The sequence below is a fragment of the Quercus robur genome, chromosome 11, assembly GCF_932294415.1.
Source record: "Quercus robur chromosome 11, dhQueRobu3.1, whole genome shotgun sequence".
Lineage (NCBI taxonomy): Eukaryota > Viridiplantae > Streptophyta > Magnoliopsida > Fagales > Fagaceae > Quercus > Quercus robur.
Window position 1 is genome coordinate 47,470,463 of NC_065544.1, and position 71,768 is coordinate 47,542,230.

A 71,768-nucleotide genomic window follows, 5' to 3' on the forward strand; every position below is an offset into this window, starting at 1 on the left:
ATACCCGTTCCGCGGACTCGTCTCGCAGGGGAGCTAGTTCGTCCGCGGCAGTGAACCGCCAACCAAATTCCCTCGCTTCCCCGGTTGTAAGCTTCGGCGGCAAAAAATTTACGTACCGGACGTCTATGTATGATAGCAGGGGGCTGTCAACTATCAGCGCCTGCTTGAAAGGCTGCCAAGTAGAATAAACCGGCTCCACTCCGAGGATCAAGTGGGAGGCCCGAAGTTGCCCGTCCCAATGCACGTATATCTCGGAACGGAGGACGAAGTTTAAATCCCTGGTGTGGACGGCTCTGAGGTCCTGAACAAACACTTTGTCGTCTGCAAAAGAACAGGTGACGCATTAGCCTTTAACAATAAAATTTTTTTTTACTCCAATAAGAAGAAAAGAAGAGGCGGTGGAAAGCAATTATATGAAGTGGATGATACGAACCCACTTCACGCCGTGTAAGGGGGCAAGGGATCTCCCCGGTAAACCAATTGCCGCGCACCCTGACGAACTCCCCGGCGGAGTTCCTGTTCGAATCGGGTAGGCACGATATCAGCCGTACCCGGGCATCCCTTGTCTTTAGGTAATAATTGGTGGATTTGCTCCCACAGAGGCTGTACATTTGGTTAATATCATGGTGGTCTAACTGTAAGTTAAAGGTGTGGTTCAACTTATTGACACAACTAACTACCCGGTAAAAATTGGGGGGAAGCTGGTCAGGGCACAGCCCATAGTAAGTGAGTGTGCTTATCAAGAGGGGATCTACGGGGAACCTGACCCCACCTTCTAAAATGGACATCAAAGGAAAGAAGGCTGTACCTTGCCCTCGGTGGAGTTCCATATCACTCTCATGGCAGTAAGCCACGTCCACGTCATCGGGAATACTAAATTTACTCCTAAAGGTGGCCAAAGCAGCCGGGGATTCTAGAAGGTAAGAGTAACCCATCTATAAAGCCTAAAACTACAAAAGTGAACTCAAAGAAACAAAGCTGAAGGAACAGGAAGGGGAAGAAAGACTTACTTTGGGTTCTAAGGAGGAAAAGAACACTGAGCAAGCAAGCGCACAGAAATGTGGTCGGCAGAGAGTAAGCACTAAAGATCAGAGGCGAAGGAAAAATGGAATGGTGTTCAGAGAGGGACTATTTATAAAGCCAAAAGAAGTGGGGGGAGAAGAAACGTTTATTCAAGCAATAAATGGGCACCATTTACGAGCGACCCAGCGGCTGCCAAACGTAACCGATTCGCGCGCCGCTTCGGTCCACGAACCGTCAGGCAATAATGACGACTGCGCCTGGCGCCGCGAGACGGCGCGTCTTTTGAGAATATTAGTAAAAAGTAATAGTCATAAGTCCCAGACAAGAAGGTTCCCGAGGTCAAGAGGCCCAAACAGCTCCTTGATTCTTCTCGGCGACCGAGTATAAATCAAGGGGGGGCTATTGTACGGCACCAAAATCCTAGGCCCACACAGGCCCTGGGCCCAGTCCCATACAGGCCCTGGGCCCAATCCCACACAGGCCCTGGGCCGAGTCCCATACCAGCCTTGGGCAAAGGTCCAGCAGAAAGGTCCAGTTGTCCTGCGCCTTTCTTGGAGCTTCCTTCATGTACAAACAAGCGTAGGGTATTGAATTCCGAGAGGTGATCGGACAAACGTTCCCGGTCAAATATACGAACTGTTCCCGGGAAATTGTGATATTCCCAGGGAACTGAGTTGTCGAGCATAGTCGGTCAAGATGGAGCCAAGTTCCAAGATCATAAATGCTGCACCGCCCTTTCACCTAAACATCCACTTCAATCAGATAATATTGGACCTCCAGTAGCACTAACGGTGGCTGTAATCATAATCTCCCCACTAACCTTAGCTATAAATAGAAGAAAGTTGGGAGAAGAAGGGGTTCAGAAAAATTGAGAGAAAACAGTCAAGGAGAGAGTATCAACTGAGTGTTACTTTGAGTCTCTCTGCCGAGAACGACCCATTGTAGGAAATCCTTAAGCCCACTACAAATAAATTGTGAGCCCAAGTGACCTAAGGCCCAGAAGTCTTGTTCTTGGTTCCTACAAGGCCCTTTAGACCAGATCTCGGCTTCAGATCCATGCCTTCCTCTTCAATCTCTTGGCTGGTATCGATTCGAGCAACTATCAGTCTCGGGGAATGTGCTGCAGAGAAGCGATCAAGATCCGAGTCAGAGTCTGAGAGCTTTACTGGCCTTGTTGGCACTTCACCCTCTTCGTTATGGCGGAAGTGATCGATTTCAGCTTCGAGGGATGAGTGTGTGAGTCAATCTCCTCCCTTGGAGCGGCTACCTCTTGGGGAACGTGTTGAACGGGCAGCTGGACTGGTGGCAAGTCTCTCCAAGCTAGGAATCCCGGCCTAGAAACGTCAATTTGAGCCAATTGGGAACTCCCGGCCCTTATCACCTAGCCCACGTCCTGGAAGATACGGGATAGAGGCTCGTAGTCCAAAATAAGTTGAGCGGTCCGTAGCTGCCTGTCCTTACTCACAAAGATCTCCAACCTTAAGAGGTAGTTGAGAGCTTGAACGTTGACCAGGCTGATCCTCGGATTGACGTGTGCTTTTTCTGCAAAACATCCAAAAGGGAGGTTATGGTCAATCCAAGAGAACAAACAACTAAAGCAAAGACTAAAACAAGTAAAAGGAAAGCTTAGAAGACTAAGATCCCAACCAAGGGACCTGATCCTAGAGTACCCCACTTGGTATTTTTGCTCTAACTGGGCAGTGAAGACCGTCATGCCATTCTCCGGAAACGACCAGATAATCGTCCTTCAAGCCTTTGTTGGACTTGGGAAGGCAAAATATCAGCCTCACCTCATCGGACCTAGATTTCAGGTAATACACCCCGGAAAGGCAGTGGCACTCATACAAGTGAACAACATCGTGCCATGAGAGGCTGAGGTTCATCTGGTCATTCAGAGCATCTACACACCCTAAAACTCGAAACATGTTAGCGACGCACTGGTGGGGGGCGCCAGCCTATGGTTAAGTAAGTAATCTCTAGTTATCCTACCCATAGGAATCGTCATCCCTCCCTCTATGAAAGCGATCATAGGAATGACAACCTGCCCCGTTTTTCTGTTAGTTAGAATTTGGTCCGAAGGGCAATACTTTAAACCCACTCCTTGCGGGATATGATACCTGGCCTTAAAACCCTCCATACTGGCCGAAGAATCTACTAGGTTCTTGAACTTACCCATCTAGGTGACCAGAAATGACACATGGAAAGGTTTATAAAAGAAAGAAGGCCAAGGAAGAAGGCCGAGAAAAAAAAAAATATGAGGAAATGAAAACTTACGGGGATACGTATACTAAATCTCTTAAACTTTTAAAAAGATTCACAGGGAATCCTTACGAAAAACGACTATGAAACTCAAGAGCTTAGAGTATTTTGTGAGAAGAGGCGCTGAAGTTCTCTGGAACACTTGAAGGCTTTTTCTAAAGAAAAGAGGAAAGTGATCTCCCTCAGAAGCCTTATATAGTAAGGGAAAATAAATGGGATTACTCTCGCCGAAAATTCTAGGGGAATGTCTACCGTTGGATTAGCGCCTTACCGTTGGATGCGGGTGATATAGAGCCGCCTGGAGTAATTAATGGTGCCTCGTAGGATACGAAGCGTCAGTGACAGTTATGAGGCGCGTGAGATAGCGCTCCCACACGTGTGAATCAAAGAATTGGAGGGACTTATCCTTTAAATATCAAAATCCCGCTTTTTTCTCCTCGGATAAGAGGGAAAAACCGGAATTTTGAGGGGCTATTGTAGGGACAAAGACTCAAATTCATGTAGTGGGTTTTGGGGCTTTACCCGGGACAATTGACAAGTCTGAGGAGAGGAAAATGGTTGTCGAAGGGATTCCCAGTTAAACTCTCATAAGCAAGGAACATATGGAAGAGGATCCGAGGAGGAATGCCTCCTCGGACGTGATGAATGTAGCTCGAACGTGTACTCTAACAATTAGAGAGACCCTCCAATAGATATTAGCAATAGGAATGTGCCTCATAAACCCGCGGGGAAGAAGAAAACGCAAAATATCTAAGAAAAATCTACTGCCACCGCATTAAATGCATTGTAACTACTTTTCTGGCCGCATTTATGTGGAGAGGACCTCTAAACAGTGTTGTCTTGGCCACCACAACTCACAGAAGGTTAAAGTGGGGTGTCTGATGGGACAGGCATTCAAGTAGGGACCCAAATGATCAACAAGTATAGGATCAAGATGGCTCCAAGAAGGCTATATAATGTGAGAAATCCCCATGAGATAAAAGAGAGAAAAATTGAGAGAGAACACTGTAGCAATCTAAACTGTCATAGTATCCAACGGTGATCAATATATTATCATTTAGCCTCCTCGAACCGAAAGTCTATGGACATCAATGTGTTTTATTTGTGTTTAATCGTCGTTTAGCCCAATACTAATCGTTGTCCAATTCGATAGGACCTAGTTCTTCGACCCATTCTCTACAAATTCATTGTTTTGGGCTCGTTGGACCAAGACCCCATACCTCTTGGGCTTGAGCCCTAAATCGTGACCCTACAATAATAAATGCAAATGATTAATATTTACTAAAAAAATAGAAGAACATCTGAGTACGCATGTGCTCAGAGGCTAGTATATATTAAAAGAACTAATAGGATTTTAAATTATATATGATAGTTGGAATCGAGGAAGTGCTCTACAACTAGTTTTTTTTTTTTTTTTTTTTTTTTTTTTAAATTATTAAATATATAATATATTTTAAACATATATTAAAATATGGGTGAGTCAGGTCGAGTTTGGCGGATTTATAATTTTATGACCTAAACCCAACCCAACCCGCTACAAAAAAAATTTGTAACCCAACCTAACCCACCAAGCCCTAAAAACCAACACAACCCGATCGGATCGAGTTTGGCGGGTTTTTTGCACACCCCTAGCCTTAACCCTTAACTTTGCTAATAGTGAAAGATATCTGGTAGGTTAGGAATTACAGAATTAGGATTGAAGGCTTGAAGCTATATATCTGTTTCAGGTTGGTTCATTTGTTCAAGACGAAGACTTTCAGTCACGACCCATTAGGCCATTTCAGAATAAGATAACCAATATTGTAGAAGTCTTAAATAAGAGAAATAGAGTTTAAATCTCGTGCACACAAAAATAAATTAATTGATAGGTTGATCTAATGATAAAATACAATAATGATGATGATGATTAATAACAATCAACATAAAACAAACACCATAGATTAAAATGGTAACATATCTAAAAGAAAGTTGAAGGATCTATAACTTTTTTTTTTTAATAAGTAATTTTTTTTTTCATAAGCTTATTAGCTAATTTTTTTTCTTATAATATATATATATATATATATATATATATATATATATATTTTTTTTTTTTTTTCTCTTCTAAAAACATAAATGTACCTCGACCAATTTTCAGCAAATATGCTTTTCTCAAGAAAAAATTAATCCAAATCAAATATCTGAAGAAGCATCTCAAGTTTTACACAAGTATCTGAAGAAGAAATTATAAGAATAAAAAATATTTTCTGTATTCTTCTTCTTCATGAGAGCCATCGAGGATTTTCTCGTTCAGCCGCTTTGAGAAGCATCTCTTATAACAAATTCTCAAAAGATGCCTAAAAAGCACAAGCTAGCTTACAAAATTGACACAATAATTAACCATACGAGATGTTGATATCTTCTAAATTTCAAAATGTTAAAAAATCCTTTACGAACTCCACTAAACATATCAACAAGTGTAAAGAGTTTGGCAGTTTGCTAACATCTAAATAGGATATTGAAAAAAAAAAAGCAGATATAGCAACATTAGAATTTTTTATTATTTTTTTTTTTTATGAACATTAGAAATATTTATATTAAAAAAAAAAATCATACATTCATTAATTCCATGATCATAAATCCTATAACAGTTTGAAGTTTCTGATGGCAAAATACATCAACATATAAAAGCAATCGCAAGTACTGATACAGCTTTACAAGCTTTTATTAGGCCGCGAAACTCAATCCTACTACTACAAACACAATACCACCTAAAATGGCTGCTAGAGCAGTTACTTCAACATCGATAGTTTTCAAGAAACCCTCAAGTCCTATCCAGCCATTACTAACCTGTGAACAATTAAAATTTCCCCCCCAAAATTACACAAGTAGTAAAAGAATATTTGGCAACACAGCAATATTCTTAGTCAGCTCTGGACTGGCCAGCTCGAGAAGACAAGATAATGCCGACAATAAGCCCGTAGAGGGCAAGTGCTTCAGCAAAGATGAGAATAAGGATCATTCCAACAAAAAGTTTTGGCTGCTGTGCATTAGCTCTGCAAAACAGAATCATCTACTCAAAGCGGGCACAAATTAATGGAAATTAATGAAACTTGCAGATACAGTTGAATTCACTATGAACTTAAATCCAAAAAAAGGCAACCTCAAAAAGTATTCAAAGTTCTAGAAATTAATTCAGAAATTAAGGAAACATAAAAACCTGAATGATCACATACACTTCAATAATGCATTAATTAATGCAACTGTTGTACATGAAATTTACAATTGATGAGCTACGCCTAACATTAACTTTTCCTACCTTGAAAAAAAACATAAGAAATGTGGCCACAGAGGGAGAGAAAATAGACTTATGCCAAATGTCATAAACCTTGATTACCACTTTACCAAGGCTTTTAAAAATAATAATAATAATAAATATAATTTTGATATCAACCCTCAACAGAGAAAATTGATAATTAACTAATATCATTATTATTATCATCATTGTTGTTGCTGTTGTTGTCCAGTTTTATTAATTAGTATCATCATTTTTATTGTTAATGAGATTCAGTCTCCTTTGCCCATGAGACAAGGGATCATACTGAGTCATCATGATGTAATGCCGATACTTGATCTCAAATAGATCCTAATTTGATGATCATTAAAATGAAGTGATAAATGACTAAGATGGCTGCCCTAAGTCACCCTATCCAAGGCCAATTCAAGCATGTGGTGTGTGGCATGATAACTCAGTAGTCAGTACTCTACAAGGTTCTATGCATCTCAGACCACGATTTACATCCAGCCAAACACTCCTCCCCACCAGAGGAGGGGGGAAGGAGGCAGATTGCTTATAAACGCATTTCTTTTACTCACCTTTAAAAAAATAAAAATAAATAAATGGTAAGTTACACATGCACCCTGTGGGTCTGCTCTTAGAATAATTCATTCTATTAGAGTGCTAAAATATAAAATGAAAACACTGCCAAGATTGATGAGTTGATAAAACATCTAATCAATCCTGGGTGGCTGAGTGGCTCTCAACATTCGGAGTCAGATAGGTCCAAATGGATGTTAAGAGCTGGCAACCAACCTTCAAGATGCAGTACATTATCATCTAATCAAATGAAGGATAGTTGTTCTTTATAATATAATACACCTATAATATCTTAGACTACAATCTCCTATGTAGCCAATTCAAGTCCTGAAAATTAACTATCCATACAAATGAACCAATAAGTAACTTAGGAATATAAATCAATAAGCGTTCCGAAACTGAAGCACAGAGCAAGCAACAATTAACTTCAAGAAAATACCCCAAATCCCAGAGCCACCCAAAAATGAAATCCACAATTCAGTAAACAAAAAATGATGATAACAGGAACCAATTGATACAAGTGCATACAAATACATATAAGAGATTAGAAATATACCTAACACCAGCATCACCAACAATACCAATCGCCATACCGGCAGAGAGCCCAGCAAGACCACAAGAAAGACCAGACGAGAGATGAGCATAACCATCAAAAAGGTAATATGACTTGGCCTTTGGGTTAATCCCAGTACTAATGATAACAGCAATAATAAGTCCATAAATACCCAACACTCCAGCCATAACAACTGGAACAATGGACTTCATCACCAGCTCAGGCCTCATCACACCCATTGATGCCACACCAACACCACTCTTCGCTGTCCCATAAGCTGCTCCCATACCTAAATACCCACCACAAACCAAAAAACTTAACCAAAAACACAGCATACAGTAACATAATACCTCACATCTTTTCGTGGTCCTATTAGCCTAAGTTAAACAATCTAGGCTAAATTAGATATTTTACCCTCTAACTTTGACTTATTTTCAATTCAGTTCTTCGCATTTCAATTTTTTTTCTTTTCTTTTCATTTCAGTCCTTTAACTTTAATCTGATTTCAAATTAGTCCTTCTGTCTAATTCCATCCAACGTCTTCCTTAGTTTACGTATTTCTTACTTTCCAAAACAAAGTCATTTTGGTGGACTTAATAAAATGGATTGGATGGAAGGACATTATTGAAAATGAATAGCGGTTAAAAACTGAATTTGAAAACATGTCAAGGTTAAAGGGAGTAATTTGCAATTTAGCTAACAATCTAAAAATGAAAATTGTACTAAGATAAAAAAAAAATTGCTCTAATATCTACACAAACCAACCAAACCACACTAAAAACTCATCAAAGTTTCAAAATTTCAATGTGATCTACAACAATTAAACTCAATTGACTCTTTAAAAATCAAATCTTGCATTGTCCACAGCTTGATTTCAATACTAAGCATTTTATTATAGGTAAGAATAATTTTATTAAAAAAGACTACTTCAATTTCAATAATATGCATCAAACTAAATTGAGGGGTACATGATCTTTCTTCGAACTAAATGTAAGAATTAATCTAATTGAACACTTCAAAAAATCAAATTCCTACATAATTCAAACTGATCACAAAGCTTTTTCAAATTAAAAAAAAAAAAAAAAAAATATTCATTTCAGTTCTTCCGTCTAGTTCCGTCCAAACTCTTAATTTTAGTATTTTTCACTTTCGAAAACAAAGTCATTTTGGTGGACTTAATAGTTAATAGTGCGGATTGGACGGAAGGACCACATCGAATAATTAATTGAAGTTAAAGGACTGAACTGAAAAAACGTCAAAGTTAAAGGGCGTAATTTGTAAATTTGCCAAAAAATCTAAGATTGAAAAATTGCACTTAAGATCTACACCAACCAATCAAACCACAGTTAAAACCTCATCAAAGCTTCAAAATTTCAATACGATCTACACCAATCAAACTCAAATCGAGCATTTTCCACGGCTTGATTTATCAAAACTAAGCATTAAACTCAATCGAACATCATACGATCTTGTTTCGAACTAAAATTTAATTTAACTAATCAAATTGAACGCTACAAAAAAAAAAAAAAAATCAATTCGAAGCAATCACAAAGAGCTACATAAAACGAACGATCCGATAATCGAATTATCTAAATTTCATTATACCAACAAAAAAAAAATTCAATAAATATATGATTCGATCTAAATGAAAAAATGGTAAAAGTCAGTTATGTTTAAAGAGAAAATTTACAAGAGAAAACGAGTGCTGCGGCTGCGCCGAGGAAGCCGAAGAACGGTGCCGTTTCATCGCCGCTGAATGATGAACCCGAAGACATTGTTTTTTGGTTCTTGATCGGTGGTGGATCTGCAACGACGTCGTTCAGATCTCAGAGTTTCGGATCTCTCTCTCTCTCTCTCTCTCTCTCTCTCTCTGTTTTGATTCCGTACAGAAAAAAAAGGTGTGGACGAGTTTGCTTCAACGACTTTAATAAGCTGTTTTGTATTTATATATATATATATATATATATATAGATAAATAAATATAAATAACTATTTTATAAGGACACCTAGATAATCAATACGACACCGTAGTGGATTTTTTTTTTTTTTTGGGAGAGTGAGGGTTTGGTGTGCTTGGGCTGACTTGGGCTTGGGTTTGGGCTTTTTGATGATTCGGCCTCGAAGTCTCGAACCAACTTAGAATATGTGTCAAAATTTTTTGAGATTCTATACGAAGAATAAAATGATGAAGAAGCTGCAATGTAAATTTGTATAAATTGGGTAGTGGAGTTAAAAATCATCGAGCTAATAGTACATACCAAAAAAGGAAAAAAAAAAAAATTGACAACATTTCTTATATTTGTTGATATGGCAAGTTTATATTGGTTCTTATTTGAGTTGACAATTGATATCGCTTTTTTATCTATCATTAACAATCTGTCACATCAATAGATGTTAAATTTTTTGTCAATTTTTTTTGCGTCTATAGATTTTTTCAAAACCATAAGACCGTAGGAGTTGGGATTTTGAGTAAATTGAATGATCTTTTGGATATAGACATTGTCAATTGTATGAGAACAATCCATTTAAGTTTTAACTTTACCAAATTGTGAGGAGGACAAATTTGATATGGACTTAATGTAGTGTTATAGCAAGTTCATAGTAAAATATGCTTATATTGTCACAAATTAGTTTTAATTAGGCCCCCTTGACATCCATGAATGGAAGCACTTTTGGAAATTGAAGATTCGTGCGAGATTTTAAGTTCTTGCTATGGAACAACATTGTATGGAATATCCTTCTTTTATAGTGGGATATGCGATTCTTTGTGCTTTTTTCTGTAATCTATGGCAACAATCCAGTACTTTTTTTCTTTTTTTTCTCTTTGTCTTGATATTATGGTCATCATCTCCATGGCCTTTTAATTTATCTACTACTAGTAACACTCATCAATGCATTGCTGAATGGATTAGAATGCTTAAAATAAGCTTTGATGCTAAAGTGAGATGCCATGCTAGTGTGGTTGTGTGTGTACTTGGTTAGAACTTCTCATTCCAGGTGATCCTTTTGTGGAGTGAAGCTATGTTAGCAAAATTGTTGGTGTCTTCTTTTCAGTGCTGGGATTTTGTGTTTATTCCTAGGAAATTCAAATTTTTTGGTTCAGATTGTAGCTTGCTGGTTTGTTGCTTGTAAGGCTATGCAGCCTATAGAATTTAAATCTAGAAGATGGAGTTTGATGTGTATCTTCCTTTATTATGTTAATCAATTTATCCTTAGAGGGGAAAAAAAATTAAAACATAGTCCAAGAATTAAAGAAGTTAAAAAAACAAAAATCAAAATATCGCATCATTCTTCTCAAAAAAAAAAAAAAAAATATATATATATATATATATATATATATGTATCGCATCATCTTTATAATAAAATGTAATGTGAGATGCCATGCTAGTGTGGTTGTGTGTGTACTTGGTTAGAACTTCTCATTCCAGGTGATCCTTTTGTGGAATGAAGCTATGTTAGCAAAATTGTTGGTGTCTTCTTTTCAGTGCTGGGATTTTGTGTTTATTCCTAGGAAATTCAAATTTTTTGGTTCAGATTGTAGCTTGCTGGTTTGTTGCTTGTAAGGCTATGCAGCCTATAGAATTTAAATCTAGAAGATGGAGTTTGATGTGTATCTTCCTTTATTATGTTAATCAATTTATCCTTAGAGGGGAAAAAAAATTAAAACATAGTCCAAGAATTAAAGAAGTTAAAAAAACAAAAATCAAAATATCGCATCATTCTTCTCAAAAAAAAAAAAAATATATATATATATATATATATGTATCGCATCATCTTTATAATAAAATGTAATGTATGATACTTGTTGTTTTCATGTGGGATAGAACTACTGTCAAAGTAATTCACCCTCATAAGTTTGTTAAATGGTTTTATTAAATTCAAAGTATAAATAACATTTTTCTTACGGAAGAAAATATGAGGAAGGTTTTAGATTCAAACGTGCATCATACTCTACCACCACCAGCAAAGCAGTGATGAGACAAGTATCTGAGGAGGGATCAACGACCATCCAAGTGGAAGGCTTGGATGCAATCCCAGCAGCTATATATAAAAATGAAGATCCTCCTAGAAAGGGGATCAGAAAAATCTAAGAAGGAAGAAACAAAGAAAGGGAGAGAAAAATTAAGAACTATGTAACTGTACGGCACCTAACATCCAAGTCCATTTGGGCCTTGGGCCATGAATTAATGATATGGGTCGAGGGTCCAACCTCCGCACCGTTAAAAATCTCGTCCCAAGCCCACAATAACTACAAGTCTAAGCTGGGTGCTGTCCGGATACTTGAAAAGCGGCTTGCGGGTGCCCCGCTCGCATACTGCTCGGGAAATCATTCCCGGGCGATATACACATGCTCGGTCATATCGCCATTTGAGTGCTTGGCAGAACCCTAGGAAACTCCGCTGCCAAACACATTTGCTACAGTGGGAACCATTTCCAAAGCCACTCGTACATAAACATCCACTTAAATTTATCAACATTGGACCTCTCTTTGCACTAATTAAAAAGATAATGATGATCACCCCATTAACAATGGGCTATAAATAGGAGAAACGAATGAATGGATAGGGGATGCAATTTATGGAGGAGAAAGGAGAGAGAAAGAGAGAGTCTGAGAAGAAGAAAACGTAGAGGAAGAGAGAAAAGTGGTCTCATTGGGTCCCTAAGTCTAGAACAACCCAAAGTAGGATACCTAGCCCATCATACAAATAAGATATGAGCCCAAATAGCGGTTTGGCCTAGCAAATCCGTTTTTAGTGCGCACAGTAACCAAGAAGTGTATATCCTAAAAACTATAGCTTCTTGGCCAAACCGAGGAAGAACTTGAATAAGAATCTCTATTTTCCTTGCTATTATTCTCTACTAAAACTATTGTTTTAGCCAATTTTTTTTCTTTAAATTATCAAACGAAGCTACTAAGGTTTGAAGGGTTGGCCTTGACAATCCACCTCTACAAATTAATTGTATTAGGCCTCCATCCCTGTTATGATCCTAGTGTCCCATATTGCTTAAGTATAAGCTTAAACACATGTTTATAAGCTATTGGACATCCTCACCTTGCAAGCTAGTTTTCAAGGGTAAGTTTTATCCATGGGTTTGTAACATTTGGTATCAGAGCCAGCCACCACTCTGAGTAATCAAATGTAGCTCATTGAGTATGAGATCAAATGAGTTGCAGTTTTGTGGTTGGATCCCCAAGGGAGTGATCTAGAGGCTAGATTAAAATAACTAATAGGTGAGTAGAGCCACCAAAAGAGAAATGGCTACCATTGAGTCAGACGGTCAGTGTCACTAGAGTGAGCCGTCATGGATGTAATGCTGATACTTAATCTCAAATAGATCCTAATTTGATGATCATTAAAATGAAGTGACAAATGACTAAGATGATTGCCCTAAGTAACCCTATCCAAGGCCAGTTCAAGAATGTGGTGTGTGGCATGATAACTCAGTACTCTAAAAGGTCTTATGCATCTCATACCACAATTTACATCCAACCAAACACTACTCCCCACCAGAGGATGGGTGGAGGCAGATTGCTTATAAAGGCCTTTCTTTTAGTCGCCTTTAAAAGAAAAAACATTAAATTAAATTAAATGATAAGTTACATATGCACCCAGTGTGTCTTGAATCCATAACTTCACCCTCTGCCTAGCTCTTAAAATAATTCATTCAATCAGAGTGCTAAAATATATAAAATGAAAACACTGCCAAGATTGATGAGACGATAAAACATCCAATCAATCCTTGAAGCTATGGGTGGCTCTCAACATCAGGAGTCATATGGTAGTACAGGTCCAAATGGATGTTAAGAGCCGACAACCTCCCTTCAAGATGCAGCACATTATCATCAAATCAAATGAAGGATATTTGTTCTTTGTCTTATACTACAATCTCCAGTATTAAGCCACTTTAAGTCCTGAAATCCACAACCAAAAAGTTAACCACATACCTGGTCAAAACTAAATTGACTGAGTTAAGACAACTGGACTTGATGGCAAAAGTGAAATGGTTTTATTAAATTCAAAGTATGAATAACATTTTTCTTATGGAAGAAAATATGAGAATTAAGAATTAATCCAATTGAACACTTCAAAAATCAAAACCCTACATAATTCAAACTGATCACAAAGCTTTTTTTTTTTTTTTTTTTTTTGGGTTTATTTCAGTCCTTCTTTCTAGTTCCGTCCAAACTCTTAATTTTAGTATTTTTGACTTTCGAAAACAAAGTCATTTTGGTGGACTTAATAGTGCCGATTGGTCGGAAGGACTACATCAAAAATGAAAATACGTTGAAGGACTTAACTGAAAACACGTCAAAGTTAAAAGGCGTAATTTGCAAATTAGCCAAAACATCTAAGATTGAAAAAAATTGCACTTTAGATCTACACCAACCAATCAAACCAAAACTTAAATGGGCTCAACTCGAGGAGCAATTTGGCCCAACTATTCGTTAGATTAGGCCAAGCACAATCAAGATAGTCCAGTCAGTGAAACCAAGAAAGGCGGCCCGCCCGAGGAGCAAACAGTTCTCAGGAGACCGGAGACAAATCACCAAGGCCATAAAAGTTGAAGGTTAAGAAAGGAAGTAGAGACGTGCAAGCAAGTAGAGAAGGAAGCTTCTAGATAAAGCACCCATCACCTCCACATTAAATGCACTGTACCAACTAAACCTACTGCATAAATTACAGAATAACCCCTGAACAATGTCCCATGGCATGCATCATACTCTACCACCACTAGCAAAGCAATGATAGGACAAGCATCTAAGAAAGGATCAACAACCATCCAAGTGGAAGGCTTGGATGCAATTCCAATAGCTACATATAGAAAGGAAGATCCTCCAGTAAAGGGGATCAGAAAAATCTAAGAAGGAAGAAACAGAGAAAAGGAGAGAAAAATTGAGAAGTGTATATCCTAAGAACTGTGGCTCCTCGGCTAGCCTGAGGAAGAACTTGAATAAGAATCTTTATTTTTCTTGCTATTATTCTCCACTAAAACTATAGTCTTATCCAAATTTTTTTTCTTTAAATTACCAAATGAAGCTACTAAGGCTTGAAGGGTTGGCCTTGATAATCCACCTCTACAAATTAATTGTATTAGGCCTCCATCCCTGTTATGATCCTAGTGTCCCATATTGCTTAAGTATAAACATAAACATGTGTTTATAAATTATTGGGCACCCTCTCCTTACAAGCCGGCTTTCAAGGGTGAGTTTTACTTAGGGGTGGCAAAATTTGACACGACTCGCGAACCCAACATGACACGACATAAAATTAGTAGGTTATGAGTTGAGGCTTAACTAGTTCGTGTCATATTCGGGTTGACATGGCTAACCCGTTTAATAAACGAGTTGGGTTAGTGTTGAACACATAGAACCCGTTTGACCCGTTTAATTAAATGACATTTTACCAATATACCTTTCAAACTCTAGGTATATAAATTTATTAGTTGTTGTGATTTATTTTCTTTGACATATTGTGATTGATTCTTTGTGATATTGGGATATACTTTAGTTTTTAATCATTATTTGTGATGCGGTTACTTGTTTGTTTTGAAATTTATATTAAAAATATTTATTTGTTTGTTTTTTCATTTTGATAAAATCTGATAAACAGGTCAACACGACTGACCCGTTTAATAAATGGGTTGTGTTAGGGTTAAGAAATGTTGATCCGTTTAATAAACATGTCGGGTTAGTGTTGACCTATATAGTCAAATACTCACGAGTTGACACGAACCGAACCCGACATGCGAACACGAATTGCCACCCATAAACTTTTTACCCATGGGTTTGTAACATTTGGTATCAGAGCCAACCATCACTCCGAGTAATCATGTGTAGCTCATTGAGTATGAGATCAAATGAGTTGCGGCTTTGTGGTTGGATCCCGAAAGGGGGGTGACCTAAAGACTATATTAAAACAACTGATAGGTGAGTAGAGCCACCAAATGAGAAAGGGCTATCATTGGGTCAGTGTCGCTAGAGTGAGCCGTTGTGGACGTCGGCTGCAGAGCGTGGTGGTATGTTATAATCCTAGTGTCCCACATTGCTTAAGTATAAGTTTAAACATGTATTTATAAACTCTTGAACATCCTCCCCCTGCAAGTTAGTTTTTAAGGATGAGTACTACCTATGGGTTTATAACAATCCCAACTCATTCTTATCTAGCTTAGGCTGGATTATTCGTTTTTGCCCCCTACACTAATCTATATATATATAAAACCGAAACTTTTAAAGCTCCCACAATTTTCGATATCATTGTTATTTAAAAAAAAATTAAAAAACTATTTTTATTTCCAATCCACTTTATCATTATTTTTAAATCATCACCATTATTAAAAGAAAAAAAAATCAACTAAAAAAACCTATTTCTATTTCCACGACATAACCAAACCCAATACCCAAATTTTTGTTCTCCTTCCCCAAAACCCAACTCTGAACGCCATTCCTCTTTGTTCTCTATTTCTCTCCCTCATCTCTCTTCTCTACCCTTTCAACATCCTTTGATTTGTTTTTCAATCAAACCCGATAAAACCCTAAACATCGGAGTACTAATTGGCCCAATTATCTTCTTTTCTTTGGGAAATTATTGTGTACTCCCGAAGTACCATAAATGCGTACTCCCTCCTCTCACATAAATGGTGGGTCCCACTAATTAAATTCATGGTGGGACCCACCATTCATGTGAGAGGAGGGAATACACATTTATGGTACTTTGGGAGTACCTAATAATTTTCCCTTTTCTTTTCTATTTTTTTGTTGAATCACCTCTTCTTACACACCGCTAAAATTATTGAACAAAGAGGAATTCAATAATTTTGGTGTTTTTCATAAGGACCCATCGCATGCGTGTGTAACATGCCAATAAAAATGGGTTTTTTTTTTTTTTTTTTTGGTTGAAAATGTGACGGTTTTGTTTTCAGGATGAAGTAGAGGGTGGGCTAGAGCTTGAAGGTGAAATTGAAGTGGAGGGGCCTGGGGAGGCTGAAGTAGAGAGTGAAGGTAATTGGGCTAATAGAACTGACCACCACTGAGTCTCACCGTTACAGTTTGCACACCCAGGCTAGGCCACAATATGTGTAAAGACATTCTCTCTAATTCGATACCCAAAAGTGAGTGTTGCCCCAAAATCTCCCGGTTCAATTTCTCAAGAACTCCTTGGTAAGATCACCTTGAATCCTCAATCTTCCTTTTTTTTTTTTTTGCTGTTGTCCTAATCTATTTGCTTATAATTAATTTGTGGTTTTTGTTTCCATAGTTTTTGAACATTCTTGAATTAGGATGAAATCAAGATGACTTTGAGGCTGAAGGATTGATTTGGGGTTTTTATTAGTTTTGGGATTTTGGGGTTCCTAATTAGGGTTTACTGCAATTATAGATTTCAATTGCTAATATGTTTCCTCTTTGTTCTTTTTTGTTTTTCCCAGGGGAACACCATAGAAGATCAAATTCTACCTAGGCTTTGTCTCTTGGCGTTTTGAGGAATGGTTAGTGATGTTTTTAATTTAATTTAGGATTTCCTCCCTAACCTGTTCTCTTTATTTATTTGTTAGTAGGAGTGAAATTGTGGTTTTTGGGTCCAGTTTAGCACTTTGGTTTACTAATTTGTGTTTTTTTAATTCAAAACTTCTGAATAAGGTTTTAAATATATTTTGGGTTCTATTTGTTGTTATCCATATAATTGTAGACAAGCTATGAGTCTTCCATGTTTGAAAGACTTAATCTTCATCAAAATATATGAACGCTAACAAAAATATTTTTAATTTTGCATTTCGTAGGATTTAGTTTTCTGTATTTTGGTTGGTTCTGATTTAATTTATTGGGTATCAAACCTGTGAAGAATTCTGGAGAGCAAGCTTGATCAGCTTTGTGGAGGCTCTTTGTGTTCTAAACCTACTTGTATGTTAGTTCTCAGTGCACCAATGAGCTCTAGCAAATCACACATCATCTCCTTGTAAGAGCAAAGTGGATGGTGAGGTCTTGGGTTCAAGATCCAGCCAATGTATGTGTAACTTATAAAAAAATGTAGGTTAGCTCAGTCTTTAGGCTTATCATAGCAATTTATGTTGTAATTTTGTACAATATCAGCTCTGTCCCATTTCAATTCTTTTTATACATTGTATAGTTTCTTCTTATAGTGTTATAATTTTTTCCATGATATGATTGTGATTTAAAATGGTATGGAGAGCTGCAAAGATATGTTTGATCTAAATTCCAAAAAGAGCAGCTAGGAGTAGCTATGCTAATTGTTACTCCCTATATGATGCATTTAGATTTTATTTATGCTGCCACTTCCCTTATTGTTATATCACTGAATTATCCTCTAGACTTATTACATTTGTAAATGCTCTTGACCGATTTCTGTCTTTGAAAGAGACCCGAATAATGGTAAGTGGCCTACTTTGCAAATCAAATTCTTTTTGAAGCTATTGGCTAAATTCCACGTTGATGATAGAGTATTGAAGGGTTGATTTGGAACCATTGTAATGTTTGAACAATAGATCTGCTAGGCAATACTACCAAAAGAGCATAATCAGCCCAACTTAGAGTTATCTAATCTAGAAGAAACTTGAAAGTCTCAAATTTTGGAAGCCTTGAACTATTTAGAATTGGTTTTCAAAAGGATCTTGTTGTTAGTCATTTGTTGTTATTTTAATGACTTAATTTAAAAAAGATTGCATTAAATGACTTCATTTTAGGAGGATTGGTTATTTTGGTGTTTTAGAAGGTGTAGAAGTGGTGGAAAAAGTTCTGTTTACATAATGTATATTTTTTATTTTGAAATCTTTGTGAACATGTACTTTTTTTTCCTCCTATCCATATGACTGTGGCATGTTCTTTTTGATTTTAGGGTAATTCTATAGATTTCTTAGAGTAATGCAGGATGGAGGTTGTCTAATCTTGGCTTTTGAGTAAAATTTAATGGCCAAAATTGCACCATATTTGTCACAAATAAAAAGATATATGTTGCAAGTAACAATGGCAAAATTGCTGATTGATGTGCAATCATTAAAATGTTGAATTTTGGTTAAAAGGTTGATATCAACCTAATTTTTAGCATCTTTCACAATTTTAAGTGAATACATGTAAATTTGGTCAAATGTTAATTTTTATGCCTTATAGGGTTTTGAGGAGTACATAAATTTGATTTTGGAAGATGTTGGAAAAGTCAACATCAAGAGGGAGAGCAAAAAACTTTAGGTGGGTTCATTTTCTCATTTTACTTTACTTTTAATCTTCCAAAGGTGCATACTCTAAATGTGGTACATCTATTTTATTATTTGTCGATTACATATCAAAAAATGTACAGGGTAGATTCTTCTTAAGAGATGCAACACAACAGCCACCCCTCTCTCTCTCTCTCTCTCTCTTTCTCTCTCTCTCTCTCTCTCTCAATAGTGGAAATAATGATTTCAGAAATTGTGTAAATTGGCATTATGTTGCCTTTTCAATCCCATTGAGGTCTAGCATCTTTGTTTACTGGCAATATTAGAATTTAGATACATCTTGGATATCAAGAACGATTAATGTAATTTATGAAAGATACTTGATTGAATGAGTATGGAATTAACTATATTTGTGTAATTAATTGTATTGGAGTGTACTTATATCAGTTATATATTTTCTAAATATGACCTCAAGCTCTTGGTTATCATGATTTCTCATTGTATGTGATAGATTTTATTACTTTGTAAGTGATAGATTTTATTGGTTTGGTATATAATTTATACCATGATATTGATTTTTTTTTTTTTTCATATCAGGGAAGTTATTAATAGCTTAGGGTTAGCGACTAGTAATAATATAAAATGAAAGATTTTGATTCTAACTTTTTTTTTCAATGTTGTCCGTCGTCACACACTCACATTTTTCTTCACTACAATCTTAGTATAAGATTCTGATTATTTCTCCCTCTCTCTCTCTCTCTCTCTCTCTCTAAAAAAAAAATTCTGATTTTATTTTTCTACACTCACTTTTGACAGCTTTTTTTTTAATGCTTTTTATACATTTTTTATTTAATTTCTTATTCCATCAATAACAAACTTATATAAGAATTAATAATAATTTGTAAATTTAGGTGTAGAATAGGTGGTAAAAACTATTATGTCGGTAGTAACAGTATAAAATCCCTTCATTTCTATTTATTTTTTAAAATCAAAAGTGACCTTCGTCTTTCCTCTATTATATTTATTATTATTATTTCTATATCTTTTTTTTTTTTGCAAGATGAACACGTTTCCTTTGATTTTGGTCGACAAGCAGTATCTTTCTGGATGTTGCTGAGGGCTGTAGGCTGTACCTCACATGTCTTTGTTTGATTGTTTCCACTCTCAGAAAAAAAAATAATAATAATAAAATAAAATAAAATAAAATAAAACGTGAATTATTGCTGCTGTGCAATTAATAAATGCAGGAACTACAATAATTGAGTTGGGCCTGACTGAGTTAAGACAATGTCTGTCCGTATGGCTAACCCCAGGCTCAAGAAAGTTGCAGGCAGTTTGGCGTTGACGAAGCGTTGTGAAAATATGTTTAAGTTAAGAAATATTGTAAAAATATGTGTTATGGTGTTTAATCAATGAAAAATGTTGTTTAGATAATAATATTAAACACCTTACTAATTTTTGAAGAAAAATGATAAATGAATCACAAATTTTTTTTTTTTTTTTTTTGTGGTAAAAATAAGTTTAGGTGAGGGTAAGTTTCAAAGAAGACTCATATTAGATCTATAAATTGTTCACTAAAAGAGGACGGTTGGCAACAAAACTCGAACTTAGACCTTTTGAACAAAGTGTTTGAGCCTTATTAACTGGACCAACTTCCGTTGGCGAATCACAAAGTTTATTTGCTATTATAAAAAAACTTATAAACTAATATGATAATATAATTGAATATCAAGATCCTCAATGACATAATTTGTTCTCATTTATTAAGGAACCAAGTTTGAATCTTCTATCTCTCAATTTTGTATAGCTAATGTAGTAAAATTGATAGGTATTTTTTTTTTTTTCATTTTCTTGTGCTTCATTATTGTATAGAGCTATCACCTATGTGCTAGTTTGCAGTACATATTGTATTGTTGTATTACACACTATACTGTATTTGTGTACTGTTAGAATTTGATCTTCAGGCTTATATAAAGAACTTTTATATACAATCTATAGTTTATACACAAAATACAATAGAAACTTAATATTTTTTGTTCATATTAAAAAGTTGGCACAGTTTATAAGTATAGTAAGATTTGCAATATACCTGACATTACTCTAATTGGAAAATTTTAATAAGGTTAGAACTTACAAGTGAAAACCACGTATGGTCAAATCATTGTCTACTGACATTGTCCTCTTGTTTTTTTTTGGTCCTTTAAAAAACAAGACATTGTCCTTTTTTACCCAAAAAAAAGAAAGAAAAAAAGACATTGTCCTTCACCACTTGGAATGTAGAATCTCTTGCATTCGTTTGCGTGCAATCAATGCGTGGTTAATATTATACAGGGGTGGTTCTCATCAAATAGGAGACATTGATGGCATGTAAGTATGTAACTAATATAAAAGATATAAATTGTTAAACTTATTGCATACAAACTGTATTATATTTGTAATTAGTTTGCAAGTAACCAATGTGTCGTAGTATATAAGATTCACAAGTGTGGTTCCCATCAAATATGAGATATTGAGTGCATGTAACTGATGTAAAAGATAGAGTTAAACTTGTTATATACAAATTGTTGTACTTTATATTTGTGAAAGATAGGGTTAAATTTCTTGTAATGACTCAATGAAAAGTGTTAGCCACATCTGTGTTATACCTCAAAATGACTAATCACAATTAAAGTTTTTTTGTAGTTGTTAATAAATCCTAACTAGATCTACCCAATAAATAACTGATGTGAGACTCAATACACACCTGCACAATACACTTAGAAAATATCCAAATCAAATCTAAGATGTCATAGTACCATTTTACACACACCCTCAAAAGCAACTGAAATTATGACTTGATTCAAGTCAAGATTACAATTGCTTTCAAAAGTGTGTATAAAACTATGTAAAATAGTTTCTGTGTAACAAACACTACCTAGGTGGATATTTCTCCTAGAACCTAGCAGGGGTAAGTACATTATTCAAGTCACAATTTTAGTTACTTCTGAGGTTGTGTGTAAAATTATGTAAATTAGTTTCTGTTTACCAAACACTACCCATATGGATATTTCCCCTGTTGGTGGTAGGTACGTTATTCTTGTGCCATTAGTGAGACAGTGGCTACCATTGAGACTCTCTCAATATTTAAACGGTAGAGCCATGCACCTCTTCTAGTGCATAAGGCTTCATTGGAGCATGGCATAGAGGTATATCAGATTACAATGGGTCAGTTTGGAGGGCCAGAAGAAATGGCAATTACACTCAACAATGGCTTCCAGATGCTGATAATCGGCCTAGGCGTTTGGCGCATGGAAAAAAATGAAATGAGAGACCTCATTATCAATGCCATCAAGATTGGTTATCGCCATTTCGACTGTGCTGGTAACTTTCACTCATCACTTGTAGCTTATTGTATATGTGGAACATTTCTTCTGTGTTTTCAGCTACTCATTGTGATTACATTGTATTCTTCTTCTAAGGTCTAACTTACTTATTTGATTTGTGAAATAACAGGCAAACTGTGGGCAATTTAAGACGTTAGAAGTTATAAGCAAACTGATTATTTTCAATTTTGCTTCTAAGTACGTTCTAGTTAATCTAGCTGAAGTTTGAAGCTAGTTCCTACAATGGACACTTGTTACTATATATGGTGAGGGTTTTATGGTATAGGCCAAAATACTAGTTGAAGGTCTTTTCTTTTCATTTTGAGAGAATAGTGTTATGTTGTTGAAGCAATATGAATCATATGATTGTTTAAGTCGTTGAATCGTATATCAGGTAATAGCGACAAAAATATGTTAATATAGATAATTTTAGATCCAAAAGCGCATTGCCTTATTTGGTTGATACGAGAGAAAAGAAAAGTAAAGACATCAAATCTATGAAGCCCACCTTTTGTACTTCGTCCGATTTGGGCAGAAATAGAAAGAAACAATGCAATGAAAATGTGTACTATCACATATTTGGTCTGAACAATGTCATTTTCACGGATTGGGTATTGCAGCTTATGCAATTCACCCACTTTCTCTCACAAATTTTTTTTATAGTTTTTATTTTTTAACTTTCCCTTAATATATTTCAACTTTCAAAACTTTCAATTTCAGCCATGGATTACAATTGTTGCAATACCCTAAGTATTGTATTGCACCTGATCTAAATCTCATATTCACAAAGTAACTGACAATTGATTTGATAAGTTTGCACTAATTTTTATTTTGGTCTATTATTGATATAACTTTTTTATATATGATTACTAATAAATCACATCGACAAATGTGAAATTTTTTTTATGTTTATAGAATCTTTCTTTGAGTTTTCGTGACTAAAAAATTATATTTGACCATGAGTTTTTATCCCCTTTAAATTCATGTGGGCATAGAAAGTAAAATATATAAATTTTTCTTTCCACTTCCCTTTCCTATGCAAACCAAACAGATGAAAGATTAATATATTTTTCTTTCTTTTTTTTCCTCCTCCCTTTATTTCCAAACATATTTTCATTTCCCTTACTACCAATTTCTTTCCTACCTCTTTTCTTTTCTTTTTTCTTGCCCCTCACAACCAACCACAATGTTAGAGTGACGATCAATTTTGACTATAAAAATGCACTTGGTTAGGTTGCTAAGAATGTTCTAATAGAGTTTTTATTCTTTGTCCCACTTTTTATGTTTCACTAAAAACAATTTGTCACATATTCTTTTATCTTTCTTTATAAATAACCAAAAAATAAATGGAAAAAATAAATAAATATATGCATGCATAGTGCAATTGATGAAGTATAAAGTGAAATACAAATTTTGTGTTATTAAATTCATTGATTCCATTTTAAGGTGTTCATAAGATAAACAATGGTTAATTAACAATGGATTGAGACCTTGCAATATTACCATGCAATAGAACTTTTGATGACAGAGATTAAAAGTTAAAAAAATTTACTTTTAATCTTAATATTTGGATCAAAACTTTTAACTTTTTTACCATGTAATCTTCTCAACTTTTTCCTCTAACGACGGCATGGTGCAATAGCCCTAGCTATGGTGCCTGATCTGGATCCAGTTGACAAGGTTAGTTGCTTTACAGTTCACTACAAGAATGAAGCAGAACTTGGGGAGGCACTTGCAGAAGCATTTCGGACTGGGCTTGTCAAGAGGGAAGATATTTTCATTACCACCAAGGCCAGTTTAACTTCATTTATAATTAAAAAAATTTGATTTTATTTTTTGGTTTAGTATCAAACTATAATTTCTTAATTATCACATAAATTCAAGCAAAATGAACAAAGTTTTCTTGGCTTTTTTTATATCCTAATTGCAGCTCTGGAATTCAGACCATGGACATGTTGTGGAGGCCTGTAAAGACAGTCTGACGAAGCTTCAGTTAGATTATCTGGATCTGTACCTTGTTCACTTCCCTATAGCCACCAGCCATACCGGTACTTCCTGCTTGCCTGTTTCATCGTATTTGGTATCCTTATCTTCAATGTAGTGTAGTTAAAGGCCAGTAGGCCACAGTTCATGACTGCTTAACCTTAAACTATAAATTTTGCAACTAGTGAGGGGTTCGTTGTGATTGGTACATAATAAATTAAAATACCGGCAGAGGTGTACACATGTAAAAGCGATGTTAGTTTAATCAGAACTTGCCACTTTAACAAGTTACGAAAATATTGAAAAAAAAAGAAAAAGAGAGAGAGAGAGAGAGGCGCCATTAGCATTGCTTGGCTAGAAATCAAATAAAATATGATGTAAAAATGAGACTTCAAAAACAGAAACTAGTTGACTTATAGTAACTTAAATAATAATTTGTTGGGTTTATTAGCCAAACCAGAATGAGACGAAAAAAGGTGTGTAAAATGAGATTACTTGATGGGATCGAAGGCTTCTAGACTTCTAGTTCACTGGTTAAAATGTCCATATATTGCCTCTCTTTTGTCACTTGTCACTTTGTCAGTCTAGTTATAAATGATATTCTGCACATTGGAAATGCCATCTTTGAGTTCATTTTAGCTTTTTTGGGCCCTTGACAAGCAATTAGAATCATGGTCCCCTCATGTATGGTGATTTACACTTTTCTCAATCTGTCGTATTCCAAATGCATGCAGGAGTTGGCACAACTGCCAGTGCACTGGATGAGAATAAGGAGCTGGACATAGACACAACCATATCCTTGGAAACTACTTGGCATGATATGGAAGATCTTGTTTCCATGGGTCTGGTTCGTAGCATCGGGATCAGGTGCAACGAGCCTATAGCTAGCTAGTTTCTAACATTTCCAATTACTTTCCTCTGGATGCATGGGAATAAAGCATCACTTTAATAACTCTGCATAATTTCTTGTGACTTTCTTAGATATGTGTGATGACTCAGTTTGATTGATTATGTGATGTGTGTGGTTGTGTGATGAGTATATTGGGCATATACTGAGTTGAACTTGGTTTTATTAATAATTACAAGGAATTTCAATTATGACTAGTCCTTTTACGTATAGCGTAGATATGACTAGCGCTTTTCTTTACGTTATTACATATGGTATCAGAGCTGGCTTGGTAACCCCATGCTTCACAAATTGGACCCTAATGAGGAAGTTAGGGATTTAAGTGGATCCTTTCCTTTTGAAATGGATTCGTTTATGATTAAAATTCGTGATACTTTGCACACTGTTCGATTTAGAAAATAAAATCTTAATTATGAAATTGAATTTTTCCATCCCAAGTCAAACTGAGAGGATGATGACTATATTTTATTTTCCGGACTTTTTAGTATATATTCCTTTGTTATCAAAGAATTTGATTGAAATGTACTATTCTTATTTGCAGTAACTATGACATCTTTCTAACCAGAGATTGCTTAGCTTATTCCAAAGTAAAGCCAGCAGTGAACCAATTTGAAAGTCACCCTTACTTCCAGCGTGATTCTCTGGTTAAATTCTGTAGAAAGCATGGGATTTGTGCTACAGCCCACACTCCTCTAGGCGGTTCTGTGGCCAACACTGAATTGTTTGGTTCAGATTCATGTTTGGATGAGCCAATTCTCATACATTGCCTGAGAGTGTTCATTTGGATGAACTTAGTTTCACTGGCTTATTTAGTTTATTTTGACAAAATAAACTAAATAAGCCAGTGAAACTAAGTTCAGATAGGAGATTTCATCAAAAATAATTTTGTGTGTTGCATAAAAGTACAGATGATACTTTAAAACAATACATTCTCTTTTATGATGAAAATAAGCTCAACCAAATAGGAGAGTTCATCAAAGATGAGTAGTCTAATATTTTCTTCTTTCAGGGTCTGGCTAAGAAGTACAAAAAGAGTGTGGTTCAGATTGTTCTTCGGTGGAACATTCAAAGGAACACAGTTGTCATTCCAAAGACATCAAAACTTGAGAGACTCAGAGAGAATTTCCAAGTTTTTGATTTTAAGCTGACCAAAGAGGACATGGACTTGATCAAAACTATAGACAGGAAATATCGGACCTATCAACCCGGCAAGTATTGGGGCATAGATGTGTATGCATAAAATATGTCCAAGATTCTAGTAATTGTTCATTTAGTCTGGCAATAAGAGGAGTTTAAGAACTTTTAGATCGTGCATGAGTGCCAAAACTCCATCATGTAAAACTCTTTGATGTTATGATCTTTAATTTGACTTTGGCCTTGTAATGTGAATTCTTTAAGTACCCTCTGCTATGTAATGGAAGCAATGAGAAAATGGGAAGGATTTTCCTTGATATATCTTGATGAATTCATCTTCAAGTAGATCATTTTCACTTCCCTTACTCTTCTCAAGATTCAAATGGAGCCTAAAGGAAAATTCAAATGTTGAAATGCTACTGCTTATTAAAAAAGAAAAAAAGAAAAAGAAGAAGAAGGTATAACTCTTATCTAAGTTACTAACTTGAACCCACCTTTATTTATATATATACACTCACACTAGCCTCATTACATGTGCTTCGTGCGTGCGATGAGTTTTTTTTTGGGATTAATGTCATAATTTTCCATTTATCTCAATTTGAGAGAGAAAAAAAGTGAAAACGTTGGGATTAGTGGTCCTATTTTATAGCCAAAAAAAAAAAAAAAAACTTGTGTTTTTATTTTTTATTTTGAAAATCTAATTTATAAGTGGATAAAGCAATTTGAAAATCAATAGAAAAGTGACCTTAGTTTTTTAAGCAATGTTTTAATGGGAGTTATCACACACACTTCGCGCGTGCAATGAGGCTTTTTTTGGGTTTAGGGTCATAATTTTCCATTTATCTCAATCTAAGAAAAAAAAAGTGAAAACTTTGGGTTTAGTGATCCTATTTTGAAAATCTAATTTATAAGTGAATAAATCAATTTGAAAATCAATAAAAGAGTGATATTATTTTTTAGGCAATGTTTTAGTAGGAGTTAAAGTTGTATTTTTACCTGATTGTCTTTTAGTTTTGTCTCTACTTAAACATAGGAGTGTAGGGACATTTTCGAACCAAAAAAATGAGGATCCCAAATAGGAGAAGTCTCTTAAATAGTAGTATAGATATATAATTTTGAAATAGTACACTAATATTGAAATATTCTATTCCATTGACCACTCCAAAATGACTTCTAAGATAGTATTTAAAACTATTTTCCAAATATCCTAGCCAACCACTGAGGGTTTTCTCAAATGCTTCTTAATTACTCAGTGCTTTAAGATGGGAGACTACACATAGGGATGACAAAAATTCTCCATCCCACCTCGCTTTGCCCTATGCAAGTTTAGCATGTGTTGAAGAGGTGGTGGGATGAGGACAAATTATGCTTGTCTTGCCCATCCTAAATGTGTGTGTAATAGTTATAATTTTGTTGTACGCATTTTATTATTACCTCTTAAAACACTTGATTTCTCTCTCTCTCTCTCTCTCTCTCTCTCTCTCTCTCTCTCTCTCTCTCTCTCTCTCTCTCTCTCTCTCTCTCTCTCTCTCTATTAATATTGAAGCAAACTTATTAAAAATGATAAAATACCTCCAACCCACTTATTTTCGACATGCATTTCCCATCTCGCACAATTTTCCTAACACGAAAAAGGAACAAGGTGGGAATAAGTCAACCTTATTTGACCTTATCCTGTCTTGTTGTCATCTCTCAGTACACAGGTCTAGGAAATTATTAGGTTGTTGAACATCCTAATATTATTTATTAGGCTGCTTTTGTTTCAGTGTAAAATATTTTCCGAGTGTAAAATATTTTTCAGGTGAAAATATTTTTGGGAAAAGAAAATATTTTCAAGTGTTTGGCTGCATTATGAAATTTGTTTTAGAAAATGTTTTCAGGTGTTTAGTTGCATTCTAAAAACCAAAATTTCTACTAGTTTCTCACATTTTCTCAGCTTCCAAACAAATTTTATAATAGAAAATTTTAGTATATACAGTTAACAAAACAAAAATCCATTAGCTCCATTCTTTCACAAGCTGAACTCGGTTAAACTAAGAGAGAGGGAGGAAGAAAGAGTAAGAGATTGAGGGAAAGAGAGATAGATCGAGAAAGAGATGGAGATCAGGTCAATGAGATCGATCTTCAGCGGCGGCGACGAGATCGGTGTTGGGTGGGTCGAAAACGAGATCGGTGTTGGGTGGTGACGATGAGAACGAGATGCAAGGCTCCGATCTAGATGGCGGCAATGTTGAGCAAGAGGAAGAAGAAGAGTTGAGGAAGAAGAGAGAAAAAAGAGGAAGCTTTGTCGGCGCAATCTAGGTAGTGGGGGTAGCGGTGGGGGTGGCACGATCTGGGCTAGCCGGAGCTTGTTGTCGGACTGTGGGTGGAGCTAAGGTCGGTGCGTGGGCTGGAGCTAGGAGCTGAGATGAGCTTTGAGATTCCTTCAGACCGTGTGTGAGAGGAGTGTGTGAGGAGTGAGTAATTCTAGAAAGCATTTGAAGGTAAAACGGAAACTGAAATGATTTTACGGGTTGGCTAGGATATTTTACAATCAAACTGAATTCTATTTTCAATTTGACTGAATTTTTAAGTGGTGCCAAACACACACTTGGGTGTAAAATGTTTTCAGATTTTAATTTACCACTGAAACAAACGAAGCCTTAGTCACAAAGGATAATCCAATGAACCTCATTGAATCAAATGACATTCAACTCTATAAATATAATACCTCACTCTTGGGTCTCTCATATATATATATATATATATATATTTTTTTTTTTTTTTTTTTTTCTCTCACATTACGTGGATTGTGGACTATGGACCTTAAGGTACTGTGAAACATACACACTGTGAGAGTGATAAAAATTAAAAAAAAATTTATATATAGCTTGTTAAATTCTCCTCAAAAGGAAAAAGGAAATGTTTACCTCGCCGGCTTGATCGCTTGACCATCTTTGGCACTTGGACCAAATCAAGGTTCGAGTAAATCGCACTAGGATAAACTACATCTTATTCCTCCAAAAAAAAAAAAAAAAGTCTAGCCACATCTTTAACACTAAAAATAGAAATGCCAGCATCAGTACATTCTTTATCAACAAAGAACAGCCAAAAACTGACCTCGTTATATACACTCACAACAATCCTCTCTCTTTGAGCTGCAAACATTAAAAAAAGGCTGAGAGGCAGAGAGTTAAAGAGGGTTTAGTTGTGTCTCAAAACTGAAAAAATGGCTGTAACACTCAGCAGTGGGTTCAAGATGCCCTTAGTGGGCTTCGGTGTTTGGCGTGTGGAAGGCAAGGACATCAAGGACCTTGTTATCAATGCCATCAAAATTGGGTATCGCCATTTTGATTGTGCTGGTAATTTCTCTCATAAATATTTAATCTTTTTTGCTTTTTATGAGGTGGGTCGAAGGTTATATTACTTGTAGATTAGTTGGGTATTCAATTTCTGTTGTATACTATTACCGTAAAATTACTAATATTACTTGTGAGAGTGAAACAAATCAAACAGTCTTTGTTCTGGTTCTTTTACTTGTAGAATTGTTGGGTATTCAATTTTGTGGTGCTTGGAAATACTTTGTGCAACCTAGTATGATTTCTAACTGAACCTTGAAACTTTCTCATAGTGCAACACTACGTAGATTTTGGGTGTTTACTTTTTGAGTTTATAGATCATTGGAAATTCAAAACACCATATCTTGCAACATTTCTATTTTTTCCAATGATCTCTGTCAGGACTCAAGAGCCTTATGTCAGTTGTGTGACAGTGGCAATTCTCCCATGGAGGAGAGAACTTGGGTTCAAATCCCACCCCTCCCCACTTATTGTAAGCAAAAATTTTCCTATGAGCTTTGGTTTGAATAGCACCTTCTCCTCTCACAAGAGTGGTTGGAGGGTGAGGTAGGGTTGAGAGTTCCTATAGGTGTAACGTGTGTAATGTGTATGTGCTGTATATTGATCAACCTTTGTATCAAAATTGAGAAAATCATTGACATTCAACACTGTTGGAAGAACATAAACTTGAGTAAATTTGGCATGGGAGAGTAAATGTGGGAAATTGTTTCATGCTTCATTCCCACCAAAGATGCTCACAATTTTTTTCCTGTGGTGATCGTACTATGTATTCCTTTTTGAGGTGTTTATTAGGCATTTGATATTTGACAAATAATGTTGCTTGCAGCTGATTACAAGAATGAAACCGAAGTTGGAGAGGCACTTGCAGGAGCATTTCAGTCCGGACTTGTGAAGAGAGAGGATCTTTTTATTACTACAAAGGTTAGTTTATCTGCGAATTTATGACCTTTATTTGCGTAGTGGTAACACTCAAGTGTTCCAGAAAATGACAGATTCTTTCGTTAATTGCACATAAATTGCAGCTTTGGAATTCAGACCATGGTCATGTTTTTGAGGCCTGTAAAGACAGTTTGAAGAAGCTTCAGCTAGATTATCTGGATCTGTACCTTGTTCACTTCCCTGTAGCTACCAAGCATACCGGTAAATCCCGCCTGCCTGTTTAATCATTTTACTATTGCTATCTGTATTTTCTATTGTTTACTGTGAAGTTGGGGTGTACAATTTGTGGGCTGCATAACTTGAAATATCTAATTTGCATATGATGAAAGTGTAGAATGGCTTTAAAAACAAAATAGTTGGCTTTTATAACATGTTATTGCACTGCTTAGGTGGGGATAATGCTGAAAATGGTATTAGTGAGGAATCTCAATATAAGTGCTAGGGAGAGTAGGTCAAGTTCATTGAAGGAACAAATCACTAGGCAATTTTGAGTCTCTTACAAGTTACAAGTGCTTGCCAGCTCCATCTCACCTTAGAGGCGGGAGGCCTACATTTGATGGAAGGCAGTTAATTGAAAAAATCAGTCAATGGAATTGCAAATTTGTACTTGTGGACTGAGATGAGTCCCATCCCATTTCATCACACTCCTTTCTCCTGCATAGATGGTTCACAAATTCTCTACTGTGGTTTATGATATTGGTGTTTAGTTCATACTGGTGTGTTGAGATTATTTAAAGCAATTTGCAACTTCTGCATGTGCTTGTGAATCATTGTTCAAAAAAATTTCTTATCCTACTTACATGCAGGCGTGGGTACCACTGACAGTGCTTTGGATGAGGATGGTGTGCTGGAAATAGATACAACCATATCTCTTGAAACCACCTGGCGTGCTATGGAAGATCTGGTTTCCAAGGGTTTAGTTCGCAGCATTGGGATCAGGTGCACTGACATTTTAAAATTTTAAAGCACATTCAAGTGAATAGCATATGTTGCTGTATGTCAGTATGTGACTCTTTTCCATTTTTCATAAAATAATTTCCTTTTTAATCATGCCTTCTGTAATCCGAAATCCTATGCCTCCTTCATTTTAAAGCTTACAAAAGTGGAATGGAACGTGTCAGATTAATCAACATTTATGTTTTTCTATGCAACAACAATATATTACTTGTAAAAGTAATTTTGTTGGTTGGTTAATTGGTCACATTTTATTCTTGAAATGGGTTGGATTGGTATTTGTCTGGATACAGCAAGCAAGATAATTCTAGAAAGAATCCCGTTCCATTTAAATCTTCCAATTTCCTCCAATTTTTATCTAGATGTAAGACATGTGGCATTTAAAAAATCCAATGGTCATCAGACAAAATCAAATAAATGTCACGTCTCATAAATTGGAGGGAATTGGAATATTTAAATGGGAGGGATCTTATCCCAAATAATTCTATTAATTTTAATGCACTTTTTAAATCTAAATAAGTACTTTTGTAAGAATTCAGAAATTCATTGGCTCCATCTTTAGTTTTTTCTTTTTTATTGTGTGTACGATTTAGGTAGAGTATTGCCACCCATTATTATTAATAAATGAAAGAAACCTAAGTCAAGATGTTGACTAGAGATAGACATCATAAATATGGTGACTTTATAATACAAAACATAAGTCATGACAATCATACAGATTTTTTTTTATAGGGTGATTTTTATCTAGAAAGCATAAACACTTCATTTGTAGTGCCCTACCCATGTCAGACACAGGACACGCCTAGGAATCTTTTGCATCCATGTCCCAGCCATGCCCTTTTAAAAAAAAAAAAATGCAGCACATGGGAAGGACACTTATCTTTTATTTCTTTTTTGTTTTAATCTTGAACACTTATCTAGTTATCTTTTATTTACTATTTTAGATCTTATTATTTGGTTTGTATTTTAATTGCTAAACATCATATATTAGTCATGAATTCACTTTATTATCCTTTATTACTCTTAAATTGATATATGTTTAACATTCACTAATTGTGTAAGCTTCATTTTTTAAGAAGTTATACATATGCGTTATACATATGCATATAGTTGTACAACTTGTGCAGATCTAGCTGCCTTTGTGCCTAGTATACATGTATTAAAATATGGGTAAGGTTTATCCTGCCTGATTTTATGTTCAAAAGGTTTAGTGCATAATCTCATCCAGAATTCCTATTGTCTTTTGGCTGTTGAAAGATGGGCATTAAATTAATTGTGGGCTGTTGGAGAAAGGGTTGAAATTTGACACAATTGGTAAAACCTAGTTTGGCAGGGTCCAATAACTTGAGCCACATGAATGCAGTAGAGGGAACAACTATTATGATCCGTATTAGAAATCATCAATAACATGGTTTTTACATTTTTTCATTGAATACAACAATTTGACTAGGGGTGGCAAAATTGGACACGACCTGCAAACCTAACACAACACAACACAAAATTAGCAAGTTATGGATTGAGACTTAATGGGTTCGTGTCATATTCAGGTTGACACGACTGACTCTTTTAATAAACGGGTTGGATTAATGTTCAGCCCATGGAACCCGTTTGACCTGTTTAATTAAATAACATTTTACCAATATACTCTTCAAACCTAAGTATATAAACTTGTTAGTTGTTGTGGTTTACATCCATTGACATATTGTGATTGATTATTTGTGATTTTGAGATATGCTTTAGTTTTGAATAATTATTTGTAATGCAGTTACTCATTAGTTTTGAATTTTATATTAAAAATATTTATTTGTTTGTTTTTTCATACTTTTTTTTATTTTGATAAAATAACAAGTCGACACGACTGACTTGTTTAATAAATGGGTCGTGTCAAGGTTGAGGAATCCTGACCTGTTTAATAAACATGTCGGGTTAGTGTTGACTCATAGTCAGATACTCATGAGTTAACGCGACACGAACTCGACACACGAACACGAATTGCCACTCATAAATTTGACAAAAGCACCTCTAAAAATTCTGATGTATTGCATATCCATCCACACATCTTAAAGTAAACCGTGCCATAGTCATCATTTTGAATTTTTATGGTTAGAGAGACGTCTTGGAATCTGATATACACTGTAAGTGAAAGAAAAGCTTCAACATTTTTGTCCTCACTTGAGTATCTATCAGTTTTCAGATCTTTCAAAGTATGGAATTTGTTCTGATAAAATTTTCTCTGCAGCAACTACGATATCTTTCTAACTAGAGATTGCTTAGCTTACTCCAAAGTGAAGCCTGCTGTGAATCAAATCGAAACACATCCCTATTTTCAACGTGATTCCCTTGTCAAATTTTGTCTGAAGCATGGTGTTAGTATTACAGCTCACACTCCTCTAGGAGGTGCTGCAGCCAACACTGAATGGTTCGGTTCAGTGTCATGTTTGGATGATCCAGTTCTCAAAGTAAGTTAATTCTTCCGTTCTTAATAAATAAATTGTCACCTATTATCATTACCACTGAATAAAAAAAAAATTCTGCTTGAGTTCTGGTTTAGCAAAAGTTTCATTATCTTGTTTCTCTCGTGCCAGGGACTGGCTGCAAAATACAAAAGAACTGTGGCTCAGATTGTTCTTCGATGGGGCATCCAACGTAACACGGTCGTCATTCCAAAGACATCAAACCTTAAGAGATTGGAAGAGAATTTCCAAGTTTTTGACTTTGAGCTAACCAAGGAGGACATGGACCAGATTAAAAGTTTGGACAGGAAACATCGAACCAATACTCCTGGAAAGTTTTGGGGCATAGATTTGTATGCATAACTGCATCGGCAATTCTAATCCTGCAAGAATAAGAGTTTTGGAGCTATTGGAAATCCTTTGGATTTGAACTGGCATTCGAAACATTTAAACTATTATTTTAGTTACTTTTCCATAGCTCTTTAGATCTTTTCAGTTTGAAAGCAATGCTTGCAAGTTTATTATATCATGAGCACTAAACTCTGTAATGTGATGGTTCATACCTGCATCTTGGCTCTGTGGTGGAATTACTTTTGTGCTTAAAACAGCTTAAGAATCTAATCATTTTAACATTTTCCTTGCATCATTTTTTGAGAACCAACTAGAGCCTTTTGGGAATTGGAGGATGCTCAAAGTTCCTCCATTAGTACCAGATCAATTGCCTAAGCTAATTAAGTGATACAACATTTCTTATGGCAATTTTGCTTGCTTTTAGAATGATATAATAATATTTTTCAAATTCTAATGGATAAATTAGGCAAGCATTAGAGCTCATGGTCATGGTTGCTCTGAATGACATGATGTTAGTTCCTTGGTAGTCTCCAGATCTTGGTAAAAGTAGTAACAACCCTTGAACTGCATTGGATCAAAGCAATTCGGCTCAGGTGTTGGAAGCAATTACCTGGCATCGTAGACTTCTATATTTAATGCAAAAACCTTCCTGAAGTTGTTATATAAACATTTGCCTCCTCCAACATAGCTTGTTTGGTGAAGATGAGCTTAACTGAAACATATTTATACATCTAACTGCATTACACATGCCTGCAACATGGGAATGGGAACACAGGCATGCGCATGCAGAGAGAGAGAGAGTAGGATTACACACTGATATATTTAAAATAAGAGTTTTAACAAATTGAACGATATATAAAATTGGTTATATATACAGTCAGTAAAACATTTTCATTAGTAGATCTCCAATAATGCTGAGGTATCTCATTCTTATTTAGCCTCATCAAACATCCCCAGCTTTTAACGAGATTCTCCTCTACATATATGCACATTACATTGTCTAAATATCTATTACTTATAAAATACTTTCCAAGCTGACTTCATCTTAATTTGATATCTGAGAATCCACCAAGGTCTTTCACTCACCAACTCATGGTAATCAATCAATATTCAATATATATATATATATATATATATATAAATGTATAAAAAAAGCATAGAGCTCCTACGAGAGTGCATAAGGTTCTGTCATGTGGCACTCTAATTTTTCATTTAGCCATTTTTACCTTTTTTTTTATTAAGTTATTTTTACTGTTACTCACTTTTTTCTATTATATAAAATATGGATTGCTCTTGACAATTAGACCAAATGTTACAAAATGAACTATTTTTAAAAATAGACCAAACCTCATAAAAAGCTCATGCCCAGTTGTTATCTTACATATTATGACCCAAGTTTGACCCTTTCTACGTATAAATCAAAACCAAAACTTTTACCCACTTACAAACTCTCTTCCACCTCCCCCACATATAGATGATAGATGATACTTCTAAAAAATTTCATTCTCATGAAATAATGTCTTCCTTTATTTCTCAATTTCAATTCAATACACTTTTGTCTATTAATAATGTTCTATGCAATTTATCCAGGCAAATTTTCTTTGCCATCTACCAGTGCAACAAAAATATATATAAATCTTGAGATTTCTGAGGTTGCAAAAATAATTGACAAGTGCATATTTCTACAATTTATAAAAATAAATAAATAAATAAAAAATAAATAATAGCATATACTATCTCAGAAAATGCCATTTACATAGGATTTTCTTAAAACAAATTCAATGATAGGAATTGACAAAAACATGATCCTATACAAGAAATACCAAAAATACACGCAAAACAATTTTCATAGGAGAATTTATCTTTAAAGAATATGAAGGCAATAACAAAGATAAAATGCATTGAATGAGATCTTACGAAATAGGTTTGCTAATCATTTCAAATTATACTCATCATTTACATGAAAAAATAATAATACATCATATTATTTACATTAAAAAAGTAATACATATTAACTTCAAAATTTATTGTGGGATGTGAACTGCTAGGGCATTGTAACAATAAGCAACATTGATACAATGATGGGTTGGTATTACATTTTGTGTATGCTTTGTGGAAAGAATGTCAAATCACAATCAGGATCATGTTGGTGTGCAAAATGTGAAACAAAAACAAATCTCCCTATCCCAAGGTTAGAGGCACTCACATTAACTACATACTCAACAAATATTTATAATATATTCATCTCACTATAACTACTATATATACAATTGCAAACTATTTTAGATACATAATTCAAATTGAAGTTTTTGATGCAACTGACAAAATAACTTTTGTAATATTTGATCAAGATACTGAGAAAATCCTAAATAAATGCTGAAAAACAAACTGAGGTACAACTTATTTAAATTAATGTAAAAGTATTGATCATAATATATATTAAATTCCTCACATGTAGATTGATATTGGAGAAGGAATCCCACATGATTTGAAGAAAATTTTAGGAAAAAATGCATTTTCCTACTTCATTTGAATGAATTCAATCTAACTGATGGTTTTGAAAATTACTCAGTTGCTAAGATTTTTTATGCACTTTCAAATGATAAAAAGGTATGGAAGTAAAAAAAAAAAAATATATATATATATATATATATATATACACACAATCCAATATGCTATATTAACTCTTTGGCTACACTATTCCTAAATTAACAAAAAATATATATATAAAAACATTTACAAAAAACTTTCATATCACTGAAATTTAATATAAATGCAAATACTTACAAAAAAATCTTAACGACAACAAATCCGCAAGTCCAAACTTTGTAAGATCCAGCCAAGAGTCTTTCGATCCTGTGCCAATTCATTAGTGATTAGCACAAATAATGTAACAAAAGAAAAAAGTTATGAAAGTTCAAAAATTGAACAAATAGGGACAAACCAAACTTCAAACATTGAAGATGAATAAACAGATGATGATAATATGCACCTTAACAAGCTTTACAAGTGTCGCCATACCACTTTAACAAAGCATTGAAGAAACAAAAAAAAAAAAAAAAAAGATTTCGTAATAAAGCTCTTTATTACATCACATAATAAATATCAATAATATGGAATGAATTAATATGCTTTTATCAATTTTTATTATACAATATTACTCCAAAGTTGTTGTTGTTGTTGTTTTTGTTTTTTTTTTTGCTCATTACTTGAATTCATTACTAACAAAGTTTTATAACAAACATACTATAATATATGTATAACATTCTTTAAAAAAATTACATAAAACATAATAACATTATCCGTATATCGCACGGGCAACTTACTAGTATATATACAAAAGCAGAGATCTCATGCGAGAATGCATGAGGTCCTGTCATGTAGCGCTCTAATTTTGCATTTAGTCTTTTTTCTTACCTCCTTTCATTAAGTTTTTTTTTTTTTTTTTACTATTAATTAAAGGTTTACATTAATTTATTTTTACTGTTATCTCATTAATCTCTAATTAATTGTTTGAGCTTATGTCACACATTTCTCTCTTTTTCATGTCTTTTAACATACCCACCATTTTAGTATTAAAAAAAAAAAAAGACTAATAGTAATAACTAACCAGATAAAGCCCTAGGGAGAGATAGAAATGCACACAAATGTTGTGGATTGTTAAATGAAATACATTGTTTCACTATTACAATAATACCAAAATAAAAGACTTGAGATTGATGAAGTATTTGTAAAAGAGAAAAAAAGGAATTTGAGAGGCCTCCATCATATTGGCCTCCCAAGTCTTACCACCATTAAGCTATCGAAACCCCTATGTGTAATTTTTTTTCTTTAAAAAAAAAAAAATTAAGGGCTTAAATACGATTTGGGTTTGAATAATTTTGTTGGATAGTTTTTGTTTTGGGCATATAAGTAGAGAGAGTATTTAGTGTGCAATGTAAAGTTATATTCTACCATGGTTTTAAATCATCTAAAAGATACGTGCATACGCATTTGCTCACACGGTGTCTTAATGTCACACTATCGATGAGTGAAAGACAGTGAAAAAATTGGGCATACTTTCATTTTATGGTATGCAATCTGTGTACACAATACAAATTAATTGATTTTCAAGGACCTGTTATTCTTTTACATTTATTTTTAATTTCATGATTTTTTTATTATAAATTAATCTTACTTTGAGAAGGTTACAAATGTGCAGTAAAGCTACTAAATTAATTTTTAATATCTCAAAATGGATATATTTCTTTACTCTACTTTAGTTTACTTTTTTTTTTTTAATAATATATATACAACATTTTCCAAAACCATCTTACATAATAAAAAAATCATAAAATTATCTATTCATCACGCAGACAATTTACTATTATTATCAAAGGCATTGATTGAGATCTATTTGGGTTTGTTTATAAAATCAAGGTAGCATGTGGAATCTGATGGAATACTGAAGTGCACATGGCATGAATTCCTCTTAAGTTGTTTTTTAATTGCTCATTACTTGAACAAAATAATTATAATAGATATGTGTGTGAAATTTATAATTACTTTTTTTATTTTTATTTTTTATGATGAACTCATTACTAACAAAGTTCTATTATAATTATACTAAAATATATATACAACATTCTCCAAAACAATATTACATAAAACATTGCAACATCAGTTATACAAACTTATACAAACTCAAGAGTATTATCTATGCACCTCTGTGTCAAAAGCTCAATAAAGAAATGGAATAATTGCAAACCGGTTGCTTGGGTAATTGTCAAATTTACGAAGATACCACCTATGTGTTTCTGCAGTTATACAAACTTATACAAACTCAAGAGTATTATCTATGCACCTCTGTGTCAAAAGCTCAATAAAGAAATGGAATAATTGCAAACCGGTTGCTTGGGTAATTGTCAAATTTACGAAGATACCACCTATGTGTTTCTGCTGCTGCAAACGCCAAATTTACCACCTGCCAATGAGAAGAAAAAATAACAGACGTATTCAGATAAGGGTCAAAGTGCACAAAGGCAAAGGAAAAAAAATCATGAAAAATGTAATATAGGAAAGGAATTTTTTGATAAGTAATATAGGAAAGAAATTATACCACAAATCCAAAAAGTAACCAGATTGTGAGATCTGCTCCTCCACTAGCAACCAGAAGACCAGCGTATATGACCTGCAAATTATAATCAGAAAAGCGATTAGGACCATGAAAATGCTAACTATTGGCGTAATCTTGAGTACCTCACAATATCATAAAACACTTAGGAAATGACAACATGCATGCACACACAGTGAAAGAGAGAGAGAGAGAGAGAGAGAGTTACAATTTCAGCCAGATAATGCGGGGATGAAACACTTTCAAACCAATCACCACAAGGGATTACATACTCGTCAACTTGTTCTGTCTGGTCACGTAGCGAGCCCTGCCAAGGAATTCGTAAGGTCAGCCAATAGTAAGATATTGAAAAGTGAAGATTTCAGGGACAATCTCCAACTGGCAAACAAACATTTTCATTCCTTCTCCCCATATACAAGAAAAAATAAGTGAAAATGTGTATCAGCAACGCCTATGGAAAAAGATCATTCCAGTCTGTTGGATATCTTGTTTAGGACAACGTAATTATGATCTCTTATAGCGTTTGGTGCATGTTTACTTTCATTTCACAAAAAACCATAGCATTTGGTACATGTTTATTTTCATTTCACAAAAATCCTTTTAGGAATTCATGAATGGCATTGATCCTGTCATTTACCATCATTCTGGCGAGGACATCTAAATCTCCCTTAGGTATTCATGTCAAGTAAACAACAATAATTTATTGTGTGCCAAATAATTAGCAGAGAGTAGGTACATACGTATGCAACATATATCTGTGTGTGTGTGTGTGAGAGAGAGAGAGAGAGCGTGTGTGCAAATGTACATATTTCAAAATTTTGCTTCTGTAATATCAATTTTGTTATCAAACAAAAGAACTTGTTTCCAACATAAATAGCAGAACGTAAAAAACAGCAGCTTCCATTTACAACCAACTACTTTGCCACTTGCAACCATAATCATGATCACAGTCATGAGATAATATTGTTGTCAAATTCTTGTCCGAACAAACAGAAGCTTGGTTGTGAAAGGTGATTTATGCAACAATATTTAAGACTACACCTAAAAATGAGTCACAGACCTAAGAAATCGACAACTAAATCAACAAACTGATTAAGTAGTGAAACATACAAGAATTGCATGACAACGGCGCTGATGAATCCAGCCCCAAAAAAATATAGTAGCACCAATCCATTGCCGCCATCCAAGCTTCATGAGAGGATTCATAAATTCCCACCAATCAAATTCAATAGCCGGCATCTGATTCTTGCCTTTAACGATGAATTCAGCCACTCTATTTGTCACAAATTCATACAACTCTGGTGCAAAATTGCAGCAAAGTGACAGTGGTGCTGCTGTGTAGAAACTAATCCAGATTACAGAATACAACAAAAATTAACAGAATATCAGCATTTACACATACAATAGTAATAACAAAGAGAACTGAAAAGCTGATACTAGTTTGTCAAGAATCAATTAATGGCATCTCATTGTGAAAACCAAAGATTAAATGCAGCATTAGGTCTTCTACCTATTATTTTAATAAGGAATATGATGTGGAATAAATGCAAGCAGGGTCTCTTCCTAGGAGAGAGTAGTAACTAACATGAAGATAGTATTTTATTTTTTTATTTTTTTTTTATATCAAAACATAGATATTAGTATAGGCTAATCCATAAAAATATTTTTCTTCTTATCCAAGAATAATAATTTTTTAAGCACAGTAGTAAAAAGAACAATGTTTACATTAAATAGTTTCTGAACTAACCAGTTGTGAGGAACCATATAATTTGATTTATGTTGAATTTGAACCCAGAATCTCAGATTCAACAAATACAGGTTACCAAGTATAGCCAGAACATTTGATCCATACTAAACTGAAACATCCATATTAATTACATGGAAGACAACATATCAATTCAATTCAATATCTTATGTTACCCACAATCATGTTATATTGAGCTATCAATGGACACATCAACAGCATCTTATATGTAAACTCCTTTTTTTTTTAAAAAAAATTTATGGATACAATGGGATTTGAAATCTATGGCATCCACTCAATAATGATTGCTCTTTACTATTGAGTCAAAACACCAATAGGTTTCTTTTTGGTATAGGCAGGATTCAAACCCAAGTCTCTTATCCAATGACATGGGACTCTATAAATTGAGCTAATTGACACTCACATAAGTAAAATTCTCTATGAATATCATATATTAAGGGGCCATCCACAATCATCACTTTTCTCTCTCTTTTCTATAGGAAGTAAAATTATGAAAAAAAACCACTGCAAGGAAATTAGAAGTTAAAGGATTTTCAATAGACTTACTATAGGCCAGTAAGATAACCAAAAATATGCATCCGAGCTGTGGGGCTATAGTTGAACACATATATTGTCTCAATGAGGCGTCTCGAAACTTGAACTTCCATCAACAAAAGCAGAAAAACAGATCGCCAGACCATATATCTTTGCTTCATTGGCGTTGAACGCAAATTGAGCCAAGAAAAAATGGGTGAACCTCCAGTCAAGTAACTGGGAATAGAAGAGTAAATAAATGGCTCGGAAACCAATGGCGCTGTTCTGTATGCATACGTCCAAGTTGTGACAAGCAGGAAGGTTGTCCACACCACAGCCAGCACATAAAAATGACAGAAGAAACATTGAGGAACAGTGAACTTCTGCAATCCAACAACAAGGAGTAATTTAAATTGGTTTCCACCCCCCTTGTCCTTCAAGAGTAAATAAAAGTAGGCTTTTCTTTCTCTCTGAGGTGAAATGTAAAGATTCAAACTCATTTCATCTTCTCCATTGCAATCAATCATAACTTTTACAATATGGCAAAGTTTGATTATAAGAGAACTATCAAGGAATTCAACTTACAAGAAGAATGATGCACTGATAAAACAACTTTTCTTAATACTACAGTTTTAAAATTAAAAGTAGGCATTTTCTTTCTCTTTGAGTTAGAATGTCAAGATTCAAGCTCATTTCATCAACTCTACTACAATTATAACTTTTACAATATGAAAAGGTTCGATTATTTGATAAAAACACATTGGAATTCAGAAAAGAAAACATTCTAAAAGGATACAAACCTCCAAATTTTTTTTAGAAGCTAGGCCATATGTAACACAAGATCCAGATTTCCATCTAAGCGAAGTAGCATTACTCCAATTCCGAATATACGAAAGCTTCTCTAAGTTGCCGATAAATTTAGGAAAACAAAAAACCAGAAAAACAACATGTACCAAGGAGAGAAAATATCATACTCTAAGATATTCAAGTCAAGAAAATTCAACCCCATTATCCAAAACATAAAACAGAGACTAAGACGCAATTACAAAATTTCTAATTTCTTTTCCTCCTCTTTCCCCTCCAATTTCTCTGCAAACAAACAGACCCAAATGCAGGAAAAAAAAAATACCAACACAATCTATCAATTCATCAAACAGTTACCTTTGACGAAGACTGCAAGAGCTTCCCTCGCTTAGCAAATCCCAAAAGCAAATCACGAAACCAACTGAGCCTAGAGGACGGTACCAAAGCAATCAAAATAGGCAAAGTCCCAGCAATCCAAGCCGTCCTCAGCAACACAACAAGCCCAACTTCCATTTTCGACGAAGACCCAGATGAAAACAAACCTCAAAGACTTCAAAACCGTTAATTTCTTCAATAACAGAGCCTTTCTTCAACTGGGTATTCCATAAATTCCGCCATTGTTGCACAGAAATAGTGCATGGAAATGAAAATCCCATAAAATGACAAAACAACGGGAATTTATATAAGTGTAAGCGATACCAGGCGTGGAGTGTTGGGAATGTTAAAAGCAAAGCTATTGAGTTTTCTACACGTTTGGATATGGAGGCGATCGAGAACAGAGTTCGTACGAGGATTAATACGGTGCGTTTTGGAGTACGATGAGGAGGATGAAGAAGAAAAATAACGGTGAGGTAGTTGGTATAAGTTGACGGTGAGATTTTATAAAAAGAATAGAAACGCTGACGTTTCGGTAATGGATAAGGATTGGGATCCGGTGCAATTGCTAAATGTAATTGCACAGTAAAATTCACCCAATCCCCTCACAACTTTTTTTTTTTTTACTTTTTTTTATCTTTACTTTCAACCATCCCTATCAATTGCATCAATTGCAACAATTGCAACATCTAAGATATTACATCTGACTCCAATCCATGGGATAATATGGTGGGTAAAGTGGGTTGACTTGCATTCTAGTGTTTCTGACTACCACCAGGCAGGCCTGGCTCTGTGTTTAAAACTTAAAAAGCCCAATAATAGCATACTAATATCACGCGTGATGAGGCTCATTTTAGATTTAGTGTCATAATTTTCTATTTATTTCAGTTTGTGATGTTTTTCAATTCTCTTCAATTAAAACACACGCATAGTAATTTTTATTTTGGACATAAAAAATATATTTATTAAAATGAAAAAAAAAAGGTTGTACAAACAGATTTGAAGAGAAAACAATTTAAATACCAACATAAATAAATAAATAAATCATTAAAAGACCAAAATAAATGGAGTACATTAAAAACCACCTTTTTTCTAATAATTCAAAAATAAAGAAGAGATTTATAAATAAATAAACCAAAAACCAAAAAAAAAATTGTAAGATTAGAATTTAGAAGAAAGTAAACCGAAAATAAAAAGAGAGAGAAACATTTAAATCTTGATAAAGGGGGGGAAAAGGAGAAGAAAAAAAAAAGTGAAAACGTTGAATTTGGTGGTCCTATTTTATAGCAAAGAAAAAAAAAAACGTGTCTTTATTTTTATATATATAATTTTTATTTTGATATTCTAATTTATAAGTGGATAAAGCAACTTGAAAATCAACAAAAGAGTAATCTTACTTTTTAGGCAATATTTTAGTAGGAGTTAAAGTTGTATTTTTACCCGATTGTCCTATAGTTTTGTCTCTACTTAAATATAGGAATGTCTCTACTTAAATATAGGAGTGTAGGGACATTTTGAACCAAAAAAAATTAAGAAACTCAAGCAGCGGAAGTCCCTTAAATAGTACTATACATATAGATAATACCATAGGAGTGATGAATTTCTTCTTTCTTTCTTTTTAATTTTTTTAGAAGCCAAAAAACAACTATGTAACTTTAAAAATTGTAATCTAGATTTAATGAGTGTCTCTTAAAATTTTTTTTTTTTTTAAAGGTAAACAAACAAAAAATCCCTTCATACATAATTTCCCAAAAAAAAAAAAAAAATTGTAATAACACTTTTGATGGTGAACCAGAAAATTGGACCATATCCAGTTCGTCCATTGTGTCATCCAAGACTAGAAAGGTTGTCCATCTGATATATTAAATGTTTAGAATTGCAATAGAGATTTAACCTGCCTACGAAGAAGGTCGTCCAAGTGCAAGAAGGTCGTCTAGCATGAAATCACTTGGACAACCGCCCAACACTTAAAAATTTTCAAAGTAAATCTCTATCCAAAAGCTTATAATTCGGACTATGTTCTACTATTCTGAAGTGGGAGCAAAATCCTTATTCATCGCTTTAACTTCCTACTAAGTTCTTAACTTCCAATAGCAGTTGTAGAAGTTAAGTCTAAACTTTCTAACTTTCACCCACGTTGGGGGAGTTACTAAACAAGTAACCACTCCAAAACTCACTATAAAAGGACTTAGGCATATCAAATTGAGGTAAGTTTTTACCATTATTGAGTTGGAATTCCTGAGTTTAAGAGAGAAAACTAACTTAAGCATTGGAAGGTTCTTGGCTGGTTCACCCTAGTCACCTTTGATCTTGTGCTTTTTTCTTTTTAGGCCTTCCAAGCAACCTTAAGCCCATTGAAGCTCGGAGCATTCAGCCTACTAATTTTCTGCATATCATCAGTTGGCGCCGTCTATGGAAAAGTTAAATTTGTGCCTTGCAATTTATTTTTCTTTGACAAAAGGCTGCATGGTTCGGACAAGGTCAATGGCCACTAGTCCAGGCCACCAGGAGATGGAAACGCTTCCAGCCACCCTAATCATGCTCAACAGTCCACATCTATTGTGCAACCACCTTCTATCTAATAAATACAATCCATGACAGCCACCATGGCAAAGTTAACTTGTCAAAATTAGGAGTTAACTTGGGAGATCAATCAAAGAAGGCAATGTCATAGATGGTGTGTGGAAAGGCAAGCTCAGAGTCAAGAAGTTAGAAAAGGAGAAAACATTGAGCGTGAGGATCACTCAAGGGGCACTGTTTCACATAGGGTGCCACACTTGGAAAAGGAGATGGATCAAATGAGGAGAGTTATGGACGAGATGAGGGAAAATATAAGAAGGACGAACCATGTAGATGATTTAATTCATCAAACTAATTCCCCTTTCATAACGTTCATCAACAGTCACCCTTGCCTTCTAAGTTCAAGATGCCTACGTTGGACTTATATGATGGAACACGTGACCCATGTGATCACATTGCTACCTTCAAGACCACAATGCACCTTCAAGGGGTTCCAGATGAGATAATGTGTAGGACCTTCCCAACCACCTTTAAGGGACCAACATGAGTCTATTTTAGTAAGATACCTCCAAATACCATTAGTTCCTTCAAGGAGTTGAGTAAGTTGTTTGTCAATAACTTTATTAGAGTTTAAAGGCATAAGCGCTCCTCGTCCAACCTGCTGATTATAGAGCAAGGAGATAATGAAAGTTTGTGGTCCTTCATCACCCACTTCAACAGGGAAGCCTTGACGGTGGACGAGATGGATGATAAGTTGCTATTAGCAACCTTCCACGATGGAGTTAATTCAGATTTATTCATCCACAGGCTCTATGATCAAGAATCACAGACCATGGCTGAACTCATTCACTCACCATAAAGTTTCATGAATGCAGAAGATGTGATCATTGCCAAGAAGAGGAAAAGAGCAGAGTGAATGGAAGCGAAGCTCCCACGTCATTCTGAACAAGGCCCTTATCCAAAGAAGGCCCGGAAGATAGAGACAACAAGAAGGCAGGTTCATCTTCAGGACAAAGTCTGCAGTATACGACCTTGAACGTTTCGCTTGATCAAATGCTTATGCTTATCAAGGACAACCCATCCTTTAAGTGGCCAGAGAAGATAAAGGGAGATCCTAATAAGCGCAATAAGAACAAGTATTGCTGCTTCCATAAAGATCACAGGCATGACATGGACAAGTGCTATGACTTGAAGCAGCAGATTGAGAATCTCTGTAGGCAGGGAAAGTTTAGGAATTTTCTTGGACGAGATCATAAGGGCAAGAAGTTAAAGGGGAAGGTAGAAGAGCCATCACGACCTCCACTCGGAGAAATAAGAGTTATTATAGGAGGAACTTCAGTAGGACGATCCTCCAAATCAAGGAAGACCTACTTGAAGGTGGTGTAGAACGTTCAACTCTCTAGATGACCACCAAGGACTGAGGGGGCAGACGAGCAAGCTATCACCTTCATAGATGAGGATGCTAGAAGGGTCCATCATCCACATGATGATGCAATCGTCACAATTTTACTCATTACAGACTACACAACTAGAAGGGTGCTAATAAATAATGGGAGTTTAGCAGATATCCTATATTATCCCGCCTTCCAGCAGATGAGGTTTGGAATAAATCAACTTCGTCCAATGAATGCACCCTTAGTTGGATTCGAAGGAATGAAAGTACAACTAGTGGGCACTATTACTCTACCCATCGTGGGAGGGGCATATCCACAGTAGATAACTAAAGAGGTGAATTTCCTCGTCGTAGATTGCTCGTCTTCTTACAATGCCATCATTGGATGACCAACTCTAAATAGTTAGAAGACAATGACGTCCACCTACCACTTATCTGTCAAGTTTCTAACAGATTATGGAATAAGACAAATACAAGGAGATCGGTTAGGAACTAGAGAATGTTACTTAGCCATGTTGGCTATGGACGAGCATGTGTAGATGATGAATATAGAAGAAAGAAGGGTTGGCACAGAATCCATTGAAGTACTGGAGGACGTTCCTCTAGACGAAAGTAACCCTGAGAGGTTTACTAGAATTGGAACAATCATTGAAGAGAAGACGAAGCAAGACCTCTTCTAGTTCTTAAGGAAGAGCATCGATGTTTTCGTGTGGAGTCACGAAGACATGTCAGGGATTGACCCAAATGTCATTGCCCATCGTCTAAATGTGTATCCTTCGTCCAAGCCCGTTTGTCAGAAGAAGAGGATCTTCGCTCCTGAACGAGATATGCTATCAAGGAAGAGGTCAAGAAGTTAACCACGACAAAGTTTATTCGAAAAGTTTATTACCCAAATTGGTTGGCTAATGTGGTGATGGTCAAGAAGGCTAATGGCAAATGAAGGATGCGTGTGGACTTCACCGATTTAAATAAGGCTTGCCTCAAGGATAGCTATCCATTGCTACGTATTAACCAGCTAGTAGACTCAACTGTGGGTCATAAGTCGCTAGCCTTCATGGATGCCTTCTCAGGTTATAACCAGATAAGGATGGACGAGGTAGATCAAGAGAAGGCATCCTTCATTACTAGTCAAGGCCTGTTTTGCTACAAAGTGGCGCCCTTCAATTTGAAGAATGCGAGGGCAACCTATCAGAGGCTGGTCAATCATATTTTTCATCCACAGATAGGACGAAATGTAGAAGTATACGTGAATGACATGTTAGTGAAAGGCCTGGACAAGAAGAAGCATCTGGACAACATTTAGAAGACCTTTGACACACTTAGATGATATAACATGAAGCTAAATCCAAGCAAGTGTGCCTTTAGAGTTTCATCAGGGAAATTCCTAGGGTTTATGGTTTCATATAGGGGAATCGAAGTAAATCCTGATAAGATCCAAGCAATATTAAACATGGAGCCACCAAGGAATATCAAGGAAGTTTAGTCTTTCATTGAACGAGTTGCCACCCTTAACAGGTTTGTCTCAAAAACTACTGACAAATATTTGCCATTTTTCAAGGTTCTCAAGAAGGTGTTAGAATGGACGGACGAGTGTTAGAAGGCCTTCCAAAACCTTAAGACCTACCTCACAACGGTTCCTTTGTTAAGCCCATCTATACCAGGTGAGCAATTGTATTTATACTTAGTAGTGTCCCCACATGTAGTAAGTTCAACATTAATTAAAGAAGAAGAGAAGATGCAGAAGACTGTTTATTATACAAGTCAAGCGCTAAGGGGAGTAGAGGGACGGTATCCTATGATGGAGAAGCTGGCCTTTGCATTGGTAATAGCTTCCAAGAAGCTAAGGCATTACTTCCAAGCTCATGTCATCAATGTCTTGACAGATAATTCACTCAAGAAGGCAATGAACAAGTTGGAAGCCGCAGGACGACTGATCTAATGGGGCCATAAAACTTAGTGAGTTTGATATTAGGTTTCAACCAAGAAGTGCGATAAAGGCTCAAGCATTGGCAGATTTCATTGCAGAATCCACTCCAAACCATGGTGAGCTAGATGAGGTGGATGAAGCTAAGAAGTGGGTCGTCTGTGTAGATGGTTCGTCCACACAATATGCAAGAGGTGTTGGGGACATATATTTATATAATTGACATATCTTTTGACAAAACACACTTTACTTGTATTTGGGTAAATCTAAGTAGTTTCAAGATGATCATTACAAGTGGTTAAATTGAAGACATGAAGAATACTCAAGAACTGTTCAAGAAAAGTGCAATCTGCAGGTCTTGATACCTGCTCGATAGAAGCTCGATCTGTCGAGATTCATTAAAGCTCGACAGATGCCTTGATCAATCGAGCTTACGGGTTTTCAGATTATAGCTAGAAATGTTTTATTCTAAAAGACTATTTGTTTATGGGTTTATATAATCCTTATAGGATTAGGAAAGCCTAAGGTTTGTGTAAATCTATTTGGAATAGGAGAGCTCATTAAACTCCTATTTAAAGGAGGTGGGAAAAGAAAAACCTAACCCTAGAGAGCTTCATAAGGTTTTCTTTTTGAAACCCTAAGCCTCCTCCTACAGAAGAAAGAGTTCTTGCTGCTTTTCTTGGGCGCCTTTGGGTTCTGTAACCAGGTAAAGTCTCTTACACCAACATTGAAGATCTTATTGGTATTTCTATGTGAAGCTGCTGCAAATCAACTACAATAATCAAAGGGTTGCTGTGGAGTTAGTTACGTACTGGGATTCGTGCAAAGGAGTAAGCCGCGTACTGGGATCCGCGCATCGGATTAGTTAGTCACATACTTGGGAGTTGTGCATCGAAAGGGGAACTGTCACTACAGAACAAGTCTAATTGGGTATTGGGATAAAGGTTCAACTGTAGGTTGGTAAAGTACTTGGGATTTTTTTACTTGTAACCACTTGTTATGATAATAGTGGAGTTTCGGGAGTGGTGACCTGAAAATCACCCGATGGGGTTTTTGCCGTTAGGTTTTCCCCATTCGTAAACAAATCACCGTGTTATTTATTTTTTACTGTATTATTAGTTTATTGGTGATTTGTTTGTGCTACCACACGTTTGCATGATAAATTGATTAATTAATAACTTGGCCAATTAATTAATTAATTTCTATCATAAGGGGTCATTCAGTTTGTGGCTTATCAAGAGGTATAAGGGTTATACTAAAATCTCCGAAAAGGGATAAGTTAAGATATGCAGCTCATCTATAGTACTAGATGACTAACAACAAAGTTGAATATAAAGTCCTCCTTAAAGGGTTAGAATTGGCCATGTCCTTGGAGGCAGAGTCAATATTTGTTCAATAAGACTCTTAGTTGATCATGGGTCAAGTGAATGGAACATGTGAAGCTAAGGAAGAACGGATGAAGAAGTATCTCAATAAGGTGAAGTGGCTTGTTCAGAAATTTAAGGAAGATAGTTTTCTTCAAGTTCCAAGGGAGGAAAACATGGAAGAAAATGCCTTAGCAAAGGCAGTGTCAATAGATAGGTCAGTGGACAAGTATGACAAAGTCCAAAACATGCCAAGCATAGATCTTCCAGATGTGTAGCAAATTGAAGGAGAAGAAAACTAGATAACCCCAATAGTGGCTTACCTCAGGGATGGAAGGCTTCCAGAAGATAGGGACAAAGCCAAAAAGCTAAGGATCAAAACAGCTAAGTATGTCCTCATAAATGAGGTACTATATAAAAGAGGCTTCTCTTAGCCTTACCTAAGGTGCTTAGCTCCAGACGAGTCAAACTACGTATTGAGGGAAGTTCATGAAGGAGTATGCAGAAACCACTCAGGAACAAGAGCTCTCGTCCATAAGATCGTTTGTGCAGGTTATTAGTGGCCGACCATTCAGGCAAATGCTAAGGCTTATGTTAAGGTATGTGATCAGTGTCAATGCTTCAGCAATATCCCTAGACAACCATCAGAGTACCTTACCCCAATGGTGGCCCCGTGGCCCTTTGCATAATGGGGATTGGATATCTTAGGTCCCTTTCCAATAGGAACCAGACAGATGAAGTTTTTAGTAGTGGGGATTGATTACTTCACTAAATGAGTGGAAGCTAAACCCTTAGCAAAGATTACACAGCAGAATGTCAAGAACTTTGTCTGGAAGAACATCGTCAGCCGATTTAGGGTTCCTAGTGTACTAGTGTCAAATAATGGAAGGCGATTTGATAACACACTCTTCAGAGATTTTTGTAAGCAACTTGGAATAAAAAATTATTATTCCTCACCCTCCCACCCACAAGCAAATGGACAAGCTGAAGTTGCAAATTGATCCATGTTGAAGATTATAAAGACTCGGCTTAAGGGGGTAAAGGGAGTATGGCCAAACTAGCTACTAGGTGTTCTATGAGTCTATAGGACAACTGTGAGGGCCCCATAAGGGAAACTCTTTTTAAACTAGCTTATGGAAGTGAAGTGATCATACTTGCGAAGTACACATGACTAATCACAGGGTGATGAAATATGAGGACCAGGAAAATGAAAAACAACTTCGTCTTAACCTTGATTTGATAGATGAGGTAAGGATGGATGTAGAACAAAGAACGACGAGGTATAAAAACCTTATGGTCAGACAATATGATACGATGGTGAAACCCAAGCGCTTCAACATTGGGGACCTTATCCTAAAAAGGGTTTCCTTAGTAACTAGAACCCTGACCTAGGGAAAACTGGGGCCTAATTGGGAAGGACCCTACAGGATTATTAATTGCAAAAAGCAGGGATCATACTACTTGAAAGCCCTAGATGGATGAAAGTTAGAGCACCCCTGGAATGTTGAACATTTAAGAAGATATTATCAGTGAAGTGTTTGCCTGGACGAGCATCATCCTAGACCAGCTTAAGTTATGTGTCACTTTCCATTACTTATGTTTACTTGTGTTTGTTACTAGTACTTCATGTTTTTTAGTATTTTAATTCCCTAAAGTGTACTAGCTTCCAGCTTGTGCACCGTCTATTGACGAAGTCATGAGCATAGTTCGTTTGTACATAAATTATTTTCAATTCCCTCAAGGCACTAGCTTCTAAGTATGTGCCATACTTGTGGATGATGTTTATGCTATTTAAATACAATTTGGATTTCCAATGTATATAAAGTTGTGTGAATTTTCAATCTTGATAGTGTTGAAGTTCTCATTAAAGCCAATCCACAAGAAGGCTAAAGGCCTAAGACGAGTAAAATATCTGGACATAGGGATGTAACGACTATAAGTTTTCCTTAAATAAGGTGAAAGCAAAATAAAATAAACCTAAGGTAACTTCGTCTAACTAATGGACGAGGCAAAGCGTGCATGCAAGAATATTTGAAATCCATGGATAAATGCAATCAGCTAAACAATCCAATCTATGGACGAGTATACATTGGAAGCATCTTGCCTAAAGACGAATAATGAGCTATCCAGCCTATGGACGAAGATTAATGCAAGCTATAAGTCAAACCTATGGACAAAGAAAACTAGCAATAGAAATTCCATTCATAGACGAGTTATACTGGTTGATGGTGTCACAGAAATCATCCAACTCCATAACTCGTCCATATGTCTCATCCAACGAAAGACAAGTTACGACAAATCAAATAGGCGAAGTGAATGTTCCAAGCGTTCTGGCTAACCTCGTCCGTTTATGGACAGACGATACCTCATGGGAATCGTACTCATCATCATTCAAGCAAGGGCAAGCCGTCCAAGATGGTCTCGTCCATCTTTTACTAAAGATGAACGAGTTCACCATGGAACGGCCCGTCCAACCTAGGTAACTTCCATAGCGATTATGGAAGTTACCCCCAATTCTCCGGACTCCTCGACATTAGGAACGGTTACTAAACAGATAACCGTTCCACACATACTATATAAGGATTTTTCGATGAAGAGTAAGGGATTCAGACAATTTTATTTTAAGAAAATACTCCTTCCTTACAGAGAGTTCAAAAGTAACTAACTTCATCATCGGAGGATTTTTGGCCGGTCCCCTCTGATTCAGTGTTCTTTGTATTACAGGATATAGCCCAAAGATCATCGTTTGAGTCTCGTCAACCTACTGATATCCAAGGAATTATCAGTTGGCGCCGTCTGTGGGAAGAGATTGTTTCACAGTTTACTTCTCTGTGACAAAGGGTTAATGGTTCGGACTAGATCGAGGGCTACTAGCCCAGGCCATCAGGGAAGCAGCAACCCACATCGCGATCGCCAGTCTGCATCGGTCATGCAGGCATCATCTGTCCAACATGCGCAATCTATGGCGGACGCTATGGCGGAGTTGACTTGCCAAAACCAAGAGTTAAGAATGAAGATTAATATGAGGAGGCAGACACATGAAGAACGTGAAGGAGGACAAACACAGAGTCATGGCAGTAGAGAGAATACCGAAATTGGAAGTCAGTTTAGAGGCACCACTTCACGAACGGTACCACACTTGAAGGAAGAAATGGACCAAATGAAGAGAGTTATGAAGGAAATGAAAGAGAATATGAGAAGGGCAAATCCGATAGAAGATTTGGTTCACAGAACTGATTCACCCTTTACGGCTTCCATCAACGGTCACCCCCTACCATCAAAGTTCAAGTTGCCTTCTCTGGATTCATATGATGGAACACGTGACCCATTTGATCACATAGCCACTTTCAAGACCACCATGCATCTTCAAGGGGTGCCTGTCGAGATAATGTGTAGAGCCTTCCCTACCACCCTTAAGGGTCCGACGCGAATTTGGTTCAGCAAAATACCCCCAAATTCGGTGAGTTCTTTTGAAGAGTTGAGCAAGTTGTTTGTTAACAATTTCATTGGGGGACAAAGGCACAAGCGTTCCTCGTCCAGTTTGTTGACAATAGAGCAGGGGAAGAACGAGAGCCTTTGGTCATTCATCACCCGTTTCAACAGAGAAGCCCTTAGTGTGGATGAAGCAGATGATGAGCTCCTATTGGCGGCCTTCCATAATGGGATGAATTCGGATCTGTTTATACATAAACTCTATGAAAAAGAGCCCTAGTCCATGGCCAAACTCGTCCATTCAGCTTAAAATTTTATGAATGTAGAAGACGCGATCATTGCTAAGAAGAGGAAGAGGTCTGAAAGAATGGACGCAAATCCCAGTCGCCATCACGAGCAAGGTACTCGTCCAAAGAAGGGACAGACGGAGGAAATGAGAGACTGAGAAAGTAAGAAGCCAGGCCCTTCAGTACGGAACCAGCAATATACCCCTTTAAACGCCCCACTTGAGCAAGTCCTTATGCAAATCAAGGATGATCCTTCCCTGAAATGGCCAGAGAAAATGAAGGGGGATCCTAACAAGCGCAATAGGAACAAGTATTGTCGCTTCCAAGGGATCATGGTCATGATACAGACGAGTGTTTCGATTTAAAGCAACAAATTGAAAATCTTATAAGGCAAGGGAAGTTGAGGAGTTTCCTTAGACGAGACCACAGGGACGAGAAACAGAAAGGGAAGATGGAAGAATCATCACGACCACCACTCGGAGAAATAAGAGTCATTATTGGGGGAAGTTCAACTGGCCAGTCGTCTAAGTCCAAGAAAGCATACTTGAAGGTAGTACAGAGCGTCCAACTTTCTGGACGATCATCGAAAGCAAGGTCCACAGACGAGTAGGCAATCACTTTCACGGACGAAGACGCTGACAGAATTCATCACTCCCATGATGATGATCTCGTTATCTCCTTATTAATTGCAGACTACACAACTAGAAGAGTGCTTGTGGACAACGGAAGCTTAGCAGACATTTTATATTATCCAGCCTTTCAGCAGATGAGATTAGGACGAGACCAGCTCCGTCCGGTGAACTCCCCCCTAGTAGGCTTTGGTGGGATGAAGGTGCAACCAGTGGGTACTATTTCCTTATCCATGGTAGTAGGGGCATACCCACGACAAATCACCAAGGATGTGAACTTCCTAGTGGTAGATTGTCCATCCTCCTACAACGCTATAATTGGAAGACCAACTTTGAATAGTTGGAAAGCCGTTACCTCTACTTACCACTTATCAGTCAAGTTTCCAACAGAACACGGGGTAGGGCAGGTACAAGGGGACCAACTGGCAGCAAGAGAATGTTACCTGGCCATGTTGGCCATGGATGAACAAGTTCAAGCCATGAATATTGAAGAAAAGAAGGTTGTAGCAGAGCCTACTGAAGCATTGGAAGACATTTCCTTGGATGAAGATAACCCTGAGAGGTGTACTAGGGTTGGAGCAGATTTAGAAGAGAAGATTAAAAGGGACCTCGTCCAGTTTTTGAAGAAAAACATTGATGTATTTGCGTGGAGTCACGAGGATATGCCAGGTATAGACCCTAATGTCATTACCCACCGTTTGAATGTATGTCCTTCCTCCAAGCCTGAGCGGCAAAAGAAGAGGGTGTTTGCCCCTGAGAGAGATGGTGCAATCAAGGACGAGGTCCAAAAGCTGATGGTAGCGAAGTTCATTCGGGAAGTGTACTACCCGGATTGGTTGGCCAATGTAGTAATGGTAAAAAAGGCAAATGGCAAGTGAAGAATGTGCGTAGATTTCACTGATCTGAACAAGGCTTGCCCCAAGGATAGTTATCCGCTGCCACGCATTGACCAGTTAGTAGACTCAACTGCAAGCCACAAATTGCTTAGTTTCATGGATGCCTTTTCGGGATACAATCAAATAAGGATGGACGAGGCTGACCAAGAGAAGACATCTTTTGTCACCAGTCAAGGCTTATTCTGCTATAAGGTAATGCCATTTGGTTTAAAGAACGCAGGGGCGACATATCAGAGGTTGGTCAACCACATGTTTCGTCCACAGATTGGGCGGAATGTGGAAGTCTATGTAGATGACATGCTGGTGAAAAGTCAGGACGAGAGAAGGCATCTAGACGACCTACAGGAGACATTTGACACACTGAGACAGTATCACATGAAGCTGAATCCTAGCAAATGTGCTTTTGGAGTATCGTCAGGGAAATTCCTTGGCTTTATGGTCTCCCACAGGGGAATTGAAGCAAATCCAGATAAAATTCAAGCAATATTGGACATGAAGCCACCGCAAAATACCAAGGAAATCCAATCCCTTACTGGATGAGTTGCCGCGCTTAACAGGTTTGTCTCTAAAGCTACTAATAAATGTTTGTCATTTTTTAAGGTTCTCAAAAAAGCATTCGAATGGACTGACAAGTGTCAGAGAGCTTTCGAAGATTTGAAGGCATACCTTACCATGGCACCACTGTTGAGTTCATCAGTAAAGGGAGAGGAATTATATTTATACCTAGCGGTAACCCCGCATGCCGTGAGCTCAGCATTGATAAGAAAGGAAGATAAAGTGCAAAGACCTGTGTATTATACAAGTAAGGCATTGAAAGGAGCGGAAGGACGGTATCCACAAATGGAGAAATTAGCCTTCGCACTGATCACCGCTTCTAGGAAGCTGAGGCATTATTTCCAAGCACATGTCATTAATGTCATGACAGATCATCCGCTCAAGAAGGCAATGAATAGACTGGAAGCTGCAGGACGATTAATCCAGTGGGCTGTAGAGCTCAGTGAGTTTGACATTAGGTATCAACCAAGACATGCCATAAAAGCTCAAGCCCTAGTAGATTTCATTACGGAGTTTACCCCAAGTCATAATGATACAGAAAACAGTAAGAGATGGGTCGTCCACGTGGATGGTTCATCTACACGGCATGCAGGAGGAATTGGTGTGGTCCTACAATCCCCAGAAGGAGATAAACTGAAACATAAAGTCAGTTTACAGTACCAAGCAACTAACAATGAAGTTGAATATGAAGCCCTCCTCAAAGGGCTAGAATTGGCTAAGTCTGTGGAAGTCAAGTCCATATGTGTCCTGGGGGATTCTCAATTGATTATAGAGCAAGTAAATGGGATGTATGAAGCGAAGGAAGAACAAATGAAGAAATACCTTAGTAGGGTGATGCGCCTTGTGAAAAGATTTGAAAAAGCTGACTTCGTTCAAATCCCAAGGGAGGAGAACGTGGAAGCTGATACTATAGCAAAAGAAGCCTCAGCAAATGAATCAATAGACAAGTCAGATGAAGTTTAATATATGCCAAGTATAGATATCCCAGAAGTACAACAGGTGGATAACAGAGAAAATTGGATGAACCCTATTATATCATACTTGAAAGACGGACGACTACCAGAAGAAAAGGACGAAGCCAGGAAGTTGAGGGTAAGATCAGCTAGATACGTTCTTATGAATGAAGTGCTATACAAGAGAGGCTTCTCTCAACCTTACCTTAGATGCTTAGCTCCAGATGAAGCAAACTACGTACTAAGAGAAGTTCATGAAGGGTCATGTGGCAATCACTCAGGAGCCAGATCACTTGTCCACAAGGTCGTCCGTGCAGGGTATTACTGGTCGAACATGCAAGCTAATGCTAAAGTATACGTTAAGGTCTGCGATCAGTGCCAGCGGTTTAGTAACGTCCCCAGGCAACCATCGGAATACCTCACCCCAATGGTGGCACCGTGGCCCTTCGCACAATGGGGACTGGACATTTTGAGTCCCTTCCCTCTGGGCATAAGGTAGATGAAGTTTTTAGTGGTGGGCATCGATTACTTCACCAAATGGGTGGAAGCTGAACCGTTGGCAAATATCACACAACAGAATGTGAAAAATTTCATGTGGAAGAACATTGTCTGCAGATTTGGAGTGACGAAGGTATTAGTGTCTGACAACAGACGACAATTTGACAATGCACTCTTTAGGAACTTTTGCTTACACTTTGGAATTCAGAACCATTATTCCTTGCCTGCACATCCTCAAGCCAACGGCCAAGCTAAAGTTGCAAACCGATCCTTGTTGAAAATCATCAAGACTCGGCTTGAGGGGGCAAAGGGAGTATGGTCAGATGAATTACCAGGAGTTTTATGGGCGTATAGGACCACAGTGAGAACCCCTACAGGGGAGACTCCTTTCAAGCTAGCCTATGGAAGCGACGCAGTCATACCCGCAGAAGTACATATGGCTAATCACAGGGTGATGATGTACCAAGACAAGGATAATGAGGACCAACTCCGTCTGAACCTCGATCTAATAGACAAGATAAGGGCAAACGCAGAACATAGGGCAGCGAAGTACAAGAACCTCATGGCTAGGCAGTATGATGAGATGGTGAAGCCTAGGCGTTTCAACATAGGAGATCTCGTCTTGAGAAAGGTCTCTTTGTCAACCAAAAACCCAGCACATGGGAAGTTGGGCCCAAACTGGGAAGGACCCTATAGAGTTATCAACTTTAAAAAGCAAGGATCCTACTACCTGGAGGCCCTGGATGGGAGAAAGTTGGAACATTCTTGGAATGTGGAGCACCTGAGGAGGTACTATCAGTAAAAGTGAACCTATGGATGAGCCTGGATCTTGTCTGTCTACTTACGTTCTGCTTATGTTTGATGTTGTTTGTGTTTGATACTACTATGTCTGATGCTATTTGTGTTTGAAGTTTGAAACTACTACCTTGTTGCTTATTATGGTTGTGTCATGGTTATGGACGAAGTTATGAAGTATGTACTTATTAAATAAAAAGGCATCAGTGTGCATGTGCCTTATCTGTAAACAATATCTATGTTATGTACAAAATGTTGTGTGAATTTTACATCTCTATGATATTTTCGTCCAAGCCAATTCTCAAGAGGATTGAAAGATCCAAGACGAATAAAATCTCTAGACGCAGAGATGTAACGTCTAAATTTTCTTCAATAAAGCAAGGAAAAGACCATAAATATACTCGTCCAACTCATGGACGAAGAAAAGTCAACATTTTCGTCCAACTTAAGGGCGAGAATCAAAAGCCAACTAAAACAATCCAAACTCTGGACGAGGAAAAAAGTTGGGCAAAAAAAAAAAAAAGGGTAGGATGGTATGTAAAATCAGCTTGTAAATCTTAAGATGAATTAAGCTAGATAAAAATACTACTTGCAAAGATGAGTTAGACTAACAATATGAAGAATATGTATTTTCGCCATGGACGAATTAAAGCTGGGGTTTGAATTAAAACAACATAACAGCATTCGTCCATGCAAAGAAAATGAGACCACTCGTCCATGCAAAGAAAGTAAAACTTCATTCATTCAAAGGGTGGACGTCCTACGTCCAAAAACCCTTAATTAGTTCAAAAAACTGAAATGGTTGTCTATAAGCCCCGTCCTAAAACCATGGACGAGGCTAGTGTATTCTTGTTACATAAAGAAGGTCCTAAAACAGAGGACCAAACAAAACCAAACAAAAAAGAAAACAAATAGACTGCTCTAAGTGTAAAAGTCTCGTCCTTAAGCTGGGGGAGCATTGACATTGGGCTCATCCTAGGGTGGCTGAGTGCTGGCGTCGTCTTCCACATTGACGTCATCAGAGCCGATCTGAAGAAGAGAGCTTGTGGCAGCAGCAAGGTTAAGTTTGATTGAGCTAAAGTCAACTTCAGGGAAGTTCTCAATAGCGTCCATTCTGAAATCCTCAAAACCAGCTGCATAATTGCGATCCAGAGTGTCCGTATACACTTTGGACGACTTGAATTCAGCCACAGCGTCCTCTCTTGCCTTGGAGAGACGAGCATTCAGCTCGTCGTTCATCTTTTGCAAATGATCAATGCGGGTGTCCTTCTCCAATGCATCAGTCCTTAGCTCCTCGATCAGTTTGTTATGCTCATTGACCTCCTCCTTAGCTTTTGCAGCAGCCCCAGCCCATTTTTTACAATCAGCATTCACCTGTTGAATCCTCGTCTCCAACAAGACTCTCGTCTTGTCCAGTTCTGTTGCCTGTCTGGACACTGCTATAAACTTTGACATGGCCTATGAATAGATAAAACAACATAGGATGGTTAAATGAGGAAAAGTTGCTAACTGAACAAGGACGAGAGATATTAACATACCTTAAAGAGGTCATGGACGCCTGAATGCTCAAACTCCTTCAAGCCCATGTTATAACACATGTTTATGTCCTCGTCCTGGACAGCCAACTGAAAACGTTCCCAAGCCAGATCTTCATTTTCAATGATGTTCGTAGAAGGCTGGGACGAGCCAGGCGCAGTTGACTTGGACAAAGGAGTTCTGGGCGGAGGAGTCTGGGACGGAGTGGACTCAACCGGAGTGGACGAGTCCACATCAACTACCTGGATGGAAGGCTGAGACTGTGGAGGTTTGGACTTAACCACCTTGGACGAGCCCTGCTTCACTCTTTTGTCTCGACGACTGGGGAGCCCTTCCAAGTCAATGTTCTTTGGCAAGAACTTTCTTTTGTCCCCAGCCGTTGGACGTACCTGAACCTCAGGACGATCCTGGGTTTGAGCCTCAGGACGTTTCCCCTCACCTACAACTTCTTTCCCTTTGTTCTCTTTCATTGTTGACATTCCTAAAACGAGATAAATTGATCAGGAATGTATACATAAAAAAAATAAAAAAATAAAAATAAAAAATAAAAAAAGGGGCTTAGCTAAAAACTTACTTTTGCGCACAGTAACCTCGTGGGCAATAGCTTCGTCTGAAGGCTCAGGACCTAAACCCCACTTGGCTAGACGTCTAAGAGTGACAAGAGAACGAAAGCTCCTGTCTGTATGAAGACGAGTCCTGTGGGCGCGGTCACGGTGAAATTTGTTCAAAGACGGACGTTTGGCAGCTACAACACAATGAACAAACAAAGGTTAGAAATTGTAAATATACCAAATAGAAGAAATAATAAAAATAAACAAGGGGAAAGGACGTACCTTCTGAACGAAGGTTCCCTAGGTCCCCAGTGTAAGGAGGAAAGGGATCCCTGTCAATGTCCATAGGGTTCCCTGCCCAGAAGCCTGAAACAAAGATGAATTTCGTCTTTCACTTCCTATCAAACGAAGCTAGGGACTTGATTAACCTACAATCATTCCCCCTAGCAATGAACTGATAAAAACCCTCAGATTGACTTATTGCAGAAGGTTTATAACAATAAAGAAACTCGTTCACTGTAAGAGGACGGTCCCCACCAAAAACTTCCCTCCACAAAATTTGCATGGAGATAACTAATCTCCACGCATTAGAATTGAATTGACAAACACCTAAACCTAACTTGACTAATAACTCTCTAGCGAAGGCATTTAAAGGAAACCTAAGGCCACCTAGGAAGTAAGATTCATAGACGCCTATTCCAAAACGTGGGTCACAACACCACTCTCCACGGACAGGCAGCCTAGGGTTAAACTCGTCCGGGATTTGATACCAAGATTTAAGACTATTTAACCTTTGTTCATCCATCTTAGAATGGACGCCTACAGCGCAACTAAAGACGGTCTCTACCTCGTCCGTAGGATTGGACGGAGAGCCAGCTTGAGAGCCAAAAGCTCTCCTAAGTTGTTCTTGGACGACCTCAATAGGGAACCCAGGGGCCCCAGAAGAGTAATTCTCGTCCGTGCTTCCTCCACTATCATCACTAGCACTGCTAGAACTAGACCTATCACTACTGTCCTCATAATACTCGTCTATAGCCTTATTAAGGCTATCAGTGGACGAGGAAGCAACAGACATTTTTGACAAGAAACTTAGAACCTAAAGACGGAGAGAAGAAGAATACCTGGCTCTAGACGGAAGAAGACTCTAGACACAAAGGAACTTCTAGACGAGGCTCTAGACGATGGATGTCAAGGAAGAAAATCTCTGAAATGAGAAGGGTTAAGGGAGGCATTCCACTATTTATAGGATGCTGACCTGGGCATTTGAAACGACTCTACCAATACGAAAATGACACGTGGCATCTACCTCGGAAAACTAAATCAGCAGAATCAGTCGCCAATAAAAAAATGACACGTGGTGTATTGATTTATTAACCAATTATATATACGTCCAAGGACGTGTTGGCAGTTCACCCAACTCATTGGACGACCCACATGAACGAGGGGGCAACTGATGTTGTCACAGAAATCATCCAACTCCATAACTCGTCCATATGTCTCGTCCAACGAAAGACAAGCTACGACAAATCAAATAGGCGAAGTGAATGTTCCAAGTGTTCTGGCTAACCTCGTCCGTCTATGGACGGACGATACCTCATGGGAATCGTACTCATCATCATTCAAGCAAGGGCAAGCCGTCCGAGATGGTTTCGTCCATCTTTTACTAAAGATGGACGAGTTCACCATGGAACGGCCCGTCCAACCTAGGTAACTTCCATAGCGGTTATGGAAGTTACCCCCAATTCTCCAAACTCCTCGACATTAGGAACGATTACTAAACAGATAACCGTTCCACACATACTATATAAGGATTTTTCGATGAAGGGTAAGGGATTCAGACAATTTTATTTTAAGAAAATACTCCTTCCTTACAGAGAGTTCAAAAGTAACTAACTTCATTATCGGAGGACTTTTGGCCGGTCCCCTCTGATTCAGTGTTCTTTGTATTACAGGATATAGTCCAAAGATCATCATTCGAGTCTCGTCAACCTACTAACATCCAAGGAATTATCACTAGTAAAATCTACTGAGTGGTAGAATGTTGAGCATGGAAAGTTGTCCTAATATGGACGAACTAAATGCCTTCACAGGTAGACGAACCGCACTTAAAAAAACCATTAGATATAACATGGATGATGTAAACAAAAGAAAATTCGTTCATACACAAAATATAGTATGTTCAACAATGGACAAAGAATGAAGATGGAAATAAACATTCATTCATAAAAGTCTAAAAAAGAGTAGACAATCATCGTCCAAAAATCCTTATATAAAGTTAAACCTAAAAAGGCAATTGTATCAAGGCTCGTCTCAAAAACATGGACAAGTTAAATGTACTTAGACAAATTCAAAAGGTCTAAAACAACGGACCTCATACTTAAAAAAAATATATATATATTATAGGATAAAAATTTCGAGATCTTTTACTGGGGTGGATTATCTCTGGAATTAGGCTTATCTTGGGCAAGCTGTGTGGTGGCATCATCTTCAATCTTGACATCCTCAAAGCTCGTCTGAAGGAGAGAGCTTACAGCACCAATGTTGAGCTTGATAAAGTTGAAGTCAACTTAAGGGAAGCGTTCAACAGCGTTCAAACGGAAGTCCTTAAAACCAGTAGCATAATTCTTGTCCAAAAGGTCAGTGAACTCGCTAGATGCTCTGAATTCCTTAACAGCATCTCCCTGGGCTTTTTCAAGAAGGGTACAAAGCTCGTCGTTCCCCTTTTGAAGATGGACAAGACGAGTATCCTTCTTGATGACATCGGCCTTAAGCTCTCTTTAACCTCGTCCATGGCCTTGGCTACCACCTCAGCTCTACCCCTACAATCAGCCTGTACCTCGCGAATCCTTGCTTCTAGTCTAATCCTTTCCTAGTCCATCTCTGTAGCCTGCCTGGATGCTGCTATGAACTTTGACATGGCCTGCATACGCAATTGATTGAAGATATTGATTAGACGAGAGATGTGAAATATGACAAGGCAAAATGAAAACAAAATAATGAAAACATATCTTGAAGAGATCATGAACATCAGAGTGTTCAAATTCTTTCAAGGAGATGTCACAACACACAGCCACGTCCTCGTTAGTCACATCCTTCTTAAACCTTTCCCAAGCAAGATCCTCATTCTCAAGAAGGTTCATGGGAACTCTTTTGGAAGGCTGAGACGAGATAGGTACAGTAGGCTTAGACGGAGTGACTCCAGCAGGGACAGACGAGTCCAAGTCATGAATTTGGATGGACGGTTGTTGAGAAGCAGGAGGGATAGCAGGACCTAGCTTGACGACCTCAGACTTGGACAACCCATGTTTCGCCTTCTTATAACCTCGACGACTAGGAAGATTTCCCAAGTCAATCGTCTTGGAAAAAATCTCTCTCTTGTCTCCAGTAGCAGGTTGAGGCTGGGATTGGGTCTCTGGCAGGGTCTCCTCATCCGCTGAGCCCTTTCCCTTATTTTCTTTCATGGTTGCTATCCCTGTGAAGAAAAATTTTAGCGTCTGGTTAAAAAAAATAATAAAAAGGAATTTTCTAAGTAAAAACTTACGTCTGCAGGTGGTAAGCTCATAGGCTAAGGCTTTAGGGGATGGTTCAAGTCCAAGTCCCCAAGTTGCAAGACGTTGAAGAGTAACCAGGGAATGAAAACTTCTATTAACAAATAGACGAGACCTTTAGACGTGCCCTCTAGACGTGCTCGAGATAAAATCTACTCAAAGAAGGTCGTTTAACAACCATAATAAAAATAAAAATAAAAAGGAAAAAAGAGGTTAGACGAGTACAAAAGGATAGAAAATATTGAGTAGAAAAGAAGCATACCTTCTGGACAAAAGTTCCCTATTTCTCCAATATAGGGGCAAATGGATCCCTGTCTACCTCAATAGGGTTTCCAACCCAAAAACTAGAGAAAAGAAGAACTCCTCTTCCAGTTTCTATTAGATGTAAGAAGAGACTTTATTAATCTACAATTTGTACCCCTGGTCAAGAACTGGTAAAAGCCTTAGGATTGATTAATTTCTGAGAGTTTGTAACAATAAAGGAACTCGTCCACAATGAGAGGACGATCCCCTTTAAACACCTCCCTCCATAAAATTTGCATAGACACGACTAGCCTCCATGCATTGGGATTAAGTTGACATACTCCTAAATCTAACCTAGTGAGTAATTCTCTAGCAAAAGCATTGAGGGGCAACCTAAGTCCCCCCAAGAGATAGCTTCATAAATACCTATTCCAAAACGAGGGTCACAACACCACTCACCACAGACGACTAACCTAGGATTAAGGTCGTCTGGAATTTGGTACCAACTTCTAAGGAAAGTCAGTCTTTTTTCATCCGTCTTAAAAGGGACACCAATGGCACAACTATAGACGATTTCAACCTCGTCTAAAGTGGTGGATGAAGGAGCGCTGGTGGGGGTACTAACATGTGAACCTGAAGTAGCCCTCATCCTAAGCACTTCTTGAAGAATCTCCAAAGGAACCCCAGGACTCCAGATGTTTATTGCTCATCCGTAGTATTCCCTCTACTACTACTACCATCACTACTCTTACTACCACTATTACTACTAGAACCACTATTGGGTGCTCTCATGGTACTCGTTTATCTCCCTATTGTCACTATTACTAGACGAGGATACTACAATTTTAGACATCTCTAAAAACTTCAAGGAAAACCTAAAGATGAAGATGAAGAAGATACCTGGCTTTAAACGAAGAAGGCCTAAGGATGAAAGAAGACTTTTAGATGAGGCCCTAGACAACAAATGTCAGAGGAGAAAATATTGGAAATGTGAAAGGGTAGGAGAGAAATTCCACTATTTATAGGCAACGAAGCATGGCATAGGAAGCAACGTGGACCAACCAGAAATTGACACATGGCATGTCCCTCAAAAAACAAATCGACATGAAGGGTTGGTCAATAAGATTGTGACACATGGCGTAATCTGAGACAACAAAATTCAACTAAAACAAGGACACCATATGGCACATCAATTGACCATTGAAACATTGACACGTGTCAAAAGTAAACAGTGAATCAAAGTTCTGCTACAGTGGCCATGACAACCTTTGGACAAGGGGGCAATTGATGGTGAACCAAAAAATTGGACCATTTCCAGTTCATCCATCATGTCGTCCAAGACCAGAAAGGTCGTCCATCACCAGAAAGGTCGTCCATCTAATATATTAAATGTTCAGAATTGCAATAGAGATTTAACCTGCCTTCGAAGAAGGTAGTCCAAGTGCAAGAAGGTCGTCCAGCATGGAATCACTTGGACGACCGCCCAACACTTAGAAATTTTCAGAGTAAATCTCTATCCAAAAGCTTATAATTTTGACCATGTTCTACTATTCTGAAGTGGGAGTGAAATCCTTATTTATCGCTCTAACTTCCTACTAAGTTCTTAACTTCCAATAGCAGTTGTAGAAGTTAAGTTTGAACCTTCTAACTTCCACCCACGTTGGGGGAGTTACTAAACAAGTAACCACTCCAAAACTCACTATAAAAGGACTCAGCCATATCAAATTAAGGTAAGTTTCACCATTTATTGAGTTGGAATTCCTGAGTTCGAGAGAGAAAACTAACTTAAGCATCGAAGGGTTCTTGGTCGGTTCACTCCGACACCTTCGATCTTGTGCTTCTTTCTTTTTAGGCCTTCCAAGCAACCTCAAGCCCATTGAAGCCCGGAGCATGCAACCTATTGATTTTTTGTGTATCATCAACTTTATAATAAAACAAATCAAAATATGATTTATTTATATGTATAAACTATAATACATCATTGGTTTTGTTAGTACTTTTTTACCTAAAAATATTATTTATTGTTCATGTAAATGACTTTAATTTGTGATAGACCTTAACTCTCTCGCATTACCCACTTATCAGTTATCCCCTCGTGGCTCCATTCTCTCTTTTTGCCTAAGATAAGTGGCAAGGGAGATTCGAACCGATATTTTCCTATATGAGAGAACTAAGTGATACTAGTAATCTACAAAACTCTTGATCAATATTCTCAATAAATTATTTCATTTAAAGAGGGGAGGAGAAAATATTATCCACTTATCATTGAAATTGTATCTTATGTAATAAATACATATAACATCATTCTTATACAAATGTGAATCTCACATACATGACAAAAAAGTTTTACCTCCAAATTGCTTTATTAGGAAATTCTTCAAACCCATTACGTGGTGATTAATAAAAACATCCATGTGTACTTGTAGTCTCATGACCTATTAGTAAGTCATGACATTTGTTTAAATAACACCCTTTGATGGTTTTATGAATCGCCAAGTAATAGGTTGGAGGTGATTTTTCCAAACTAGTTTGAAGGAAAATTTTGTCCCATATTAAAAGAATGTGTATCTAGTCAATATAAAATTGGTAAAAATTTAGAAATGATGTGTTTTAAGATTTTAACGAAATGTGATTAGACTATTAAGGTAAAACCCACCCTCACACCCCACACATGAGCACATTGTATAAAAATCTATCAATTTTCCTAAAGGTCATAACCATTTCAAGATTATAGAAGTAGCAAGTTGTGATTGGTTGACAATAAGTGTAATACAACTTTCATGGAGTCACAATTATTAACGTTTTTAACAATTTGTCAAAAATACATCTAGTTAGAACATCAATGATTGGACCAAACAGTAAAGCTATAGGCACTAGGCACTAGGCATCATATTTTTCATAGTTGTCGAGTTGGCAAGTTGTTATTGATTCTTATATGGCTCACTATTGACATCATTGATCACTTTAATACCTACCATTATCAACTTGCAACGTCAGCAATTATGATATTATGGTGACTCTTGAGTTATTGCTGGACAAAAACATTATGTTTTGAGAAATTTGGAACAACATTGCTAAGGGTATAACCTTTTTTTTACAACTAACTAATTAAATTGTGGGCTCTAGTTAACTCGTTTGATAAAGTCTTTTTCCTTCGAATGAGTAACCTGGCCTAATGATAATGAACAATAATAATAGAGCAAATGTTACTTGTTTCAAATCCTAACCTAATTATAGTAACAAATAACAACCATTATTGAATCCTGATAATTAATGTCTTCTAGGTTTAAAGTTGGCATAAAGTAACTTGCCAAGAATACAAAAAATGGAAATGAAATCACAATTCGTCTTCTTCTATTTAGTTAATATTGGAGTAAAACCTAGTGGCCGGCAACCCCGACGCTACTATCTTTGGGTGTGTTTGAAGATGAGAGAGAGAGAAAGAGAAGAATAAGGATTCCGTTGTTTTTGTGAAACATGTAAGCCTTTTCTTAAAAATTGAGTTATAATCCCAAACACACAATTTTGAAAACGCAGTGTCAAACATACTTCTTTGCATTGCATGTTCTTTGAAAACTACTTTTAAATCCATTTATTTGAAAAAAAATTTCACATTATTTAAAAAAAAAAAAAACACAAATGCTCTGACCATATGGGCCCTTAAGTTAGCCAAATTAATAAGATGTTAAAACTTTTACTTCTCCATAAAATAAAATTAAAAAAAAAAAACTAACTAGACTTGTTGTCTAAAGAAAACGTTGTCGTTTAAAATTGTTTGTAGACTACCTAGGCGAAAAAAAAAAAACATACCATAACCCACCCAACCGGTTCCATACCATCCTCAACATCTTCTCTTTCTTTCTCTCTCTTTCACTGTTTGTTTATTCAGAAAATTTTCGTGCAACGCATGTCCTCTCAGATAGTCCATGTCGATTTTCCAATCTCAGTGAGTTTTCTTCTTCTTCTTCATCTCATTGTTTTCTCTTTCTCTATGAATTTTCAAGTCTTTATATATCTATATATCCATGCGTCTAGCACTTTAGGTTTGTACTCTCTCTCTTTCTCTCTCTCTCTCTCTCTGTTTCTTAAATCGAAAATTTTGTCTTTTTTCTCAAAACCCTAACGTATACTTAATTTTCTGCTTTGTACACTCCTATTTTTGTTTTAGATCGTTGTATTTCGACTCATTTTCTTTTTCTTTTTTTGTTTGAAGAAACTTGTGAAATTTACTTAGTTTTAATGGTGTTTGAATTGGTCAAATTAGGTTTCTTTTGAACTGGGATTGAAGTATTGGACAAAAAAATAACATAGGATTTTGGATCCTTTTAGTTTAAAAACTCTATTCAAGTGTTTTTGTTTGATTTTTTTTTTTTTTTTACAATTTTAGCTGCTCAGAATGTTAGACTGTTTTTTGTATGATTTTGATTGATTTGTTTTTGTGTGAGTATTGGTGAAGTGATGAATATAAGAATGAAGTGTTGGAACTTAGTCAAAGCCGAGTTTGGGGGGGAAAAATAAGTTGATTATAGAAAAATTTGATTTGTACAGGACTTGAACCTGTGACCAAAACCGAAAGATGTATTTTTCTCGTGCTTGGTGTAGGTGAGATTCTTGTTGTAAATGAAGCCAATGCTACTATAAGTTTTGGAAACGTTAATGTGTAGATGATATTCGAAAGGGTTTTTATTAATGTGCTAATAATGAATATATATGCAGAGATTGGTATCGATGAAGGTTTCATTGTGTCAAGTTGTTCTTGTAATGTTAAGGGTTTTGGTGCTTGAGAAGTATAATAAGCTGCAAGCTCTTGCTTTTCTTTTTTCTTTTCTTTTTGGATAATTTGATAGTTAAAACCTGCCCGGGGGGGGGGGGGGGGGGGGTGGGGGGGTTGTTGGGGGGGGAGAGGTGATTTGAACCCTGGATGCAGGGGATACACCAGGATGTGGCAACTAGTTAAGTTACAAGGCTCTTGGCTCTTACTTTTTGGTATCTCTTAACCATCAAGTCTTACAACCTCCGACTGTTACTAAACTTACATTTCATGTACTCTATTTTATCTTCATTAAATATATTTATGGATGCTTGTGTTTCTTGAGCATGCACAAACTTGGATATGGGTCTGATTGTTTATTTTGAAATTTGATCAAGATGCCTGCCAATGGGAAAGTGATCAAATCTCTACATGTGGTGTCGTAAGTTGGACTTTGGTGTTATGATTTCTATATCTTTCCCTTTTAAGGGGTCGACATGGATGATATGAGACGTTCCCCTAAGATATAGAGAGATAAAGGCTTTTGTTTGAGTAATTTCCTCTTTCATATCCTTTTGGATAATAGTCCATGTTAATTTGTGGCAGATTTTCCTTTGAAATCTTATTGTTGAGTCTTCTGAATGTGCATGATTATTCAGAATGGCTATTCTGTTTGGTTCTATCAGAGATTAAGTTATCATCTTTCTCACGTCCCACTAAAGCTTTGGTTGCGATTGGCTTCACTAAATGAAAATTTGAATTGGAACTAAGCTAGTGGCCACCTTTGTTTTTGTTTAATTGCCTCTAAATATTACTAGAGAATGAATAGTATGTAGAGATAATGGTTGTGAGAGTGAGATCATATATACAAATCTAGATTATTATAGAATTCATAGAGGTGAAATTTTAGGGTATTCATAATGAATCTGGAATTGCACATAACTGTTCTTATGACGATGATGGTTGTAGGGGAGAAATGGTAAAGAAATGAAGAGGCCTAAGTGTTAGGGGTTTTAATCTTTAATGCCTGTGCTTCAGGATGCTTACGCGGTTATGCTGCAAAAGATTTCATGGGCTTGGAGTATAAGGTTTGATTTTTCTATTTGGAAGTTTAAATGATGTTGTGTGACATCAGGGAACCTTTCAGAACTTGTGAGTTGGTGAATGTGATGTGTAGCATTAAAAAGAAGTATATTGTGATATAGAAATGATAACTTTTAGAATCTACTTAAAAATTTGTGATGTTGTTAGCTTCTAGTAAATAATAAGTTTATAATAGTTTATTTTTTGGAAGGTGCTTTTTTCTTTCATGGTTAGATTTTGATTGGACTAAATTGATTTATTAATGAAAGCTAGCTAATTAGTTGGATTTGGATGAGTTATGAGTGGGTATGTTTGCATAACACGTAGTCCAAAAAGATAGAAGCAACAATGAAAGAAATGAAACAAAGGACACATAAATTCAATAAGCACCTGGGGACTTTGCCACCTGTTTGTCTTCATGCCCTCTTTGTGAAATAAGCTGCATGATGGCAATATTAATAGAAAAACTCTTAAAACTGTATAAAAATGTTTCGCATATAACTAGAAGTTTGCACTTTCTCCAAAATTTTGGTTCTTATTTTGCAGAGAGGTGGTGGTGATTGTTGTGACTGGTTACAAAACGGAATTACTGAAGAAGGTTTTTTTTTGTGGAAATTGGATGTTTCTTATTTTTTTGCCACTCATATGGTTGCACTTATTAAACTTAAAATTTTCTCATCACAAAATAAGTGGAGGCATCCTTAGCTTTGTTGCTTGCTACCATTTTATGTGAAATTCAGCTTTTGTTTTTCTCATTTGATAACAGACCATGTGTCTACGAGGTGGGAAACTAGTTGAGGCCGATTTCATTTCAATTTGAACTTTGAGGAGCTGCTTGAAACTGACTTCTGCCTTTGTTGCTAATAATCTGGACATAAAATGGATGATGGTCGGCAACACGAAAATGGGAGACATAAACTGGATTATTACAGAGGACCGCACTCTCCGGTAATAAGAAAATAACAAACAATTATCATTTCCTTGTTAGTGTCATTTTTTTCTTTGCATGCAACAATTCCAGGTAATTTGAATGGAATAGAAATGAAATGTGCAGTGGAATATGATGTCCCAGCATCAAGTAAAAGAACCAAATGCCTTGGTCATGAATAAGAAGATCATGTCCATTATTGCTGAGAGGGATGCTGCAATTCGGGAAAGGAATGCAGCGCTATCAGAAAAGAATGAAGCCTTGGCTGCACGGGATGAGGCACTTCGGCAGCGAGATGAGGCATTTGCTCAGCGGGATACTGCCCTAATGGAACGAGACAATGCCCTTGCAGCCCTTCAAGTCAGAGATAATGGCATTAACTTTCCATTGGGTGGTGGAATTCAGCGAGGATCAAAGCGTATGCATCACCCCTCAAACCATATGGTTAATATGGCCGAAGCTCCTTACAGCACGAAGGATGCACAAATAACTGATGCCTTCCCAATAACCGTGATAGCTTCTGAAGCTGTCAAGTCACATCAGGCTAAGCGAACAAAGGAGAACAAGGCTGTTTCATCTAAGACATCAAAGTCTCCGCGAAAACCAAAGAAAGTAGGTGAGGATTTGAATAGGCAGGCTGCTTCTGATGGTATTAAGTATAGATCTGAGTGGGATAGTCAGGACCTGGGCTTGAACCTAGTTACTTTTGATGAGTCTACCATGCCAGTGCCAGTTTGCACTTGCACTGGAGTCCCCCGACAATGCTACAAATGGGGGAATGGTGGATGGCAGTCATCTTGTTGTACAACCAGGATGTCAATGTATCCACTACCTCAGATGCCAAATAAGCGCCATGCCAGAGTGGGTGGCCGAAAAATGAGTGGAAGTGTCTTTACAAGATTGCTCAGCCGGCTGGCAGCAGAAGGCCATGATCTATCTCTACCATTGGATCTCAAGGACTACTGGGCCAGACATGGAACAAATCGCTACATCACCATCAAGTAGCTTAGGAACCAATATTTGGGATGGAGTACG

At 36.8% G+C, this 71,768-nt stretch overlaps 5 protein-coding genes across 10 annotated transcripts in view; 3 read left to right on the forward strand and 2 right to left on the reverse strand.

Annotated features, from left to right (window-relative positions):
* Positions 1-5,862: 5,862 nt before the first annotated feature.
* LOC126705445 (V-type proton ATPase 16 kDa proteolipid subunit) lies at positions 5,863-9,590 on the reverse strand. Its single transcript, XM_050404467.1, has 3 exons — positions 9,382-9,590; positions 7,695-7,980; positions 5,863-6,317 (listed from the first exon to the last, which is right to left on the reverse strand). Exons 1-3 carry the CDS (start codon positions 9,464-9,466, stop codon positions 6,185-6,187), a joined length of 504 nt encoding a protein of 167 aa, XP_050260424.1. The 5' UTR covers positions 9,467-9,590; the 3' UTR covers positions 5,863-6,184.
* A 12,319-nt stretch (positions 9,591-21,909) lies between these two features.
* Positions 21,910-26,562, forward strand: LOC126707270 (NADP-dependent D-sorbitol-6-phosphate dehydrogenase-like). Its single transcript, XM_050406859.1, has 6 exons — positions 21,910-22,217; positions 23,916-24,010; positions 24,150-24,267; positions 24,937-25,069; positions 25,651-25,882; positions 26,119-26,562. Exons 1-6 carry the CDS (start codon positions 22,058-22,060, stop codon positions 26,347-26,349), a joined length of 969 nt encoding a protein of 322 aa, XP_050262816.1. The 5' UTR covers positions 21,910-22,057; the 3' UTR covers positions 26,350-26,562.
* Positions 26,563-29,297: 2,735 nt separating this feature from the next.
* LOC126705654 (NADP-dependent D-sorbitol-6-phosphate dehydrogenase-like) lies at positions 29,298-34,559 on the forward strand. The gene is made up of 6 exons (XM_050404760.1): positions 29,298-29,584; positions 30,408-30,502; positions 30,604-30,721; positions 31,327-31,459; positions 33,714-33,933; positions 34,060-34,559. Exons 1-6 carry the CDS (start codon positions 29,452-29,454, stop codon positions 34,288-34,290), a joined length of 930 nt encoding a protein of 309 aa, XP_050260717.1. The 5' UTR covers positions 29,298-29,451; the 3' UTR covers positions 34,291-34,559.
* A 4,343-nt stretch (positions 34,560-38,902) lies between these two features.
* LOC126706074 (polyprenol reductase 2) lies at positions 38,903-43,336 on the reverse strand. 2 transcript variants are annotated; one of them, XM_050405338.1, is made up of 7 exons: positions 42,831-43,336; positions 41,703-42,052; positions 40,502-40,736; positions 39,600-39,698; positions 39,377-39,448; positions 39,122-39,241; positions 38,903-38,982 (listed from the first exon to the last, which is right to left on the reverse strand). In XM_050405338.1, the coding sequence occupies exons 1-6, from the start codon at positions 42,984-42,986 to the stop codon at positions 39,137-39,139; spliced, it is 1,017 nt and encodes a 338-aa protein (XP_050261295.1). In that variant the 5' UTR covers positions 42,987-43,336; the 3' UTR covers positions 38,903-38,982; positions 39,122-39,136. The 2 variants fall into 2 exon arrangements, with proteins under 2 accessions (XP_050261295.1, XP_050261294.1); XM_050405337.1 differs by having other exon boundaries at positions 38,903-39,241.
* A 24,417-nt stretch (positions 43,337-67,753) lies between these two features.
* Positions 67,754-71,768, forward strand: part of LOC126705597 (protein BASIC PENTACYSTEINE4-like) — a 4,423-nt gene continuing 408 nt past the window's right edge. Inside the window, exons 1-4 of one of the 5 annotated variants that reach the window (XM_050404679.1) lie at positions 67,781-67,918; positions 69,121-69,274; positions 70,572-70,753; positions 70,860-71,768. The exon at positions 70,860-71,768 is cut by the window's right edge and continues 408 nt beyond it. In XM_050404679.1, coding sequence (XP_050260636.1) covers positions 70,685-70,753; positions 70,860-71,738 — 948 coding nt within the window. In that variant the 5' untranslated portion in view covers positions 67,781-67,918; positions 69,121-69,274; positions 70,572-70,684 and the 3' untranslated portion in view covers positions 71,739-71,768. Of the gene's footprint in view, positions 67,919-68,520; positions 68,575-69,120; positions 69,275-70,384; positions 70,404-70,571; positions 70,754-70,844 lie in introns of those variants that run through there. The other 4 variants (XM_050404681.1, XM_050404678.1, XM_050404676.1 and 1 more) reach the window with 4 other exon arrangements.

Excerpts from the sequence above, each read along its gene's own strand:
- LOC126705445 (XM_050404467.1), bottom strand. The coding sequence starts at position 9,466 with ATGTCTTCGGGTTCATCATTCAGCGGCGATGAAACGGCACCGTTCTTC. Across the intron at positions 7,981-9,381 it reads CGCAGCACTCGTTTTCTCTT|GTATGGGAGCAGCTTATGGG; the intron begins GTAAATTTTCTC and ends GTGGGTATTTAG. Across the intron at positions 6,318-7,694 it reads GTTGGTGATGCTGGTGTTAG|AGCTAATGCACAGCAGCCAA; the intron begins GTATATTTCTAA and ends TCTGTTTTGCAG.
- LOC126707270 (XM_050406859.1), top strand. The coding sequence starts at position 22,058 with ATGGGTCAGTTTGGAGGGCCAGAAGAAATGGCAATTACACTCAACAAT. Across the intron at positions 22,218-23,915 it reads TCGCCATTTCGACTGTGCTG|TTCACTACAAGAATGAAGCA; the intron begins GTAACTTTCACT and ends GTTGCTTTACAG. Across the intron at positions 25,070-25,650 it reads GTTCGTAGCATCGGGATCAG|TAACTATGACATCTTTCTAA; the intron begins GTGCAACGAGCC and ends TCTTATTTGCAG.
- LOC126705654 (XM_050404760.1), top strand. The coding sequence starts at position 29,452 with ATGGCTGTAACACTCAGCAGTGGGTTCAAGATGCCCTTAGTGGGCTTC. Across the intron at positions 30,503-30,603 it reads ATCTTTTTATTACTACAAAG|CTTTGGAATTCAGACCATGG; the intron begins GTTAGTTTATCT and ends CATAAATTGCAG. Across the intron at positions 33,934-34,059 it reads TGGATGATCCAGTTCTCAAA|GGACTGGCTGCAAAATACAA; the intron begins GTAAGTTAATTC and ends CTCTCGTGCCAG.
- LOC126706074 (XM_050405338.1), bottom strand. The coding sequence starts at position 42,986 with ATGGAAGTTGGGCTTGTTGTGTTGCTGAGGACGGCTTGGATTGCTGGG. Across the intron at positions 40,737-41,702 it reads GGTTATCTTACTGGCCTATA|TTTCTACACAGCAGCACCAC; the intron begins GTAAGTCTATTG and ends AATCTGGATTAG. Across the intron at positions 39,699-40,501 it reads GCCGTTGTCATGCAATTCTT|GGCTCGCTACGTGACCAGAC; the intron begins GTATGTTTCACT and ends ATTCCTTGGCAG.